The 72,089-nt window shown below is 36.3% G+C and overlaps 1 long non-coding RNA gene across 1 annotated transcript; it reads right to left on the bottom strand.

Annotated features, from left to right (window-relative positions):
* Positions 1-26,201: 26,201 nt before the first annotated feature.
* Positions 26,202-48,845, bottom strand: LOC117313036 (uncharacterized). Its single transcript, XR_004527511.2, has 2 exons — positions 48,738-48,845; positions 26,202-27,240 (listed from the first exon to the last, which is right to left on the bottom strand). It is a non-coding gene; the product is annotated as an uncharacterized lncRNA (long non-coding RNA).
* Between the last annotated feature and the right edge of the window lie 23,244 nt (positions 48,846-72,089).

Raw genomic sequence — 72,089 nt, 5'->3', positions numbered from 1 at the left:
AGAAGCTCTAGAAGAAACCAGCACTGCCAACATCTTGACTTTAGCCCAATAACACTGATTTTGGACTTCTGACTTCCAAAACTATAAGATAATCAATTTGTCTTATTATAAGCTACTAAATTTCTGATAATTTGTCATAGTACTAATAGGAAACAAATACAATAGCCTTTTGAACAAATGGTACTGGAACAACTGGATAACCATATGCAAAAATGAAACTCCTACCTTACCTACACCACTATGAATTTTGAATGAGTAATAATCCTAAATGTGAGAGCTAACGATATACTTCTAGAAAAAGCACCATAGGAGAAAATTGGATTAAGAAACTATTTCTTAGATAGGATACAAAACCATGAATGAACAAACTAAATAAATGGGACTTCATCAAAATTAAAATATTTTGCTCTTTAAAATATACTATTTAGGGCTTCCCTGGTGGCGCAGTGGTTGAGAGTCCGCCTGCCGATGCAGGGGACACGGGTTCGTGCCCCGGTCCGGGAAGATCCCACATGCCACGGAGCGGCTAGGCCCGTGAGCCATGGCCGCTGAGCCTGCGCGTCCGGAGCCTGTGCTCCGGAACGGGAGAGGCCGCAACAGTGAGAGGCCCGCGTACCGAAAACAAACAAACAAACAAAAAAAACATCAGATAGCTACCTCACAGTTCCTAGAATTCCTAAAACAAACCAAAAAATCACACACACACACACACACACACAAACTGACAGTACAAGTATTATTAGTGACAAGGTAGATAAACTGGAACTCTTATATATGGCTGGTGAGAACTGTTGGCCTGCAAACTGGCCACCACAGTACACGGAGGGCAAGGATCTGAGGCCAAAGAAAGCCAGGCCACTCCAGATTGGTAGGTGGCACGTTTAATAAGCAAGAGAACTTACACACGAGGCTTGTCTTCAGCAGCCGAAAGACGAGATCTCCGCACCGACCGCCAGTCTAAAAGTTTATGTAGAGGCCTTAACTGGGTTCAGTCAGCATATTCGGTCCAGATGGTCTCAACAACACCTTACTCTCTCAAGGCTGCGCTCTTCAAACAGCTTCCAGTGGCGGAAATGGTGGGCGGAATGTACATTCCAAGGACGGGGGAGGGGTGGAGGAGCCTCGAATGGCCCGAGTCCAGCATGCAGGTCAATCAGCTGTCGTGTCCTCTCGGTGACCTCCTCCAGTAGCAATACAAAGAGGTACAGCTAAATTGGAAAATCGCTTGTTAATTTCTTATAAAGTTAAATATAAATTTACCATACAAATTATCCAACTAGCCAGTTGTGTAAGCAGAAAAATGAAACTAATTATCCTTAAAACATTTGCACTTGAATGTTCATAGCAACTTTATTCTTAATAGTTTCAAACTAGAAGAAACTTAAAATATCCATCAACTGGCCCTTAGACAAACAAATCATGGTATATTCATATAAGAAGATACAATGAATAATATTCAGCAGTGGAAAGGAACAAAGTACCACATTTCAAAATGAGCTGTTGTATGAAAATTTTATGCCAAAAAAGAAAGAACGATTTTCCCTATTTGAACCTAAACTAAAAGTGCACAATTTGGCACCTTCTTATGGTTTCTTACCATTTATTTTAGGAGTTATCAAAACACTCAGTTGTTTCATGGTTTGCACTTTCCAAATGTCACAAACAGAAAGTCACTTAGATGAACACGCTAGACCAAAAATCTACAAATTTCAAATTCCCCATTTAACATGTTTAAGGTAAAATTAAATGCCCGAGGCATTTAATTAATAAAATTTCCTGACCCTGGAGTAGCCTCCTCTGACAAATAGGCACATTTTATTTAAAAACAACATAAATATGCACAGATGTGGTTTCTGCTTTAGTCTTTCTATCAAGGGGATGAAACTCAGACCCCTTGTGATAAAGGAGGGGTATGGTTTCTACTGGGAAACTTTGCAATTAAATTGGGTCTACCCTTTAGAAAATTTCAGTCGCTTATACAAACTGTTTCTATTTAGTTTAACACAATGTCCACTATAACTAGCTATATTCTCTTTATATTACACATATTTTTTCAATTCTCTCTTCGTTTAAAAATAAGGGTTTACATTTATAAACCTGTTAGCATTGGCAATTATGTTAATCTATAATTTAATTGTGTAAGAAACACAAATCAAACTGGTTTAAACAAGAAAGAGAGTGTATAGGCTTTCCTAACTGAAAAGTATATGGTATCATTTCAGACACTTACAGTTATAGCCACTCAGATGTTATCATCAGGACTAGATCTTCATCTGCATCTCTCAACTCTTCTCTCTTCCATGTTGTGTTTATTTCCCAGGCAGTTCCCTTCCCAGTCGTGGCCCCCAGAAGCTTGATGCCTGTATCTCAGTGGTTCATGTAAAGAGTAATAACAGTTTCTCTTTCTTAATAGCTTCAGCAAAATGTCCTGAAATAACTGCTGTTGATCTGGTGAGGATAAATCTCTGAACCAGTTACTGTGGAGAGGAAAACAAAAATTCTACTCTTGGCCAGGCGGGTGGTCACGGCTCATTGCTAGAACTGAGGTATGGTTAGTATGTTGCAACCACTTGAACTGAGAGTTACAAAGTTGTGATTTTCAAAAAACAAATCACTATCCTCCTAAGGAAAGTTTGGGATTAGAGGCTACTCAATCCATAAATTAAACAAACATAAAAGAAAACCAACAAACACAGTGGATCCTCTGCAGTAATTGAACAGGATGCTTAAATAAATCCTTTGCACAGAGTTATTGCTTAAGAAATATTTGTTCACTGAATGAAACACTTTAATGCTTACTTTTTCTGTGTAAACTCCTGTTGCTCTTAAAATTGGAATGGTTTCTCTCAAGATAAACTGATCTTCCTAAACTTTAGAGAGTTTTTCTTTTGGCATAGGAGAATTCTAAGAAAGATCCATGAAAATTACTCTCCTAATTTGTCTTTTGCTTCCATATTTTTCTTCCACTGATACATTCTTTTTGTATATCTAGTAATTAGTGCCAATGCTGTTTCAAAGAAGCTAACTTTCTTCATCCTAGTAAGGCTCTGGAGAGCAGGGCAGGAATAAAGCCACAGAAATGGCCCACCATGTATTCAAAAGATCAGTGATTTAAGACTTACTGTTATAAAACATACCCTATGTATTTCATTACTGTATATTAATTATTATATATTTTATATATTAATATTATTTTATATATTAATAAAAAAAAGAGATTATTGTGAATCAGGTACACTCTCCATCCTGGTTCCTTTTGTTATCAAAAGGAAAACTTTGTCAGAGTTGCTGGCCAGAATTAGGAAAATAATGGGATTTTTCCTCTATAAAACTAGTCTAATTCGTTTTTTCCTCAGTATTTTGACTTCACTATCACAAACCTCCAGCTGACCAGGCAGATATTTTTAAAATCAATAGTAAAGGATATTGGGACTTTGAAATCAGAATTCTGATAAACAAAATTATTTTGACCTCCGAATTCTGATAAACAACATTATTTTGACCTCCGTGAACATCCTTTTCCCTTAACAATGGGTTTTTGAGAACCATAACTTCAAGTGTGAACTCTGCTTGACTTAAACCATCGTACCATCTATTCTGCCCTTAGAACTGGACAGAAGATCCAAATCAGGCTAATGAGATTTTAATCCTGCTATGGGCCGGAGGAAGAGCAAAAAGCTTTCTCTTTCCTGCTGGATAAGAAGAAAAACTTTGATTTGGGTGCTGCTGGCCATTGTTTTATGGCCGCAAAGAAAGATGGTGCTGCAGAACAGAGTCAACAATGGTAAGCCGAGTGAAGAAACAGAGGATAATAGCAAGTCCTTATTTGAGTTCCAGGATCAAGCCTCTCTGAAGGAATATTAGTTATACTAGCATTTGCTTTGAAGAGTCGATAAATCACCTTTATTGTTTAGGCCAGATTGAGACTTTCTGTGACTTGCGACTTAAAATATTCTAATAGATTCCAATTCATATTAGTAAGTATCAACAATTATTTCTTAATTTTTTTAAAAGAAAAAAGAAATCAAAGCACAATCAAAGATATAACACTGGGGACTTCCTTGGTGGCACAGTGGTTAAGAATCTTCCTGCCAATGCAGGGGACACAGGTACGAGCCCTGGTCCAGGAAGATCCCACATACCTTGAAGCAACTAAGCCCAGGTGCCACAACTACTGAGCCTGTGCTCTAGAGCCCATGAGCCACAACGACGCAGCCCGCGAGCCGCAACTACTGAAGCCCATGCGCCTAGAGCCCGTCTCCACAACAAGAGAAGCCACTGCAATGAGAAGCCTGCGCAAGGCAACGAAGAGTAGCCCCCGCTCACAACAACTAGAGAAAGCCCGCTTGCAGCAACAAAGAAACAATGCAGCCAAAAATAAATAAATAAATTTATTTATTTAAAAAAAAAAAAAGATATAACACTGAATATGTCAGGGAACCTGAGTTTTAGTCCCTGATTTCCAAATAGCCAAGCTGTTAGATTTTCCCGGATTTTTAGTCTTTTAAGCATTAACATGGAACCAAAATCCTGTACTAAGCATTTTTAAGGCTCAAATGACACAACCTACATGAAAAGTCTTCATAATATCTAAGGGGTTATCAAAATTCAACTTAATACGGCGTTGATGCTAATGAAAGACTAAGACAAATGTTTCAAGAGCACCCTGGACCACTGGATTTGTCTGACTACTTATCATACTTGGTATGTGTGTGCAGTGAGGGCAAATTTAGGCCAAGTCTCCATCGACAAGAAAAAAAAAAAAATCAGGCCGGTTCCCCAGATGATTCAAATAGCAAATTTACCTGCTCAGGGAATGACCTAATTCCCTTCACTTCCCTGGTCACTTGCCTCTAATGGGCACTTTGCTTTATAAGTAGGAAAAGCTTTATCACCATGTGCTGTCCAAAGAGGAGGGGGAGTCACCTCTTTCTCTTCTCTTGACCTTCACTCTCTCTCGGTTGCCAGACTCATGATGGTCTATTGATAATCCCACAATACCTTCTTATATGAATAGAGACTGAAAGAAAATATAAGAACTAAGATAAAAAATCTGGTATTGAATCCAAGAAAGTTTTAAAGTTTTGCCTGGATACAGTGTGTGTCTAGGCCACTGACATAAAATTCACCAAGGGTGGTTATTAGATTATCGGGTCCAGCCTCCATACCCATAGATTCCTGTCTAGTAGGCATGAGACAGAGCCCATGAAACTACAAATTTAATAAGCCTCCCAAGTGACTCTTAGGCACATGAAAGTTTGAGAAACATTAACACAAGTCAAGTCTCAATGCTTTTCCTCCCTTTTATAGCTAATTATTTGGTCCTTATAGTTGATTCTAAAACTGATTATATTATAGACTTTTGAGGTGGTCAAAAATAGTCTTAGGAGATAGTCTAAGTAGTTTCCCATCACAAAGGAACAATGGGGGCTCTACTGTCATGACTATAGAGAAAAATAAATAAGTCCCTATATGTTAAATTGACATTTTCTAAGGGAGACCTAGCATAACACATATTTCCAGAGAGGATGTTAAGAAGTTGAGCATATTTAGTGATAAGATACTTTTTGCTATTTGAAAACAACAAACACCATTGCGTTAGTTCTGTTTTTAAAGTAGCAGATCCCAGTTACTTTGCCTGCGAGATTACTCATCCAAATTTTTGTGGGAATTTTTAGCATAGACATATTGTATATGCATGGCACCAGGTTATTTTGGCACAATCACATCAGATTAAAGGTCTGCTGAGACATCCTGTAAATCTAGATAAAACAGCTCCCAATATCTGCAACTGTCAATGACAAAGCTCCAAATGCTCAGTCTTCAGAGCAGCAGCAGTAACTTATGTAACAGTCTACCTATAATTAGTATTTTGGCAAATCACTACAGATACCAAAGAATGTATCCAAACACTGTAAACTAGCTGTGTAAATGCAAGAGAGAAACATGAAGCAAAATAGGAATATAATCACCTAGATGGAAACATCCACCTTATACATATATGCCTTCTAGGAGAAAGATGGAAGGAAGGAAGGAAGGAAGGAAAGAAGAAGGAAGGAAGGAAGGAAGGAAGGGAGGGAGGGAGGGAGGGAGGGAGGGAGGGAGGGAGAGAGGGAGGGAGGGAAGAAGGAAGGAAAGGGAACAAAAACAAATTCCAGGTTTAAAATAATACTATTTTTCAATATACAGGTGAACACATGAAAGTAATTTAATTGTATCCACTAGAACAAACTTTTGAGCCAACAAATCTATAAGATATGTATTTTGCCAATATCAAATAGTTTTAGTATCTGATTCAAACCCTTTGAATCTTATAAAAATTTCAAGTGCTGTATAACACATCTTATCTCTTGATGAGTGAGAATTAATTTCATAATGGAGAGCAATGGTTTCATCCAATTTCCTCAGAGTTCCCTGCAGCATAATTAAGCCCCTTCTACAGATAGTGCTAACACCCTTTCTGACCATTTCCAATCATTTTTCCTTCAAGTGTGGGCCCAGCTCCTGAGATCTCTGTTTCAGCTGCCAAGCTGACAGAGGGGAGCGGGGGGATAGAGGGGATGGACTGGACTAATAAATACAAACTAAAACAGGCTTCATCTTGGAGTAGAGTTAGTTTAGGTGTAGTTGATTCAGCAAGAGCACCCAATCTGAGTACCTGCTTCGTGTCAGAACCTGTAGTAAGACCATAGAGTGAGATACTGTCTTTGTTATCAAGAAATTACAATCTGGTGGTGGGATTCTCCTTTCTGTGCTCCACTTCAGGATGACTTGATTCCAATCCTTTGTATTCTGACATTTCAGGACTTTCTTCTTTTGATAATCTTCTGTCCCGCAAGCTTTATTTTTATTACTTTAAGAGCTGTCTTCCTCTTACCTTTCCTTTGTATACAACAATTTTGAAAAGAAGTCATCCCTCAGTGTTTGTATTATTTAACCTTTCCTTAGAGTTTGCTGCTCCCACCATCTCATTGAAATCACTTTTGTCAACGTCCTCAATTACCTCATCAATGGTGATTTTTTAGTGTTTATTTGAATAAACCTCTCTAGTGCACATTATGCTGCTGTTTGATTCATTCGTTTAACACTTATTGAGTGTCCTTTAAGGGTCAGACATTGCTCCTTGTGCTGGGGATTTAGCAGTGAACAAGTCGGGCAAGTGCCTTGCTCCAAGGAAGCTGACATTTTAAGTGAACACTCAGTTTGGTTATTCATCAGATTCCTTTGCTTCATTGAAACCATGTTGTTGGTTCTTCTACCTTTCTTATCTTTCCACTCCATTCCTTTATAGTATCATTTATTCTATCTATGCCTTAAACATCAACACTCTTTACAAGGTTTTGCCATCAAACTGTTTTTATTCTTCCTCTCCATTCTCTCCAGAAGTGATTTCATCTACTCTACTACCATTTACTGATCCTGACTAAATGTCTATATCCATCCCTGAGATTTCCTTGAGCTTCAGACTTTCACATCCCAGCTGGAAAGCTCTACCTGCATGCCTTGAAGAACCTCCAAATTAATATACCCTAAAGCTTAACTCATCATATTCCTCTGCCTCCAAGCAATATCTTCTCCTGTGTTCTCTGTTGCATCTGGTGATATCATTAACCATCCCAACCTATGCTAAAAATCTTAGAAACACCCTCAACTCTTTTCATTCCCTCAGTTGTCTCTATTCTCTATATACAATTAATCATCAGAATGAGCCCGTTTACATCTTTAGGATTCCTTGAATTCTTCTCTAATTCTTTCTTCATCATCTTTCTCACGGCCTAAGTTTGGACATTTCTAGCCTGGACCATGGCATCACCTTCCTGATGAGGTGATTGCCTCAAATCCATCTCTCACACAACATCCAGACTAATGCCTGTGCTTAATACTCTTGAATACTACCTATCACCCAAAATTCAAGTAAACATTTCTTGACTCACAGTAGGTATGTAGCAAATTTTTGTTAAACTAGATTGCTCTAGGCCATGGTAAATTATTTCCCCCTGTATTCTATATATTTTTGATAAATAGGGCACATACCCATACAGAATAAAACAATAAAATGCCAAAAGGTGGTACATGATTACTAAATAACCATTTTAGTTCTGCCTACAAGCTCTGAGGATTGGGTTTTAGGAGGAATGAAAAGCCAAAACATGATTTTGTTTAGCCAGAGTCCCAAAGCAAGCTAATTTGCCTCAGGACATAATTTATTTATTGGGAAAACTAGCCAAATTCATGATGTTCTGCTATCAGACCAGAAGTAGACATTGCTTAAAAAAAAAAATAAAGGTGAGATTTTCCTAAGCTTATTTTAAAAGACACATGTTTCTACAGGCAGTGTATTTTATCAATTCAGATAAGAAAATTTGGAATCACTTCTGTACATAAAGTGTTCTCAGATAAAATATTCACTCGTTAATATTTTAGAATATAAATGGTGATTCTAAAAAATATTACTAAGACATGGGCTGCCAGCTACTTAATACCACAAGGCCTGTTCTCGATATAAAAACATTAGCAATAACAAAATCACAGAATTCATTAAATAATTTAAATTAAAGCTTTCTGACCTACCCAGCTGCCCCCCTCATTCTTTTATATTAAAGATTAAGTCGGATGTTTACAGAAATTACTCCTCTATTTGTCCCTAGATTCATGTTACTATTATTCTTCATACTCAAACTAATGCGTGCTTCTTCTAGTGATAATTTTTGAATAAGCAGGTTGGGTACCTTTTTTATGTAGCACCTCTAATGGTGAGGTTGTATTGGTATATCGTCATTCTGATGTTGTTGTCAATAATTGATGTATACATTTTGGAAGTATAAAAGATGTGTCATCACAAAAGCTAATAATGCTACCAAGTATATTAGTCAGCAAAAGTGTCAGAGCTAGAGGTTGCCATACTGAATTCTGGAGGTTATTCAACAAAACATGTCCCTTACATTTGACATGTTAATATTACCTTCAGGGACAATAACGTGGCCTATACTTTACATGAGGTCAGCTCATTCCTATCATAAAGTAGAAATCATCTAGGGTTGTCTATTCAATGAGGCATCATGGATAACTTCCTTTTCAGTATATGAACAGCATGCACAATTCTGGATTCTTAATGGAGTCACGTTTTCTAACCATATCACATTAACATATATGAACGAAAATCCTCTCAGGGGAATCCTACAAATTTTTTCTTATTGTTTTAAACACATATGCATATATGTGTATATATGTTTTGAACATATATGTTTTTAACGTATATACACACGTATACATACATATATTTCAAGCATATGAATTCTTAATGTAGAGATAAACATAGCCAATAGTTTCTGTGATAAATTTATAACATCTGAACTCAGCTCCATCATTTTTTTGTTACATAATTTTCCTGAAGGAAAAAAAATAACAAATACATTATATTATCAGAAAATCTTTATTGTGGGTATGACTATCTTCCAGTAACTTGATATTCAAAAGATGATTGAATGGCTAACACATGGATTTCATATATCATTGCTTCTTTGCAAAGTTCAACAAACTCATTTTCAATTGCTACAGTATTGATGGAATTAAGAGAGCATGTAACATATTTTTTACTTTAAGTCCAAAAAACATAGTACTCTTTTCATATTCCTTTGTAATAGCATCAACCTTGCTGGACTGATGCAAGGTCTTGAGATATTTTTACTATAATGATTTCCCTTTCAATTTAGTTAGGATTCACAGCCCTGGAAGGAGAGTGGCCTTAGTGCTTTAGAATCTACCCAAACCACAGGGGGTGTCAATGCTAGAGCCAAGACTGGACTCAGGCAGCCTTACTTACATTATGGCACTCATTACCAAAGGCTGTGATGTTAATTCTCTTTGGTTATAAATACTGTCATTTTTTAAATGTTCCCTTTAGAAAAAAGCTGGAGACCATGGTGTGAAAAGGCTGCATCTGTTCAATACTGTCTGCACCTCCCCTCTTGTTAGGTTCATGTGACAGGCTCAGTTGAATATTTATCTGTGACTAATAAGGACCTCTTTTCTAGACTCCAACTGACTCATTTTGAAAAGTCCGTGATATTGATATTCCAGTTACTACCTCTGGGACTCCTTCTCAAGCTGGAAATAAAAGTATCTGCTGCTCTGTTCATGTTAGACACACCTGTGTGGAAAAAGCCATCAAATAAGCAAAGGCTTTCATTTCTACTTTTTTCAGTCTCATGTAACATTTCTATCTTATTTCTCACTACTACCCTGATAAATAAAATAGATGCACTCTCTCGCCCATACATACCTTTTGTGCTTAAATATTTCCAAACCTTGTTCAAGGTTTCCTCTGCCAGGGATGCTCTTGTCCATATGTTCATAGGTTACTGATCCTTCACGGCCCAAATCAAAGTTCACTCCATCCTCAGTGCCTCCTCTGTTCCCCGTTCCATGGCAGGACACACTATTTCCGTCTTCTGGACCTCCACAGAACTGTATATTTACTTGTGTTGTGGAATTGACTGTTTTATACCTTGTGCAACCTATTGCTCTTGTCCTAATATAGATACTTAGAAATTTTTTACTTTTTCCCAGTCCCCTTTGTATTATAGTTAGTATTGTCCAAATGTTTTCTACTCTTCAAAACTGTACGTTATAACATCATCATAACTGATAACCTTTATTCAACTTTTCCTGGGAGAAGCACATAGTACTAAGCACTTCATATTAACTGATTTTATCCTTACAGCAGCTCTGAAGGTGCTTTTATTATTCCCATTCTTTAAGAAGGAAGAAATAAAGATGCAAAATACTTAAGCACCTTTCCCCAAAATGCCCAGTAATCCAAGGGCACAAGAAGAATCCAGAGAATAGTCTCTGAACTACTATATACCATATACCTCTATCTTGCAAAGAATAGGAATTAAAGTTCCTACATTATTTGATTAATTCCATAGAAGCTAAATTTTTTTTTTTTTTTTTTTGCGGTACGCGGGCCTCTCACTGCTGCGGCCTCTCCCGTTGCGGAGCACAGGCTCCGGACTCGCAGGCCCAGCGGCCATGGCTCACGGACCCAGCCACTCCGCGGCATGTGGGATTCTCCCAGACCAGGGCACGAACCCGCGTCCCCTGCATCTGCAGGCGGACCCTCAACCACTGCGCCACCAGGGAAGCCCGAAGCTAAATTTTTAAATCATTTTTATTTATTTGGGTAAATTTTTAGAATTTTGCCATATAATTAGCAGAAAAATTTCCCCTGGAGTCAATATAAAGTGGTGATTTTCAAAGAGCCAACTGCGTTAGAATCACCAGGCACTGGTGTTAAGCTGCAGATTCCTGGGCAGCTTCCTACACCTACAGAATCAATAACTTATGGGAATGTGGGCTTACAAGCTCCCTGCATGAACCTTACACACTTTAAATTTGGGGAAGCTCTAGTTAAAGCAAAGTGCTGTGTGTTTTCTTCCCTGTCTATTGTGATGCGAGTTGACCTTTACCTGGTTATAGGCCATCCCTTATGTTTTCAGGCTTTCTGGTTGCAGGCTATGAAGTTGCTGCTCTGATACACGAGGTTGCAACTTATAGCTCATGCCATTCAGTTACGCAGGGACTGCAACTTAAAGTATCACTGGAAACAGTCTGCCTCCAGATTCTGTGCTCAGACTTGGAAAGTGATAGATCTAACTGAAGCAGAAGCTTCTCAGAGGCCCCCACAGCTGCCATGCTCGTTGCCTCCCCTTTATACTTAGGAGTGAGAATAGGTTTGAAGAAATTATCACAGGCTTCACATATTTACCTTCTAACTAATTCTGGTGAGAGAAGGCAGTTTTATTTTTTTTCCCCAGTGACTAATTTTGGGAATTTTTTTTTTCCATTTAACTTTTCATTCATTCAGCAAACATCAAGTACCAGTATACGCAAGGCATTGCAATAAGAATGATGAATTAAAGATGAATTGAATATGATCTCTGCCAGGGAGGAGATGTAGCAGCCAATCACATGAACAATTAAATTACACCTTGTGAGAACCCAAGAGAAGGAAAACTGCATGGTAGGTGAAGTAAAGAAAGTCAAGAGAGAGAGAAGAGCATTCCACGTAGAAAAAATAGCATGTGCAAAGAGGCTGAGGCAGGACAGTGTGCTTAGTTTAGTGAACCTGCAAGTAGAAGTTAGGGCCAACCTTTTCTAAAGCAATTTAAAACACATTCTTCATTTTTTCCACAATTGAAATACAAAACACATTTCTCATCTCCTGCATGATAGTTCTTCTTGTTTTTTTTTTAACATCTTTATTGGAGTATAATTGCTTTACATTGTTGTGTTAGTTTCTGCTGTATAACAAATCATGTTCAGTAAAACCTTGTTATAATGTTCCCATAAGAAATTATGCTGAATATCAAATTCTATTTTTGTTTTTAACATCTTTATTGGAGTATAATTGCTTTACAGTGTTGTGTTACTTTCTGCTGTAAAACAAAGCGACTCAGCTATATGCATACGTATATCTCCATATCCCCTCCCTCTTGCGTCTCCCTCCTGTCCTCCTTATCCCACCCCTCTAGGTGGTCACAAATCACCTAGCTGATCTCCCTGTGCTATTCAGCCGCCTCCCACATTGTTAGTGTATACAGGTCAGTGCTACTCTCTCACTTCGTCCCAGCTTCCCCTTCCCCATCCCTGTGTCTTCAAGTTCACTCTCCACATCTGCGTCTTTATTCCTTTCCTGCCCCTAGGTTCATCAGAACCATTTTTTTTTTGATTCCATATATATGTGTTATATATGATACTTGTTTTTCTCTTTCTGACTTACTTCACTCAGTATGACAGACTCTAGGTCGATCCAACTCACTACAAATAGTTCAATTTTATTTCTTTTAATGGCTGAGTAATATTCCATTGTATATATGTGCCACATCTTCTGTATCCATTCATCTGTTGATGGACCCTTAGGTTGTTTCCATATCCTGGCTATTGTAAATAATGCTTCAATGAACATTGTGATTCACGTCCCTTTTTGAATTATGGTTTTCTCAGCGTACATGCCCAGTAGAGGGATTGCTGGGTCATGTGGTAGGTCTACTTTTAGTTTTTTAATGAACTACCATATTGTTCTCCATAGTGGCTGTATCAATTTACATGCCGACCAACAGTGCAAGAGGGTTCCCTTTTCTCCACATGCTCTCCAGCACTGATTGTTTGTAGATTTCTTGATATGGCCATTCTGACCAGGGTGAGGTGATACCTCATTGTAGTTTTGATTTGCATTTCTCTAATGATTAGTGATATTGAGTATCTTTTCATGTGTTTCTTGGCAATCTGTATATCTTCTTTGGAGAAATGTCTATATAGGTCTTCTGCCCATTTTTGGATTAGGTTGTTTGTTTGTTCTTTTGTTATTGAGCTGCATGAACTGCTTGTATATTTTGGAGATTAATCCTTTGTCAGTTGCTTTGTCTGCAAATATTTTCTTCCATTCTGAGGGTTGTCTCTTCATCTTGTTTATAGTTTCCTTTGCTATGCAAAAGCTTTTAAGTTTCATTAGGTCCCATTTGTTTATTTTTGTTTTTATTTCCATTTTTCTAGGAGGTGGGTCAAAAAGGATCTTGCTGTGATTTATGTCATAGAGTGTTCTGCCTACGTTTTCCTCTGAGAGTTTTATAGTGTCTGGCCTTAGCTTTATGTCTTTATACCTTTACGTCTTTAATCCATTTTGAGTTTACTTCTGTGTATGGTTAGGGAATGTCCTAATTTCATTCTTTTACATGTAGCTGTCCAGTTTCCTCAGCACCACTTATTGAAGAGGCTGTCTTTTCTCCATCATATATTCTTGTCTCCTTTATCAAAGATAAGGTGACCATATGTGCATGGGATTATCTCTGGGCTTTCTATCCTGTTCCATTCATCTATATTTCTGTTTTTGTGCCAGTACCATACTGTCTTGATTACTGTAGTTTTGTAGTATAGTCTTAAGTCCAGGAGCCTGATTCCTCCAGCTCCATTTTTCTTTCTCAAGATTGTTTTAGCTATTCGGGGTCTTTTGTGTTTCCATACAAATTGTGAAATTTTTTGTTCTAGTTCTGTGAAAATTGCCATTGGTAGCTTGAAAGGGATTGCATTGAATCTGTAGTATGCTTTGAGTAGTATAGTCATTTTCAAAATGTTGATTCTTCCAATCTTAGAACATGGTATATCTCTCCATCTGTTTGCATTGTCTTTAATACCTTTCATCAGTGTCTTATAGTTTTCTGCATATAGGTCTTTTGTCTACTTAGGTAGGTTTATTCCTAGTTTGTTTTTTTAAATTAATTAATTTATTTTGGGCTGTGTTGGGTCTTCATTTCTGTACGAGGGCTTTCTCTAGTTGTGGCAAGCAGGGGCCACTCTTCATCACAGTGCACAGGCCTCTCACTATCGCAGCCTCTCTTGTAGCAGAGTACAGGCTCCAGACGCACAGGCTCAGTAGTTGTGGCTCATGGGCTTAGTCACTCCGCAGTATGTGGGATCCTCCCAGACCAGGGCTCAAACCCGTATCCCCTGCATTAGCAGGCAGATTCTCAACCACTGTGCCACCAGGGAAGCCCTATTCCTAGGTATTTTATTCTTTTTGTTGCAATGGTAAATGGGAGTGTTTCCTTAATTTCTCTTTCAGATTTTTCATCATTAGTGTATAGGAATGCAAGAGATTTCTGTGCATTAATTTTGTATCCTGCTACTTTACCAAATTCATTGATTAGCTCTAGCAGTGTTCTGGTAGCATTTTTAGGATTCTCTATGTATAGTATCATGTCATCTGCAAACAGTGACAGTTTTACTTCTTCTTCTCCAATTTGGATTCCTTTTATTTATTTTTCTTCTCTGATTGCTAAACAGAAGTGTCTAAAACTTCCAAAACTATGTTGAAAAATAGCAGCGAGAGTGGGCAACCTTCTCCTCTTCCCAATCTTAGAGGAAATGGTTTCAGTTTTTCACCATTGAGAATGATGTTCACTGTGGGTTTGTCATATATGGCCTTCATTATGTTGAGGTAGTTTCCCCATTGCCTACTTTCTGGAGAGTTTTTATCATAAATCGATGCTGAATTTTGTCAAAAGCTTTTTCTGCATCTATTGAGATTATCATATGGTTTTTATCCTTCAATTTGTTAATATGGTGTATCACATTGATTGATTTACATATATTGAAGAATCTTTGCATTCCTGGGATAAACCCTACTTGATCATGGTGTATGATCCTTTCAGTGTGCTGTTGGATTCTGTTTGCTAGTATCATGTTGAGGATTTTTGCATCTATGTTCATCAGTGATAATGGCCTGTAGTTTTCTTTCTTTGTGACATCTTTCTCTGGTTTTGGTATCCGGTTGATGGTGGCCTCATAGAATGAGTTTGGGAGTGTTCCTCCCTCTGCTATATATCAGAAGAGTTTGAGAAGGATTGGTGTTAGCTCGTCTCTAAATGTTTGATAGAATTCATCTATGAAGCCATCTAGCCCTGGCTTTTGTTTGTTGGAAGATTTTTAATCACAGTTTCACTTTCTGTGCTTGTGATTGGTCTGTTTATATTTTCTATTTCTTCCTCATTGTCTTAGAAGGTTGTGCTTTTCTATGAATTTGTCCATTTCCTCCAGGTTGTCCATTTTATTGGCATACAGTTGCTTGTAGTAATCTCTCATGATCCTTTGTATTTCTGCAGTTTCAGGTATTACTTCCCCTTTTTCATTTCTAATTCTGTTGATTTCAGTCTTCTCCCTTTTTTTCTTGATTAGTCTGGCTAATGGTTTATCAATTTTGTTTATCTTTTCAAAGAACCAGCTTTTAGTATTATTGGTCTTTGCTGTTGTTTCCTTCCTTTCTTTTTCATTTATTTCTGGTCTGATATTTATGATTACTTTCCTTCTGCTAACTTTGGGGTTTTTTTGTTCTTTTTTCCCTAATTGCTTTAGGTGTAAGGTTAGTTTGTTTATTTGAGATGTTTCTTATTTCTTGAGGTAGGATTGTATTGCTATAAACTTCCCTCTTACAACTGCTTTTGCTGCATCCCGTAGGTTTTGGGTCGTTTTCATTGTCATTTTTTTCTAGGTAATTTTTGATTTCCTCTTTGATTTCTTCAGCAGTCTCTTGGTTATTTAGCCTCCACGTATTTGTATTTTTTACAGTTTTTTTTTCCTGTATTTGATATCTAGTCTCATAGCATTGTGGGTGGAACACATACTTGATATGATTTCAATTTTCTTAAATTTACCAGGGCTTCATTTGTGATGAAGATATGATCTATCCTGGAGAATGTTCCATGAGCAATTGAGAAGAAAGTGTATTCTGTTGTTTTTGGAGGGACTGTCCTATAAATATCAATTAAGTCCATCTTGATTAATGTGTCATTTAAAGCTTGTGTTTCATTATTTCCTTTCATTTTGGTTGATGCATCCATTGGTGAAATTGGGGCATTAAAGTCCCCTACCATTATTGTGTTACTGTCCAAATTCCCTTTTATGGCTGTTAGCATTTGCCTTATGTATTGAGGATCTCTTATATTGGGTGCACAAATATTTACAATTGTTTTATCTTCTTGGATCAATCCCTTGATCATTATGTAGTGTCCTTCTTTGTCTCATGTAATAGTCTCTATTTTAAACTCTATTTTGTCTGTATGAGAATTGCTACTCCAGATTTCTTCTGATTTCCATTTGCATGGAATATCTTTTTCTATCCCCTCACTTTCAGTCTGTATGTGTCCCTAGGTCTGAAGTGGGTGTCTTGTAGACAGCATATATATGGACTTGTTTTTGTATCCATTCAGCCAGTCTATGTCTTTTCGTTGGAGCATTTAATCCATTTACATTTAAGGTAATTATCGATATGTGTGTTCCTATTACCATTTTCTTTATTGTTTTGGGTGTGTTTTTGTAGGTCTTTTCCTTCTCTTGTGTTTCCTGCTTAGAGAAGTTCCTTTAGCATTTGTTGTAAAGCTGGTTTGGTGGTGCTGAATTCTCTTAACTTTTGCTTGTCTGTAAGGGTTTTAATTTCTCTGTCGAATCTGAATGAGACCCCTGCTGGGTAGAGTAATCTTGGTTGTAGGTTTTTCCCTTTCATCACTTTAAATATGTCCTGTCACTCTCTTCTGGCTTGCAGAGTTTTGCTGAATGATCAGCTGTTAACCTTATGGGGATACCCTTGGATATTATTTGTTGCTTTTCCCTTGCTGCTTTTAATATTATTTTCTTTGTATTTAATTTTTGATAGTTTGATTAATATGTGTCTTTGATTAATATGTCTCCTTGGATTTATCCTGTATGGGACTCTCTGTGCTTCCTGGGCTTGATTGACTATTTCCTTTCCCATGTTAGGGAAGTTTTCAACTATAATCTCTTCAAATATTTTCTCAGACCCTTTCTTTTCCTGTTCTTCTTCTGGGAACCCTATAATTCAAATGTTGGTGCATTTAATGTTGTCCCAGTGGTCTCTGAGACTGTCCTCAGTTCTTTTCATTCTTTTGTCTTTATTCTGCTCTGTGGTCATTATTTCCACTATTTTATCTTCCCCGTCACTTATCCGTTCTTCTGCCTCAGTTATTCTGCTATTGATTCCTTCTAGAGAATTTTTCATTTCATTTAGTGTGTTGTTCATCATTGTTTGTTTGCTCTTTAGTTCTTCTAGGTCCTAGTTAAGCGCTCTTGTATTTTCTCTATTTCCAAGATTTTGGATCATCTTTACTATCATTACCCTGAATTCCTTTTCAGGTAGACTGCCCACTTCCTCTTTATTTGTTTGGTCTGTTGGTTTTTTACCTTGCTCCTTCATCTGCTTCCATATTTCTCTGTCTTCTCATTTTGTTTAACTTACTGTGTTTGGGGTCTCCTTTTCTCAGGCTGCAGGTTTGTAGTTCCCATTGTTTTTGGTGTTTTCCCCAGTAGGTAAGGTTGGTTCAGTGGCTTGTGTAGGTTTCCTGGTGGAGATGACTGGTTCCTGTGTTCTGGTGGATAAGGCTGGATCTTGTCTTTCTGGTGGGCAGGGCTGCATCCAGTGGTGTGTTTTGGGGGTGTCTGTGAACTTAGTATGATTTTAGGCACCTTCTCTGCAACTGGGTGGGGTTGTGTTCCTGTTCTGCTAGTTGTTTGTCCTGGGGCATCCAGCACTGGAGCTTGCTGGCCATTGGGTGGAGCTGGGTCTTAGCGATAAGATGGAGTTCTCTGGGAGAGCTCTTGCCAATTGATATTACATAGGACTGGGAGGTCTCTAGTGGTCCAGCATCCTGTACTCGGCTCTGCCACCTCAGAAGCTCAGGCCTGACACCAGGCCAGAGCACCAAGACCCTGTCAACCACACGGCTCAAGAAAAGGGAGAAAAAAGAAAGAAAAAATAATTAAATAAAAAAATAAATTATTAAAATAAAAAAATTTTTTAAATAATAAAAAAAAGAAGAGAGCAACCAAACCAATAACAAATCCACCAATGATTACAAGTGCTAAAAACTAAACTAAGATAAACATAAAAATCAGAAACAAATCAGTCACAGACAGCAAACCCTAAGTCTACAGTTGCTCCCAAAGTCCACTGCCTCATTTTTGGGACGATTCGTTGTATGTTAAGGTATTCTACAGATGCAAGGTTCGTCAAGTTGATTGTGGGGATTTAATCCACTCTTCCTGAGGCTGCATGGAAAAATTTCCCTTTCTCTTCTTTGTTCGCACAGCTCCTGGGTTTCAGCTTTGGTTGTGTCCCCACCTCTGTGTGTAGGTTGCCGTCAGGCATCTGTTCCCCGCCCAGACAGGAGGGGGTGAAAGCAGCGGCTGAAGGGGGCTCTTGCTCATTCAGACCAGGGGGAGGGTGGGATATGGTAGTTATAATTGGAATGTGAGGCAAGCCTGTGGTGGCAAAGGCCACCATGACTTTGCAACAGCCTGAGAGGCGCCATTTGTTCTCATGGGGAAGTTGTCTCTGGATGACAGGATCCTGGTAGTGGTGGGCTGCACAGGCTCCCAGGGTGGCTGTGTGGATAGTGACCTGTGCTTGCACATAGGATTTGTGGTGGCTGCAGCAGTAGCGTTAGCATTTCATGCTTGTCTCTGGGGTCCGAGCTGATAGCCGCAGCTCGCGCCCATCTTTGGAGCTCGTTTAGGCAGTGCTCTGCCTTCTGTGGGCAGATGGGGAAGGAATCCCCTCTCCTTGCGCACCCCGAAACAATGGTCTCTGCCTCTTAGGCAAGTCCAGATCTTTTTCTGGACTCTCTCCCAGCTAGCTGTGGCGCACTAGCCCCCTTCAGGCTGTGTTTACGCAGCCAACCCCAGTCCTCTCCCTGGGGTCTGGCCTCCTAAGCCAGAGCATCAGCTTCCAACCATCACGCGCCCCAGCAGGTGAGCAGACAAGCCTCTCAGGCTGGTGAGTGCTGGTCGGCACCGATTCTCTGTGGGAATGTCTCCGCTTTGCCTTCTGCAACCCTATTGCTGTGCTCTCCTCCATGGCTCCAAAGGTTCCTCCCCACCCACCCCCATCTCCACCAGTGAAGGGGCTTCCTAGTGTGTGGAAACTTTTCTTCCTTCACAGCTCCCTCCCAGAGGTGCAGGTCCCATCCCTATTCTTTTGTCTCTGTTTTTTCTTTTGCCCTACCCAGGTACATGGGTATTTGCTTGCCTTTTGGGAAGTCTGAGGTCTTCTGCCAGCATTCAGTAGGTGTTCTGTAGGAGTTGTTTCACATGTAGCTGTATTTTTGATGTATTTTGGGGGAGGCAGGTGATCTCCATGTCTTACTCCTCCGCCATCTTGAAGGTCCCCCCTTATAAGTTCTTTAGGTTCTTCACACATCCTTCTTTGTAAATTGTTCTTCACATTTTTCCTTTCTTTCAAACTGGTTGGCTCAAGAACAGCTACATCTTATAATCTGTTTTATAAGCGTGAGTAGATGTACATATGACTTCATGATCACATTACGCTCATTTGTTAAAAGTTAACAACCCTACATGCTATTGCTGACTTGTATTCATTTGAAGCAGCCATCATGCAAAGTGAAACCCTGTATAAATATTTTTTAAAAATCATTCAGGTTCCATATCAAAAAGCTGAGGTAATTTAGACAATTTCTGAGACTGTTGCTACTTCTCCAGTGCTATGACTCTTGAACCTGTTTTAGGGCCTATTTAGGATCAAAGGTAATAAAATCACCTCTATTAATCTGTGGTAACCAAAAACATGGAGAGTATAGATAACAAAATCCCCAGACAATTCTTAAAATTGATTTTAATCTATTTCTTACTCAATCTTTTACCAAAACCTTTGAGAAGAAAATTTGACAAATTTTTGTTTCATCTCTCTTTCCCTTCTCTTACTACTACAGGATAGATATATTAATGTGAAGTGAAATTCCCAAAAAAATGATGGCAAAGAAGTGTAGCTGCACCAAAAGAAATAGGTCCTCTACATACTGGATACAGATAATGAGTAATCAATAACAAATTACTTTCCTGCACCATGTTAGAGGGCTGACCATGTGCTAAGACAGTGATTCATGATATTGGTGTGCATCAAAATTACCTAAGGAGCTAGGTAAAACCAGAAAAGATCAATCTGCAGGAGATTTCATATAGTAAATTTGTGGGGGCAGGGGCTTAGCTATCTATTAGTTTCACAAGTTCTCCAGGTGGTTATGATACAAATCAAAACTTAGCTGCTCTAAGTATAATGATCAGTAATAGCAGATTTCATAAATTTTAGCTATTCAACTCATGTGCAGGATTAAGTAAGGACAGAATTTCGATCTGATTTTACAGACTCTATTACCAGACTGAACTACTGAGTTTTTTGAGTTTTGTTTTTGTTTAATAAATTTTCACCTAATTTTTTAGTTCCATAATGCTATTTAACTTTAACTCTGTTCCATAGAGATCTATAATGAGTTTGGAAAATTTTTAAATAGAGGAAACCTACTTCTTTCTTTTCTTTCTTTCTCTCTGGGTTTGTAGTTCTTATTTTCTAAATAGGCCACCCTCAGTCAAGAAGCCAAAGGGAGTAGTTGCAGGCTTTTCAGAAGTTTCCTGTGCTATAAAAAGAACACAGCGCTATGCCTTCCTTGGGGATCATAATGGGTTTTCACACAGCACCCAGTCATTGGTCAGCTGTCTCAAAGATTGCACCAGGAACAGAAGCCTGAGTGAAAAGAATCATCAGTATTGATAAGTCCCTTAGGTTCAGTAAAAAGCAAATTGTGATTTTCAGTTTGTATATTCCGATGATGTGTATTGAACATCTAAGCAATGAAGTGAATCAAATTGTACACACTCAGCATACTTGCCACCAGGCATGTATAATGCTTTAGAGTATACAATGATGAAAAGTTTAAAATGGAATTCCAGAGCAACAAAATCAACAACTAACTGCCAATTTCCTTAAGAATGGCAAAAGTGCATCCCATGATGATACACTTGAGTTTGGTTTCCAAGGTAATTTTCCAATAACCAGTTTACCTTTTCAGATATTTTAATGATATGTTTTTACTAAAATGAAAGTCTAGAATTAAGAATAAAAATAATCTATTTTTAAAAGGAAATATGGTAACTGATGCAGAAAAAATATTACATTAAATAGGATTGCAAGTCTTTTGCCTTTCCATGTAAACTTTTGAATCAGTTTATCAATAGTGACAAAATAGCTCCCTGGAATTTAGATTCGGATTGCATTAAACCTATAGATCAAGATGGAAAGAACTGACAGTCTGACTATATTGAGTCTTCCAATCCATGAACACAAATATCTATCCATTCATTTACTTCAGCTTTAATTTCTTTCAGCAGTATTTTGCAGTTTTCTACACATAGGTTCTGTATATATGTTGTTAAATTTATGCCTAAGTGTTTGACTTTCTGATAGTATTGTAAATGGTATTTTTTTAAATTCTGGTTTTTCATTACTGATACATAGGAAAGCAATTGATGTTTATATATTGACCTTATATCCTGCTACTCACCAAAACTGCTTATTAGCTCTAGTAGGTTATTTTAAAGATTCTTTGCATTTTCTACATAGACAATTATTGCATCTGCAAATAAAAACAGTTTTATTTTCTCCTACTCATTCTGTATATCTTTTATTTCTTTTTCTTGTCTTGTTGCACTAGTTAGGATTTCCAGTATGTCAAATAAAAGTGTTGAGTGAAGACATTCTTGCCCTTGTACTTTTTTTTTTTTTGATGTGGACAATTTTTTTAAAGTCTTTATTGAATTTGTTACAATATTGCTTCTGCTTTATGTTTTGGTTTTTTGGCCATGGGGCATGTGGGATCTTAGCTCCCCAACCAGGGATCGAACTCACACCCCCTACATTGGAAATCGAAGCCTTAACCACTGGACCACCAGGGAAGTCCCTGCCCTTGTACTCTTAATGTTATAAGTACATTTTGTTTCAATTCTGACATATTATTTTATGCTATAATTGATATGTTTTATTTACAATAAATATAACAAAATTTTCTTTTAGTATTTAATTTGGTTTTTTGGAAAGATTCTGTTTTGTTCTAGTAATCTTTATATGTGTACCTGTTACAGTGCCCTTAATTTTCTTTTTTCTTAAAAAACCTTTTCACTATCTCATCTGTCAGTTTTAAATGGTACTCACTGACACTCATATATACAACAGTCAGTTACCTTTTCCAAATTTCACCCTTCTCCCTTTCCTCTCCTCATATTTTTAATGGAATTCTTTCCACATAGTCAGAACATATAACATTTACACACTATTCTCTCACCCATTACCCTACTCTTGTGTTAGTGTTTGATTTATAATTAAATGTATTAAATAACCACCAGCAATCCATTTACAAGGTTTACTCAGTATGTGCTGTTTACATGTACACATTCTATAGCAGATTCCTCATGTATGACTCACAATAAAATAGTCTCTGGGTTATTGCACAGCTGAAACTGTTTACCTATAGACTTGATACATTAAAGACAGTTTGGCTGAATATGAAAACCTTGGTTAACTTTTATCCTATGGAATATTTTGAAAATGCAGCTCCACTGGGTTTTTTTGGTTTTTTAAATAAATTTTTAAATTATTTATTTATTTATTTTTGGCTGCATTGGGTCTTTATTGCTGTGTGCAGGCTTTCTCTGGTTGTGACAAGTTGGGGCTACACTTGGTTGCAGTGCGCAGGCTTCTCACTGTGGTGGCTTCTCTTGTTGCGGAGCACAGGCTCATGGGCTTCTAGTTGTGGCACGTGGGCTCAGTAGTTGTGGATCGCGGGTTCCAGAGCACAGGCTCAGTAGTTGTTGTGCACGGGCTTAGTTGCTCCGTAGCATGTAGGATCTTCCCGAACCAAGGCTCAAACCCGTGTCCTCTGCATTGGCAGGCAGATTCTTAACCATTGTGCCACCAGGGATGTCCCAGCAACTCTACTGTTGCTTTGCATTGTATGTTACTCTAGGGAGGCTGGTGCTAGACTAATATTCTTCTCATTATAGATAATTTGATTATTCTGTTTAGAGGTCCTGATGATTTTTTTCCTTTAAATAGAATCGTTTTACTAGCATATTTCCCAAAGTCATTTGGTTTTTACTTATTTTCCAAGGTACGAGATAGGTCCTCTCAACATGTAAATTTACTTTTTATTTCCATAGTTCTCTTGCCTTACAGATTTAAATATTTATTTCTGTCGTGTTTATTTTTCTTTTCCAATAACTCTAATTATATAAGGAGCAGATTTTTTTTCCCTTGCCTGCCTGGCATTTCATCCACTTTCTCCTTAAACATTTTTACTCTTTTTTAAAAATCTCAAATGTACTCTCTTGGTTGTTTTCCTGCCTTTCTTCAAAGTCCCTTATTAAAATTTTATTCCACCTTATACTCTCTTGGGCACCCTCTAATTTGTTCTTCATTTCCTGGTTGACTTTGTCTTTTTCTTCAATTCCTCTTCTGAGCTTGAGTGGCTTTCATTGCATTTTTTTTCTTGTGTTCTGTCCTTTTTTGTCATTAGTTTTTAAAATTTCTGATTCAATGCATTTTTTAAATGGTTTTAAAACTATGGCTTGTTTAAGAATATTTAATTCAATTTAGAAATTTGTTACAGTGTTCTTCTGCTCCCTTATTGATTTTTGGAAAGAATATCTATCACAGGAAATATTTTAATTTTAATTTTCTGTTTACTTTTTTATAGTACTTTATGTTGAATTGGGTTAATGTTTTTTAATCCTAGGCCTTTGGTTGATAATTTTTCTGGCTCAAGAGTGCCCTCTTCTACCAGTATTTTAAAATGCATTTTAAAAATCTGATTATGTTTGTCATGATAGGGGTGGAGGCACGAAGAGCAGAGAGGTGGTTTGTCATGTTTGTCTTTAGTTTCTGTGGGATTCTTAACATTTTCTTCTTCCTTTTTTGTTTTCTTTCTTACTTTTCACTGCCACCCCTTCTCTATTTGGCAGATTCTTCCCCCAGAAGTAATGCTTCCCAAAGGCTAATACCTACAGTTTTGCTTACTTTCCAGCCCAATTCTTGTAACTGATGCTGGGAACTGCCAATTCTTCAACTTGTGTTTAGCATTTTGGTACTTACTGTTGTAATTTCACTTCCTGGAAGTGATTTTGTCTGTCTTTATCTGCATCTTCTGTTCTACTTTTCTTTTTCACAGACTCTCTTAAGTTTGCCTTCCCTCACTCTTCATACCTATAGACTTTTACCAGCCATGAGAGCTTGTTGGGATTTGTTTTTCATGTCTCCACTTGTAAGTAATTAAAAATTCATGGTATTCTCTGTCCCTTAGCATATCTAAAGTATGGCCAATAGTAATTTCGTGTTCTTTGTGTTGTTTTACTTGTCATTGTTGATCTTGTGGTTTTTGGAAGGTTGTATCAAGAGATTCAGATTCAGGTGGTCACCATTAAACTCTAGCTGGACACTTTCCCAGGCAAGGTTTTAAACAAGAAAATGGCCATTTTAGAAGCTGAGTGGAGGCACTACTGCAGGATTGAAAGAATGGAATTGGGAATCAACAGTAATTGTTCTGGCTGGTGAAGTGACTCACAGTAAGAAGTGGCAGTTGAGTTTAGAAGTGAGGATGGATTCAAATTGCACTCAAAACCCTAAGGACTAATTATCAATTTCTTAAATAAATTGTCTCTTTTAAAACAATTGTTATGTATGGACTAAATTTTCTCTTCATCAATTGCAAAGTAATTTGTTCATGGATTAAGATAGCCTCCTACCAATGTACAGTAAAGATATCTACTGGTCATTGACCTTCAGGAAAATTCCAAAGGAAGCACTATTAAAAATGATTGTAATACCATAATATCATCATCTCTTGAATCATCATGCCAAATTTTCACTTGATATTCTCATTTTTAACAGATATTTTTTGGTTTTGATTCAACTAATTTAGTTTAATATAGTTGATTGAATTGTTTTATTTTTTGTTTATAATTTAATTATTATAGCACTTAAAGACATAAGGCATGGTGGAGTTTTTCTACTGAAAAAGTAAGATGATTTGGCTTGAACCATAATTAATGTAAACTGCCACCAATATGAATATTTGGAGAATTAAAATAACCTCCCTGAGTTATTGTGAGGATTACAAAATTAATAAGCGTAAAATGCTTGGAATAGTGTCTGGCACATTTTAACTACTTGATAAATATTACCTACTGTTGGGACATAAGCTGTCCTAACTTTGATTTTGTTTAACAAAGTATTTTTGCAGGTCATTTCCATTTGATTGTGATCAATAACATCAAAAATATCTCCAGAAATCTCTCCATTTTTAGAATCTAACATCCAAAGCTGAGACAAGTTTCCCAAAGCATTCATGGGGGTTTTTTTAGAAAACGGGAGCCATTTTTGAACAATGGACTGTGACCAAAAAAGAATATAACGATTTCATACAAAAGATAAACATGCAAATGCTTCTAAATTTTGTCATTTCAAAATAATTATTTACTCAAATGTATGTTTCTTAGCCCACTGAATTAATTATTGATATCTTCTTTGTTCTACTGTGATATAACTATGAAGACAGAAAGGTTTTCTCAGGTAGACATTGGGCTTAATATTTACACTTTCATGTTTACTTAAATGGTCCTATCCTGGACCTTTGCTGTCATACCCTGTCAGGTTTTAGTGCTTTGTTAAAATCTTCTGTGTAGTACACATGCACGTACACACACACACACACACACACACACACACACACAATATACACACACTCTCTTTCACTCTTTCAGGGTGCTGGGTGCAATAAATAATCTGAGTATTGGGCTACAATGTATTTAATAGGACTGACTTAATGACTGTGATACCATCACCAGAAGATGTAAAAAAGAGTAGGACAGAAGCTTGAACATTAGATTCTCTTTCTCCTCCCTCTCACTTCCTGCTAGTTAGCCAAAAGGAATAAATGAGCTTAAATGCATGTTAACAGCTATTGAGTAGAATAAAAACTGATACAATCAAAGAAGATAAAATCAGTGGACAAATTTAGAAACTCTGAGTTCTGAGAGACCCCAAAATCTATGTCCAACATGAAGCCTGTTGGTCCAAGTTCAATTTCAATATGCTCCAATTAGAGAAATACCTATCATATTAGCTCTTACTTGAAAGATCTGTTACCTTTTAAAAGTTTTGGGAGAAGAAAATGGAAAGAGAGGTAGAAGAAAGGAATAAGTAAGAGAAAGAAAGATATAAAAGGAAGATGCATCTATGAGCCATAATCTGGATTTGAACCTGCCTATATTTCTGGGTAGGAGAAACAAGATGCTGGCCACTGGGAAAAAATACCCTATTCTTTAGTTTACACAGTGTATTTGTAAATCCTCCAGGGAGCACCAAGGACTAGGAATGTTATCTTTGGTATTGAATCATAGACCTTGTTGTCTTGGTAAGTTTGTGCTTACTAATTGAGAAATAAGAAGGATATCACCTTCCACTTTCTGCCTCCACAGAATCCCAAGAAACTCATCCATAAATATCCAAACCTGCTTCCCTTTCTTGCAGGAGAAAGGAGAGAGTTATACTGGGGAGACATAAGCACAGCAGGCTGTACATGGAGGCACATTTTCATTAGTTGCTGCCCTGCCAATGGTGCACATATTTCTAGGTGCTTCCTAACATCTATGGGAGTTCTACAGACCTTAATGACTGGTAATAAACGGTAATACATATTAAGAAGAAGTTGGGAATCATGTGTGGTATTAAAGCTAAAGGCTTTGGTAATTCTGCTCTGTAGGTGATGGAGTGCTAAATATGGATGTCTTCAGATCATCATCCTGGGAAAAGGCAAATAAAAGAAAACCCTGGAATGGAAAACAAAAATGAGCAGATCATATATTTGGCAAACAAACCATATTTGTGACTAAAATAAAAATATACAAATCATGTTCAGTAAAACCTTGTTATAATGTTCCCATAAAAATTTATTAGCTGAATATCAAATTCTATTTTTTAACATCTTTATTGAAGTATAATTGCTTTACAGTGTTGTGTTACTTTCGGCTGTATAAAAAGTGAATCAACTATGTGCATACATATATCACCATATCCTCTCCCTCTTGCGTCTCCCTCCTGCCCTCCTTATCTCACTCCTCTAGGTGGTCACAAAGCACCGAGCTGATCTCCCTGTGCTATGCAGCTGCTTCCCACTAGCTATCTATTTTACATTTGGTAGTGTATGTATGTCGATGCTACTCTCTCACTTCGTCCCAGCTTACCCTTCCCCCTCCCCGTGACCTCAAGTCCATTCTGTACGACTGTGTCTTTATTCCTGTCCTGCCGTTAGGTTCATCAGAATGCTTTTTTTTTTTTGATTCCATATATATGTGTTAGCATAGGGTATTTGTTTTCTCTTTCTGACTTACTTCACTATGTATGACAGACTCTAGGTCCATCCAACTCATTACAAATAGTTGAATTTTATTTCTTTTAATGGCTGAGTAATATTCCATTGTATATATGTGCCACATCTTCTTTATCCATTCATCTGTCAATGGACACTTAGGTTGTTTCCATGTCCTGGCTATTGTAAATAGTGCTTCAATGAACGTTGCGGTACATGACTCTTTTTGAATTATGGTTTTCTCTGGGTATATGTCCAGTAGTGAGATTGCTGGGTCATATGGTAGTTCTATTTTTAGTTTTTTAAGGAACCCCCCATACTGTTCTCCATAGTAGCTGTATCAAATTACATTCCCACCAACATTGCAAGAGGGTTCCCTTTTCTCCACACCCTCTCCAGCATTTATTGTTTGTAGATGTTTTGAAGATGGCCATTTTGACCTGTGTGAGGTGATACCTCAGTGTAGTTTTGATTTGCATTTCTCTAATATTGAGCATCCTTTCATATGTTTCTTGGCAATCTGTATATCTTCTTTGGAGAAAAGGCTATATAGGTCTTCTGCCCATTTTTGGACTAGGTTGTTTGTTTTTTTGTTATTGAGCTGCATGAGCTGCTTGTATATTTTGGAGATTAGTCCTTTGTCAGTTGCTTTGTCTGCAAATATTTTCTCCCATTCTGAGGGTTGTCTCTTCGTCTTGTTTATGGTTTCCTTTGCTATGCAAAAGCTTTGAAGTTTCATTAGGTCCCATTTGTTTATTTTTGTTTTTATTTCCATTTCTCTAGGAGGTGGGTCAAAAAGGATCTTGCTGTGATTTATGTCATGGAGTGTTCTGCCTATGTTTTCCTCTAAGAGTTTCATAAGGTCTGGCCTTACACTTAGGTCTTTAATCCATTTTGAGCTTATTTTTGTATATGGTGTTAGGGAATGTTCTAATCTCATACTTTTACATGTACCAGTCCAGTTTTCCCAGCACTTATTGAAGAGGCTGTCCTTTCTCCACTGTACATTCCTGCCTCCTTTATCAAAGATAAGGTGACCATATGTGCGTGGATTTATCTCTGGGCTTTCTATCCTGTTCCATTGATCTATATTTCTGTTTTTGTGCCAATACCATACTGTCTTGATTACTGTAGCTTTGCAGTATAGCCTGAAGTCAGGGAGCCTGATTCCTCCAGCTCTATTGCTCTTTCTCAAGATTGCTTTGGCTCTTCAGGGTCTTTTGTGTTTCCATATAATTTGTGCAATTTTTTGTTCTAGTTCAGTAAAAAATTCCATTGATAGCTTGACAGGGATTGCATTGAATCTGTGGATTGCTTTGGGTAGTATAGTCATTTTCACAAGGTTGATTCTTCCAATCCAAGAACATAGTATATCTCTCCATCTGTTTGTATCATCTTTAACTTATTCAACAGTGTCTTACAGTTTTCTGCATACAGGTCTTTTGTCTCCTTAGATAGGTTTATTCCTAGGTACTTTATTCTTTTTGTTTCAATGGTAAATGGGAGTGTATAATTAATTTTACTTTCAGATTTTTCATCATTAGTGTATAAGAATGCAAGAGATTTCTGTGCATTAATTTTGTATCTTGCTACTCTACCAAATTCATTGATTAGCTCTACTAGTTTTCTGGTAGCATCTATAGGATTCTCTATGTATAGTATCGTGTCATCTGCAAACAGTGACAGTTTTACTTCTTTTCCAATTTGGATTCCATTTATTTATTTTTCTTCTCTGATTGCTGTGGCTAAAACTTCCAAAACTATGTTGAATAATAGTGGTGAGGTGGGCAAACTTGTCTTCAGTTTTTCACCATTGAGAACAATGATGGCTGAGGGTTTGTCATCTACGGCCTTTACTATTTTGAGGTATGCCTACTTTCTGGAGAGTTTTTTTGTTTTTTTGCGGTATGCGGGCCTCTCACTGCTGTGGCCTCTCCCGTTGCGGAGCACAGGCTCTGCACGCGCAGGCTTAGCGGCCACGGCCCACGGGCCCAGCCACTATGTGGCATGTGAGAACTTCCCGGACCGGGGCACGCACGCATGTCCCCTGCATTGGCAGGCGGACTCTCAACCACTGTGCCACCAGGGAAGCTCTGGAGAGTTTTTATCATAAATGGGTGTTGAATTTTGTCAAAAGCGTCTATTGTGATTATCATGTGGTTTTATCCTTCAATTTGTTAATATGGTGTATCACATTTATTGATTTGCATATATTGAATAATCCTTGCAATCCTTGGATAAAGCACCCTTGATCATGGTGTATGATCCTTTCAATGTGCTGTTGGATTCTGTTCGCTAGTATGTTCTTGAGGATTTTTGCATCTATGTTCATCAGAGATATTGGCCTATAGTTTTGTTTTTTGGTGACATCTTTGTTTGGTTTTGCTATCAGGGTGACGGTGGCCTCATAGAAAGAGTTTGGAAGTGTTCCTCCCTCTGCTATATTTTGGAAGAGTTTGAGAAGTATAGGTGTTAGCTCTTCTCTAAATATTTGATAGAACTTGCCCTTGAAGCTATCTAGTCCTGGGTTTTTATTTGTTGGTAGATTTTTAATCACAGTTTCAAGTTCTGTGTTTGTGATTGGTCTGTTCATATTTTCTATTTCTTCCTGGTTTAGTCTCAGAAGTTTGTGCTTTTCTAAGAATTTGTCCATTTCTTCCAGGTTGTCCATTTTATTGGCATATAGTTGCTTGTAGTAATCTCTCATGATCCTTTGTATTTCTGCAGTGTCAGTTGTTACTTCTCGTTTTTCATTTCTAATTCTGTTGATTTGAGTCTTCTCCCTTTTCTTCTTGATGAGTCTGGCTAATGGTTTATCAATTCTGTTTATCCTGTTAAACCAGCTTTTAGTTTTATTGATCTTTGCTATTGTTTCCTTCATTTGTTTTTCATTTATTTCTGATCTGATCTTTATGATTTCTTTCCTGCTGCTATCTTTGGGGTTTTTTTGTTCTTCTTCTAATTGCTTTGGGTGTAAGGTTCAGTTGTTTATTTGAGATTTTTCTTGTTTCTTGAGCTAGGATTGTATTGCTGTAAACTTTCCTTTTCGAACTGCTTTTGATGCATCCCATAGGTTTTGGGTTGTCGTGTTTTCATTGTCATTTGTTTCTAGGTATTTTTTGATTTCCTCTTTGATTTCTTCAGTGATCTCTTCTTTATTTAGTAGCATATTGTTTAGCCTCCATGTGTTTGTATTTCTTTTATTTTTTTTCCCCTGTAATTGTTATCTAGTCTCATAGTGTTGTTGTCAGAAAAGATACTTGATAGAGTTTTAATATTCTTAAATTTACCAAGGGTTGATTTGTGACCCAAGATATGATCTATCCTGGAGAATATTCCATGAGCACTTGAGAAGAAATTGTATTTTGTTGTTTTTAGATGGAATGTCCTATAAATATCAATTAAGTCCATCTTGCTTAATGTGTCATTTAAAGCTTGTGTTTCCTTATTTATTTTCATTTTGGATGATCTGTCTATTGGTGAAAGTGGGGTGTTAAAGTCCTCTACTATTATTGAGTTACTGTCGATTTCCCCTTTTATGGATGTCAGCATTTGCTTTATCTATTGATGTACTCCTATGCTGTGTGCACAAATATTTACAATTGTTACATCTTCTTCTGGATTGATCCCTTTATCATTATGTAGTGTCTTTCTTTGTCTCTTGTAATAGTCTTTATTTTAAAGTCTATATTGTCTGATATGAGAATTGCTACCCCAGCTTTCTTTTGATTTCCATTTGCATGTAATATCTTTTTCCATCCCCTCACTTTCAGTATGTGTGTCGCTAGGTCTGAAGGTGGTCTCTTTTAGGCAGCATATGTATGGGTTTTGTTTTTGTATCCATTCAACCAATCTATGTGTTTTGGTTGGATCATTTAGTTCATTTACATTTAAGGTAATTATCGATATGTACGTTCCTATTACTATTGTCTTAATTGTTTTGGGTTTGTTTTTGTACGTTTTTTTCTTCTCTTGTGTTTCCTGCTTAGAGAAGTTCCTTTAGCATTTGTTGTAAAGCTGGTTTGGTGGTGCTGAATTCTCTTAACTTTTGCTTATCTGTAAAGATTTTAATTTCTTCGTCGAATCTGAATGAGACCCCTGCTGGGTAGAGTAATCTTGGTTGTAGGTTTTTCCCTTTCATCACTTTAAATATGTCCTACCACTCCCTTCTGGCTTGCAGAGTTTTTGCTGAAAAATCAGCTGTTAACCTTATGGGGATTCCCTTGTATGTTATTTGTTGCTTTTTCCTTGCTGCTTTTAATATTTTTCCTTTGTATTTAATTTTTGATAGTTTGATTAATATGTGTCTTTGATTAATATGTCTCCTTGGATTTATCCTGTATGGGGCTCTCTGTGCTTCGTGGGCTTGATTGACTATTTCCTTTCCCATGTAAGGGTAGTTTTCGACTACAATCTCTTTTTTCTTTTTCTCTTCTTCTTCTGGGACCCCTATAATTTGAATGTTGGTGCATTCATTGTCCCAGAGGTCTCTTAGACTGTCCTCAATTCTTTTCATTCTTTTTTCTTTATTCTGCTCCCTGGCTGTTATTTCCACCATGTTATCTTCCAGCTCACTTATCCGTTCTTCTGCCTCAGTTATTCTGTTATTGATTCCTTCTAGGGTAATTTTTTTTTTTTTTTTTTGCAGTACGCGGGCCTCTCACTGTTGTGGCCTCTCCTGTTGCGGAGGACAGGCTCTGGATGCACAGGCTTAGTGGCCATGGTTCACAGGCCCAGCCGCTCTGCAGCATGTGGGATCTTCCTGGACCAAGGCATGAACCCATGTCCCCTGCATCAGCAGGCAGACTCTCAACCACTGCGCCACCAGGGAAGCCCTAGGGTATTTTAAATTTCATATATTGTGTTGTTCATCATTGTTTGTTTGCTCTTTAGTTCTTCTAGATCTTTGCTAAATGTTTCTTGTATTTTCTCCATTCCGTTTCCAAGATTTTGGATCATCTTTACCATGATTACTCTGAATGCTTTTTCTGGTAGGTTGCCTATTTCATCTTCATTTATTTTGTCTTGTAGGTTTTTACCTTGCTCCTTCGTCTGTAACATATATTTCTGTCGTTTCATTTTTTTTTTTTTTTTTTTTTTGATGGGTGGTGCTGTACTCCTGTCTTACTGCTTGTTTGGCCTTGGACGCACAGTACTGGAGTTTGTAGGCAGTTGGATAGAGCTGGGTCTTGGTGCTGAGATGAGGACCTCCAGGAGACCTCAGTCCAGTTGATTTTCCCCCGGGCCTAAGGCTCTCTGTTATGCCAGTGGTTTGGACTTGGAGTCCCACCAAAGGAGCTTGGGCCTGACCTCACTGGGAGACCCTCAACCAGGGTCTCCCTCATCGCCACTGGACCCCTAACTGTAGGTGGATCCCCGTAAGTGTAGAAACTCCTCCCCTCTCCCAGCCACCCCTCAGGGGTGCCAGTCCCATAGGTCCAGCCTTTACTTTTGCTCCCCCTTCCCTCCCTCCCATTCTCTCAGGACCCGTGCAGCTTGAGGGGGCCTAGGTGGGCAGAGGATCAGGCCGGGGATATTAGAAGGTTCCCAGGGGCCCAAGTGGGCAGGGGAAACCTGGCCATGCTCCCTTTTGATCCTCTGCCCTCCCAATGGTTCCCCAATTTCCCCCTTTTCCCCTCCCCAGCCACCTCTCAGGGGCACAAGTCCAGTCCTGCCTCCACTTCTCCTCCCCCTTCTCTCCCCCCACACCCCACATCCTTCCCAGTCACTGGGGGTTCCTCCTGTCCCCTTAGGTGTCCGTGGTCCCCCTCCAGTGTCTGGTAGGTGCCTTAGTTGTGAGATGTGAATTCCACGTCCTCCTAATATGCCACCTTGACTCTGCCCTCAAATTCTATTTTTAAAAACTTAGCATGAAATCTATTTGGATTTAAAGAATTTTTAACTATCGAATATATAGTTGGTTCCTTATAGGACAATGTAGCTCACATTACAAGTTCAATTTAAACCTTGAATTTGGAGGTAAAGCACATAAGAACATTGCAGAATGTCATCAATCACCACTTCCTTGCACTTTGGGGAAAGAAAATCAGAAGAGGTGGTGTGTGGGAACAGATGCTATGTAAGTAGAATTCTACATGATCTATTTTAAGATGTAAATCCTCTTTGATCTGAATTTTTGATTAATTTTCTATTCGTATGCTGTGATATTGCTGTAGTTGAGAAACAGAAGTTTGGCCAACAAATGTTCAGAGTAAACTGTATATTCTTTTTGAATATGCCATTAGCTAAACAGCTTTTGATAAATTGCCCAACTTTGCTAAGTTTCATTTTCCTTCATTTGAGATGGAGATAATTCTTGCCTTACTTCCTTAACATATTGTCATAGAATTCAAAATGTATCTACTATACATTTGAACTTTCATTGAAACATTTTGTTTAAAGGCCTAGTAATATCATATGATATCCCTCATATGTGGAATCTAATTTTTTAAAAATGATCTAAATGAACTTATTTACAACACAGCAACAGATTTCGAGAACAAACTTATGTTTACCAAAGGGGAAGGGGGGGGGGAATCAGGAGTTTGGGATTAACATATACACAGTACAACATATAAAATAGGTCATCAAAAAGGACCTACTATATAGCACAGGGAATTCTACTCAATATTCTGTAATAACCTATATGGCAAAAGAATCTGAAAAAGAATGAATATATGTATATGTATAGCTGAATCACTTTGCTGTATACCCGAAACTAACACAATGTCGTAAATTAACTACACTCCAATAAAATTTTTTTTAAAGTTCTCTTTTACACATTTATCCTTGAGTTTGTGGATTTCCCAGCACACATCTTTTCTGCTGCCTATTACATTTGAATAACTATATCTTTTGAACACAGCCTTCCAAACTACAGTGACAGATGTAATCACTTTTAATAGCAAATTTTTGTTGTTTATATTTTTAAATAAAAATCTCAAGATATAGGATACAAAAAAATAAAGTCCTAGTAATAAAAACTGAAATGTAAAGGTCAATGTTATCCCAATTACCACGAAGACAATTACTGAGTTAATTTATTAGGACACATAATCATAATCATGGCTATTGAGAAAAGCCATTTGCTTTTATTAGGAGTGTTATGAGGTCATAGAACTAACTAGGTTTGAGTAACAAATACAAAAATAATAATTTACAGAAAGGTCAGTGAAGCTCAAATATAGAAGCACAAATCCCAACATGTTTTCAAAAAGGCAAAGAAGTAGTGTTCAATTCTATATAAGTATGTAGAAAATATGGGAAAGGACCAATTTAAGGGCTACGTGATAGAAAATTTTGAAAAACTAAAATTATACAGTACAGAGTACAAGATATTGAAGACTCTATAATATTAAATTTATTAAATCTTGAAGAGATTTAAGTTACTGACGAGATTCTTGAGAAATATAGGCCCAGGATCTTAGAAAGTTCCTGGGGGCCCAAGTGGGCAGGGGAAACCTGGCCACACTCCCTTTTGAGCAGAAATACTGTAGATGCACCAGACAGGAAAGAGCCCAAGAACGTGAAAATCAGCTGAGTGGAATCATACGTATCTGAATATGAGCTAATGAAGGGTCTGCCCTTGGTAGATGGCTATGGAAATAGAGACACACTTGGATTAAGAGGTTGCAGACATATCTCAACCTGGGTAGTCGTATGGTATCCTATAATTGAAGAAATGCAGAGAGAAGGAGTGAAAAATTAAAATCAATTTGGTTTAGGTGATGTAAATGAAAACCATTTCATTTGGACTTTAGATTTTAAGTTAGGGGTAGGAAACAAAAGTGAGAATGTATGAAAAGCATTTGGAAAGTCAAGAAGTAGGTCTCTTAAGTGTTTTTGAATACCCTGGACTTAGTGATATAGGCTCTTTATAGAGAAAGCAAAATGTTTCATCAGCTATTTGTGTCAGTGGTAAATTTGGCACATTCAATAAATATTTATTTTGCAGCTATTTTGTATTGGGGCCATGCAGTCTCTGGGCACAATATGAAGTATTCAGTTTTACATTTTCGCCTTTCCATAGGCTATTATTCTTGCCTGGAATGTCCTTTCTTTGGCATTTCCCTTCTCAAAACAACAACAAATTGTATGATTACATGGGGTATAAATTTCAGTCTACAAGTTCATATCTGTAAAAACTATATTTTATTTCTATAATTTTTATTTCAAGCTAGTATTCCAACAAACTGTGTGGAAATTTAACTTTAGTAGTTTTTTTGTGCCCCATGTTCATAACATGAAGTTCTGTGTCAATTTGTAGCATTAATACACAGTGCAAAGGTGTAAGAAAGGGGGTGAGGTTGGGAATCTAGTTATTGCCTAAAATAAATCAATTTATACTTGAATCATATGGTAAAACTGAACTTTAAAATATGAATATTAAATAGGTTACAGTGAAAAGCATATTTTTATTCCAAGAGTGCTGTTTTACAGCTGATAACAGAGAAGAGAGAAGTACTGAACTTAGCTACATTGGTATATAAATAAAAATGCAGTCTATAGACCAAAATAGATCCAACCAGGGAGGCTTGTGTATATTTTTCTGATGCTGGAACTAAGTGCTGTTTCATATCAAGTTACATATTCCAATATATATTTCAGAAATTCCAGTTGCCCCTGTTTCCACTACTCTTTGTATTTTCATGGGTTCTGTTCCCTCACTTTAGCTGAATGCATTTAATTGTTTGTCACATTAGTTAATGTGTGTGTTGTGCATATATACATATATATATATATATACATATATATAGGCATCTTTTCCCAAGATGAATGAAAGCTGTACATTCTGCAAAGACAGATGAGACTCAGTAAACTCAAAGAAACTTGAACTCTATATTTAGTCAAGATTCATTTAATTTTCTCAAGATGACATATACACTAAAATACTCCAAATTTTTTGATGAATGACAAATATACACATTTTCTTTATAAATTACAACTGACAATATTTGCTTCTTTAAACTCTTAAATGCAAATACTGCATATGTTCATATAGAGTGAAAAATATATTATTGTTGCTTTATACATATTTGTCAATTTTTTCCCTTGAATTTGGAGAGAAAAACTTATTTTATCTAGGACCTCAAAACATAAGATACCTCCCCCAATTTTATAGCACCATACAAAGATAAACGATTTAATGAAGGTTCTTAATATTGTTCTAATAATTCTAAAGTACTTTCAGAAGTAAAAATTAATAATTTATTTATATTATTTATTTAATATGTGCTTATTTTTTATTGTAATCATCAACATAAGGAAATAAATTTATCCAGCTTCTTCCTGATTAAGGTACAGTATTTACAAGTGAATGAGTATTGGAGAAGCATTTTGAAAAGGGAAGAAAATGTGGCAATGAAAAGATTTCGGAAGATTAATGTTGGTAGAAAAAATGTTTTAGAAAGCAGTGATACTGGTGGCATACTTATTAGTAAAATGATATAGAATAAAATTAGTATAGTAACTAATACAGAGTTCAAGTGCAAGGTGACAATGTATTAGGCTCAGTTAGTTTTAATAGAATGCAAAACAAAGGAGAGCCATGGGAATTTGGTGGCTGAAACCCCCGCCACCAAAAAAAAGATTAATACTCTATAAATATATATATGATTTATATGTTTTATATATATATATATATATATATATATATATATATATATATAATTTGGTTAATCTAAGTACCTTGTAAGACACTGTTCATTAGTCATTCAGCAGTGACACATAATATTCTTATATAGAGGATATTGATAGTGCTGGACAACACTAAAATAAAAATATAAAATTAATAAAAGAGAGAGAAACGTAGAACAATCTTATTTATGGGAACAGATGTAAAGATCCTAGATAAAATATTGTAAATTGAGTCAACAGTGTACTAACAGATTTGGTATTGACCAAGTAGGATTTATCCTAAGAATGCAAGAATAACTCAACATTAGGGAACCTATAAGGAAATTAATAGTTCCAAGGAGAAAAATCAGCATGAGGAATTTGGCAGATTTTTTTAAAATGGTAAATCAGAAATAGAAGGAAACTTTCTTAACTTGATAAAGTTGCATCTTCTTGAAAAAGAGGTCCATGTACTGAACAGTAAAAGCAATACTGCACACTAGCACCACTGTATTTAACAATTATGAGAGGTCCTAGCTATTCCCATTTTTTAAAGAAAGACAGAAAGAGATAATTATTAGAACTGAGAAGAGACAACTGTAGGTAGCCTTTCCCACTCTGCAAATGATAAAATTTACTCCAATAGAGAAAGTTGCAAGAATGTTAGACACTGGCAAGATATGCTGAGAAATGACCCTATGCCTGCCCTTGTGCTGATCAGAGGTAATCAACAGAACTGCTAGATAAGTTCAGAGACCAGATAACAGGAAAGGCCTTTATTCTATCTCCTGCCCAGGGACCTGAGGGATGGCATGTGTCCTTAAAGTTCTCCATGCTACCATGGCAAAAGAGGGTAAAGTAGAAATGGCTACCTGGGGATGTTTAGGCAAATGGACCTTTTTCAATATGAGTCCCCAAGGACCACAGTGGAAGAAGTAGATGAAAACAAGCAGGTTTCCATGCGAGTGAGAGTAGATTGATTGCAAACAGCAAAGAAGCCATCAGTTCTGAGTATGACCTAATACCTGAGAAGATACCAGAAGATACCAGAAGGACCAGAGTCTTCTTACTGACATCATGACTTTATGTAAGCCCTTGAAACTTAAAGATATTTCTGAATCAATTGAGAAATGTCTAAATTGAGTTTACCATGAATTGGAAAAATGTTTTCCTTTATGGGAAAATATGCAGATACATATAGAGTTCAGGTATAAAAAAGTAAAGCAAGTATTTTTTCTCCACAACAAAGTTTTGGAGACATTTTAAAAACTCATATATTAGTTACTATCTCTATATCAAAATTTGTGTATAAAACATTCATCTATCTACATCTATAACTAATTAAAAAGCACATATGAATAGAAAAATATCTGTAAGGGCATGTAACTAATTATTAACTCTAAGAAGAGATAAGGAATTTTTAAGGTAGGAAGTATGCAAATGACCTATAGCATTCTGCTGTATTTATTTTTATCATTGTGATATTTTATAAGAAAGAATATTTGACTTGTTTGAAAGGAAATTAAAAACAGCTACTATCTCAAATTTATAATTCTCCAATACATTGTTCTCTGAGTTTAAGAATAGGTAGATTTTTATAGTGTCTGGCCTTACATTTAGATCTTTAATCCATTTTGAGTTTATTTTTGTGCACGGTGTTAGGGAGTGTTCTAATTTCATTCTTTTACATGTAGCTCTCCAGTTTTCCCAGCACTATTTATTGAAGAGGCTGTCTTTTCTCCACTGTATATTCTTGCCTCCTTTATCAAAAATAAGGTGACCATATGTGCATTGGTTTATCTCTGGGCTTTCTATCCTGTTCCATTGATCTATATTTCTGTTTTTGTGCCAGCACCATACTGCCTTGATTACTGTAGCTTTGTAGTATAGTCTGAAGTCAGGGTGCCTGACTCCTCCAGCTCCATTTTTCTTTCTCAAGATTGCTTTGGCTATACGGGGTCTTGTGTTTCCATACAAATTGTGAAACTTTTTGTTCTAGTTCTGTGGAAAATGCCTTTGGTAGTTTGATAGGGATTGCATTGAATCTGTAGATTGCTTTAGGTGGTATAGTCATTTTCATAATGTATATTCTTCCAATCCAAGAACATGATATATCTCTCCATCTATTTGTATCATCTTTAATTTCTTTCATCAGTGTCTTATAGTTTTCTGCATAGAGGTCTTTTGTCTCCTTAGGTACGTTTATTCCTAGGTATTTTATTCTTTTTGTTGCAATGGTAAATAGGAGTGTTTCCTTAATTTCTCTTTCAGATTTTTCATCATTAGTGTATAGGAATGCAAGAGATTTCTGTGCATTAATTTTGTATCCTGCAACTTTACCAAATTCATTGATTAGCTCTAGCAGTGTTCTGGTAGCATCTTTAGGATTCTCTATGTATAGTATCATGTCATCTGCAAACACAGCTTTACTTCTTCTTTTCCGATTTGAATTCCTTTTATTTATTTTTCTTCTCTGATTGCTGTGGCTAAAACTTCCAAAACTATGCTGAATAATAGTGGTGAGAGTGGACAACCTTGTCTTGTTCCTCATCTTAGTGGAAATGGTTTCAGTTTTTCACCACTGAGAATGATGTCGGCTGTGGGTTTTTCATATATGGCCTTTATTTTGTTGAGGTAAGTTCCCTCTATGCCTACTTTCTGGAGGGTTTTTATCATAAATGGGTGTTGAATTTTGTTGAAAGCTTATTCTGCATCTATTGAGATGATCATATGGTTTTTATCCTTCAACTTTTTAATATGGTGTATCACATTGATTGATTTACGTATATTGAAGAATCCTTGCATTCCTGGGATAAACCTCACTTGATCATGGTGTATGATCCTTTTAATGTGCTGTTGGATTCTGTTTGCTAGTATTTTGCTGAAGTTTTTTCCATCTATGTTCATCAGTGATATTGGCCTGTAGTTTTCTTTCTTTGTGACATCCTTGTCTGGTTTTGGTATCAGGGTGATGGTGGCCTTGTAGAATGAGTTTGGGAGTGTTCCTCCCTCTGCTATATTTTGGAAGAGTTTGAGAAGGCTAGGTGTTAGCTCTTCTCTAAATGTTTGATAGAATTTGCCTGTGAAGCAATCTAATCCTAGGTATTTTTTTGTTGGAAGATTTTTAATCACAGTTTCAATTTCTGTGTTTGTGATTGTTCTTTTTATATTTTGTATTTCTTCCTGGTTCAGTCTCAGAAGGTGGTGTTTTTCTAAGAATTTGTCCATTTCTTCCAGTTTGTCCAATTTATTGGTATATAGTTACTTGTAGTAATCTTTCATGATCCTGTGTATTTCTGCAGTGTCAGTTGTTACTTCTCCTTTTTCATTTCTAATTCTATTGATTGGAGTCTTCTCCCTTTTTTGCTTGATGAGTCTGGCTAATGGTTTATCAATTCTGTTTATCTTCTCAAATAACCCGCTTTTAATTTTATTGATCTTTGCTATTGTTTCCTTCATTTCTTTTTCATTTATTTCTGTTCTGACCTTTAAGATTTCTTTCCTTAACTAAATTCGGGTTTTTTTTTGTTCTTCTTTCTCTAATTGCTTTAGGTGTAAGGTTAGGTTGTTTATTTGAGATTTTTCTTGTTTCTTGAGGTAGGATTGTGTTGCTATAAACTTTGCTCTTAGAACTGCTTTTGCTGCATCCCATAGGTTTTGGGTTGTCGTGTTTTCATTGTCATTTGTTTCTAGGTAATTTTTGATTTCCTCTTTGATTTCTTCAGTAATTGCTTTGTTATTTAGTGGCATATTGTTTAGCCTCCATGTGTTTGTAGTTTTTACCGGTTTTTTTTTTCCTGTAATTGATATCTAGTCGCATAGCACTGTGGTCGGAAAGGATACTTGATACGATTTCAGGTTTCTTAAATTTACCAAAGTTTGATTTGTGACCCAGGATATGATCTATCCTGGAGAATTTTCCATGAGCACTTGAGAAGAAAGTATATTCTGTTGTTTTTGGATGGAATGTCCTTTAAATATCAATTAAGTCCATCTTGTTTAATGTGTCATTTAAAGCTTGTGTTTCCTTTTTTTTTTTTCATTTTGGTCGATGCATCCATTGGTGAAATTGGGGTGTTAAAGTCCTCTACTATTATTCTTTTACTGTCGATTTCTCTTTTTATGGCTGTTAGCATTTGCCTTATGTATTGAGGTGCTCTTACATTGAGTGCACAAATATTTACAATTGTTTTATCTTCTTGGATCAATCCCTTGATCATTATGTAGTGTCCTTCTTTGTCTCATGTAATAGTCTCTATTTTAAACTCTATTTTGTCTGTATGAGAATTGCTACTCCAGATTTCTTCTGATTTCCATTTGCATGGAATATCTTTTTCTATCCCCTCACTTTCAGTCTGTATGTGTCCCTAGGTCTGAAGTGGGTGTCTTGTAGACAGCATATATATGGACTTGTTTTTGTATCCATTCAGCCAGTCTATGTCTTTTCGTTGGAGCATTTAATCCATTTACATTTAAGGTAATTATCGATATGTGTGTTCCTATTACCATTTTCTTTATTGTTTTGGGTGTGTTTTTGTAGGTCTTTTCCTTCTCTTGTGTCTCCTGCTTAGAGAAGTTCCTTTAGCATTTGTTGTAAAGCTGGTTTGGTGGTGCTGAATTCTCTTAACTTTTGCTTGTCTGTAAGGGTTTTAATTTCTCTGTCGAATCTGAATGAGACCCCTGCTGGGTAGAGTAATCTTGGTTGTAGGTTTTTCCCTTTCATCACTTTAAATATGTCCTGTCACTCTCTTCTGGCTTGCAGAGTTTTGCTGAATGATCAGCTGTTAACCTTATGGGGATACCCTTGGATATTATTTGTTGCTTTTCCCTTGCTGCTTTTAATATTATTTTCTTTGTATTTAATTTTTGATAGTTTGATTAATATGTGTCTTTGATTAATATGTCTCCTTGGATTTATCCTGTATGGGACTCTCTGCGCTTCCTGGGCTTGATTGACTATTTCCTTTCCCATGTTAGGGAAGTTTTCAACTATAATCTCTTCCAATATTTTCTCAGACCCTTTCTTTTCCTGTTCTTCTTCTGGGAACCCTATAATTCAAATGTTGGTGCATTTAATGTTGTCCCAGTGGTCTCTGAGACTGTCCTCAATTCTTTTCATTCTTTTGTCTTTATTCTGCTCTGTGGTCATTATTTCCACTATTTTATCTTCCCCGTCACTTATCCGTTCTTCTGCCTCAGTTATTCTGCTATTGATTCCTTCTAGAGAATTTTTCATTTCATTTAGTGTGTTGTTCATCATTGTTTGTTTGCTCTTTAGTTCTTCTAGGTCCTAGTTAAGTGCTCTTGTATTTTCTCTATTCTATTTCCAAGATTTTGGATCATCTTTACTATCATTACCCTGAATTCTTTTTCAGGTAGACTGCCCACTTCCTCTTTATTTGTTTGGTCTGGTGGTTTTTTACCTTGCTCCTTCATCTGCTTCCATATTTCTCTGTCTTCTCATTTTGTTTAACTTACTGTGTTTGGGGTCTCCTTTTCTCAGGCTGCAGGTTCGTAGTTCCCATTGTTTTTGGTGTCTGCCACCAATGGGTAAGGTTATTTCAGTGGGTTGTGTAGGCTTCCTGGTGGAAGGGACTGGTGCCTCTGTTCTGGTGGATGAGGCTGGATCTTGTCTTTCTGATGGGCAGGGCTGCATCCAATGGTGTGTTTGGGGTGTCTGTGAACTTAGTATGATTTTAGGCAGCCTCTGTGCTAATGGGAGGGGTTGTGTTCCTGTCTTGCTAGTTGTTTGTCATCGGCATCCAGCACTGGAGCTTGCTGGCCATTGGGTTGAGCTGGGTCTTAGCATTGACATGGAGCTCTTTGGGAGAGCCCTCACTGATTGATATTATGTGGGGCCTGGAGTTCTCTGGTGGTCCAAAGTCCTGAACTCAGCTCTGCCACATCAGAGGCTCCGGCCTGACACTGGGCCAGAACACCAAGACCCTGTCAACCACACGGCTCAGATGAAAAGGGAGAAATAAAGAAAGAAAAAAAATAATAATAAATTATTAAAATAAAAAATAAAAAAAAAGGAGAGAGCCACCAAACCAATAAACAAATCCACTAATGATAACAAGTGCTAAAAAGACACCTAAGATAAATATGAAAATCAGAAACAAATCAGTGACAGACAGCAAACCCCATGTCTACAGTTGCTCCCAACATCCACTGTCTCAATTTTGGGACGATTCATTGTCTGCTAAGGTATTCCACGGATTCAGTGTTCATCAAGTTGACTGTGTGGATTTCATGTGCTGCTCTTGAGGCTGCACAGAGAGCTTCCCCTTTCTCTCCTTTGTTTGCACAGCTCCTGGGGTTCAGCTTTGGATTTGGCCCCACCTCTGCACGTAGGTCGCCTGAGGGCAACTGTTCCCACCCAGACAGGAGGGGGTTAAAGCAGCGGCTGATTACAGGGCTCTGGCTCACTCGGGCCGGGGGGAGGGAGGGGTACAGTAGTTATGATTGGAATGTGGGGTGAGCCTGCAGCGGCAGAGGCCGGTGTGACGTTGCAACAGCCTAAGGAGTGCAGTGTGTTCTCCTTGGGAAGTTGTCCCTGGATCACGGGACCCTGGCAGTGGCGGGCTGCACAGGCTTCCGGGGAGGGGGTGTAGATAGTGACCTGTGCTTGCACACAGGATTCCTGGTGGCTGCTGCAGTGGTGTTAGCGTTTCATGCCTGTTTCTGTGGTCTGAGCTGATAGCCACCATCTCTGGAGCTCATTTAGGTGGTGCTCTGCTTTCTGTGGGCAGATGGGGAAGGAATCCCCTCTCCTTTCACACTCCGAAATAATGGTCTCTTCCCTCTTAGGCAAGTCCAGACTTTTTCCCAGACTCCCTCCCGGCTAGCTGTGGTGCACTATCCGCCTTCAGGCTGTGTTCCCACAGCCAACCCCAGTCCTCTCCCTGGGATCTGACCTCCGAAGCCCAAGCCTCAGCTCCTAGCCCCCGCCCGCCCTGGCAGGTGAGCTGGCAAGCCTCTCAGGCTAGTGAGTGCTGGTCACAGCGATCCGCTGTGCAGGAATCTCTCCACTTTGCCATCTGCAGTCCTGTTGCTGCGCTCTCCTCCATGGCTCCGAAGCTTGCTCCCCGCCCACCCTCCATCTCCACCAGTGCCGGGGCTTCCTAGTGTGTGGAAACTTTTCCTCCTTCACAGCTCCCTCCCACTGGTGCAGGTCCCATCCCTATTCTTTTGTCTTTGCTTTTTCTTTTTTCTGTTGCCCTACCCAGGTACATGAGGATGTTCTTGCCTTTTGGGAAGTCTGAGGTCTTCTGCTTGCATTCAGTAAGTGTTCTGTAGCAGTTGTTCCACAGGTAGATGTATTTTTTATGTATTTGTGGGGAGGAAGGTGATCTCCACGTCTTACTTCTCCGCCATCTTGATGGTCCCCCCGCACTGTATTTTTATCTGTCCTTTTCCATTAGATAGAAAGCTCAGATGAGTGGTTTATTACTGAGGATATTAAAGCACAGGAACCAACAGCCAGATGAAGAGATTCATCGGCAGGCGGACTCTCAACCACTGCACCACCAGGGAAGCCCATTCTTAAACTTTTTAAAAGACCACTTTTAAAGGGAAAGAACACATTGGTTTCACGTTTAGAAATAATTCTTAAAACTACCAAGTTTTGAGAGGCATTACATTTTGTTTTTGCAAAAATGTACACAAATAAACTATAAGCAAACTAACAAATGGAAACCTCAAAAACCAATGGGTTTATTTAAACTTTCAGTGTTTTAGTTAAGCTGAGACCCAAAAGAATTATCAATTTGATATAGATGTTCTGAATAATTGAATATAAAACAGTGAATCCTGTGTGAAAATCTAGAATATTAAAGGTAGTAAACAAGACATGATATTCGATGAGCACTATGAAAGCGATTTAGAGGTGCCTGCATTGTTCCCTCGGAACTTAGGAAGTATGTGAGCAGTGCAATATAAAGAATATGCAGTTTAGTTGTGTTTGGTAAGGATGTAGTTCACAGATTAAGTCAATAGTACTGCAATTTTGTTATCCGGATCCACTTCTAATCAACAAAAATCATGCAACAAATTAAGCATTGATACTTATTTGATTGTGAGAGCCCTGCATCTGTCACACGGTACACAGAGAAATATGAGCCTCAGTTAGTTTTCATCTTAATGAATTTTGACTCATGTACACCTGTTTCTCATAACCCAGTAAGAGAATTATAGCAACTCTGACAGACAGAAAGAAAAACAAAAAACAGTCAACTTTGCTTCAAGCTAAGAAGTAGGTTGCAACTCTCCAAGAGCTTTACAAAAAGTTCACATTTGTAATAGAGAAAGCATTGGTTTAGAGTATTTCCATTTGCCAATGCAAATGTGAAATGAACGGTTGAAAGCATTGTCCTTGAGAGCATTTCAAGTATTAAAAATATCCTGTCAATAAATAAACAAAATGATTTTCAAAAACTTTTGTAGCACAAAAAAGAATAACAGAATCCAGCAGTAATTTTTTTCCCAAGTACCATTCAGACATGTTTATAGGCGTCTTTGTACATATATATTCAATAATCTAAGTTAAATTCCACATTGACCTTTTCTTTCCTTATATGCTATTAAATTCGTTAAAGAAAGTTACATTAAAATAACCTAAATCACTTTTTCAGCCAGGTAGGTAAATTCAAATTCTCTACTTTCTTATGAATCTTAATATAATTCTTTTAAGCATTATTTATTGAATTCCTATTGTGTGCCAGCCACTGTTACAAATACTTAACAGGCATTATCTCGTTCATTTTCACAATAATTCTGTAAGGTAACTACAATTATGTACATTTTACGGATGAGAAAAATGAAACTTAAATTATTAACTTGTCCAACATCTTAGAGGTGTTAAGCATCATACCCAGAGTAGTAACCCAGATCTATTAATTCCAGAACTTTCCTTCTTAACAACTGTACCTCTCTATAACATTTACTCAATTGCTGATAATTTAGGTATTTAAAGAATACACTCCAAAATTTTATTATTGGTAGATAATAGACCAGAGCTCTGCTCATGGCTTTTCAAATTTTTTTGTGTGCTTGGACAAAAGTCATTTTTACTGTCAGACACTATGAGAAGCAGCAAATATCTGCTTTGCCTACTTTCCAGAGTTGTTTTAAGAAAAGGAGTTAATACGTGTAAGAGCACATTAAATGTTGTAAAATGTTATGAAAATTTATTGTATGTAATTGTCACATATTAAGTGTTTCTATGTCATTGAAAGTAGTTATTGGCTTAAATTTCTTATGACTTAAGACCTCAGCAAAGAGAATTTCCTGTTTGTTTCAGGAGACAAACCATAATACAGACAGGGCATTATATTGTACACTAAACCCAAGAGTCTTCCCAAAGTCCTGGGGCTTTTCCTAAAGTCAGAGCAGATGAATGTATGTGGCAATCTTAAGTGTTCACGGTGAGGAGTGTGGCTTCACAGGGCCTCAGTCGTTCCTGAGTATGGGCTTGGTAACGCTTATATACTCACATTAGATTAGTTGTTTTATGGTACCTATTTCTGAGCTCATTATATGCAGAAGCAGCGATAAACTACAATGATCTACAAACTGACATCTCTTGATGCCATCTCCTAGAAATCTCTCTATATACATTTTGGAGCCTCCAGGTGACATCCAGGGGTGTTTTTTATATCTCAAACTTTCAGAGCGGGATTTGCAAACTCAGATGCCAAGTGACATGCAAAACGAACCAAGTATAGGGAGTAGGGTGATGTAAGCTTCAGTTCATTGTTGACATTAAGGAATAGGGGTTCACTATTGCCAGGTCCTCCAATTTAAAAAAATACATATATTTTTCCAGCTTTATTGAGATATAATTGACATATAGCTTTGTATAAATTTAAGGTGTACAACATGATATTTGATACATGTATATATTGCAAAATGTTTACCACAATAAAGTTAGTTACATTCTTTACCTCACTTAATTACCATTTTATTGTTATACTGTTATGATGAGAATATGAAAGCTCTACTTGTATCAAAAGAACTTTCAAGTATACAAAACAGTACAGTGTGGTTAACTAGTTAACTATCATCACCATGCTGTACTTATTCATCTTATAACTAGAAGTTTGTATCCTTTGACCAACATTTTCCCATTTCTCCACCCCTCAGCCCCTGGCAACCACCATTCTACTCTCTGTTTCTATAAGTTCTATGCTTTTAGATTTCACATATAAGTGAGATCACACAGTATTTGTCTTTCTCTGTTTGGTTTATTTCACTTAGCACAGTGCCCTTACGATCCATCCATTTTGTCACAAATGGCAAGAATTTCTTCTTTTTTATGAATGAATAATATTCCTGTGTGCGTGTGTATATGTGTGTGTGTGTGTGTGTGTGTGTGTGTGTGTATCACAAATTCTTTATCCATTCATCCACTGATGAACACTTAGGTTGTTCAGATCTTCCCACTTTTTGGAGATGGCAGAGATTGAGTGAAACCCTCCTAATTCTTAAATGCTAGAAACTAACTTAAATTAAAACAAGGCAAGCAGGAAGGACAAAACAATTTTGTTTGTGGGATTCATTTTGCAGTCTCCTGATTCATAATGTCTATATCCATTTTTTATGGTACAGTTCTTATGTTATTCTCCATAAAATATTTTCTCATTATCATTTGAAGCTTATTAACATCATGTATTTCTTCCCATTGAAGGCAACCTTGAAACATTTTCAAGAGGACACAGTTCAGCAGCTATTCCCAATTATTACTGTCAAAGGAATACTTTATTTCTGGTTCTGGCAGAAGTACCAGCTTCTAGGTTCTGTACAGAACTCATGCTGCCTTAGGGACTCTCTCCACTCTTTCCCTCCTCTGCAACCTGATCATTATGTGTAGATGTGGCTGGAATTTTGCATGCTTAAGGAGTAGGTGCTTTGTTGGGAAAAGCTTCAGTTAAACAGGGTCTAGAGATGCTCAAGGATACTTGGCCTTTGCTGTGGTAGAGAGTTACACTTGTTTTCATAAGCTTCTGTAACAAAGCCTGAGACTCTCTGGCAATTACGTAGACCAAATGCTTGTGCAGAGTGGGATCTTCTTACTAAATTTAGAATGACACAGGACCGGCTTCTCTATAAACTGCCTGGTGCAATGTGACCTCTCTTACAATAGAAATGATACTTTATGTCCCTGTTGAAATGATTCTGTGAAGAAGGGGGAAAGGGAGATAAAGCTTTTGAAATATATTGGGTTCCATAAGATATAAAACTGTGATGTGAATCCAGAGTATTAGTATCAAATGATAGAATAATGTTAAGGAAATTTTCTACCCCTTTCCCAGCTCTGAGATAGCCATTCTTAATTTAACTTACTTTTCAAACTCGATTCCACACACTAGGCTTTTCACTGACGGGTCATCATGAAAAGACTGAGGCAATTTCCATTGGAATTTTGATTAACATCTCTGTGTGGGGATTTCCCAGTAGGAGCTAGGAGAGAAGCAAATAAAGAAAACAGAAATATAGTCTCTTGAACCCATGGTCACTGCTATTAATTTTCCAATTTCCACCTTGGAAGGTCTTTGCAGATTTTACCAACATGCCCCTTTGAAGCTCTTTGAAGGAAACTTGATGTTATATTAACTGCAAATATGTCACTGGTGGTGTTGAAGTTTCAAAAATTAGGTCAGCATTCCAACATATACTAAGCTTAATGTTTCTTTCTGAAGGTTAAAATACCTTAATCAGTTTTGGCAAAGGTCAGTTTTAATGTAGATTGACAATTCAAAGTGGAAAACTATAAGCAGACCTCCACTTTCAAGGGGAAGCTTAAATTGATTTGAAAGATGACAAATTTTGAATACAGCACATTTATTAAAAATCTGTTTAACCCTCAGCAAACACACAACCCAAGTCTACAATTGGATAAACATAATTTCCTTACAAGAATGAGAAAATCTAAATAACCACTCACAACAGAGTGCCTAAAAGAACTATCTTATCATTAGTTACTCATGGATTAGAAAGATATTATTTTCAACATAATTTTTGTGGCTTTCCAGTTTAAATTACCACCTTCAAAAAATTTAATTTTCAAAAATATTTAATTTTTACTTTATGCAGACATAGCAGAAGGCAGTAAAGCAATCTCTTTATAATTCTTGTGTATTCCTGTGTATATCTATGTTTATACTGAGAACACATGGTCGTCAGATTTTAATTCCATTTTGGGAAAAAGACATCATGTGCCATAAAGATAACTACCGAACGTTGGAGTCAGATGTACCAATTATTAATAGATCAATGTTACTCTTTTTACCTCTAAATTAAATCTCAAAATCTTTACCAAGTGATATTTCCTTTCAAGGTATCTTGGAAAAATAAGTATGGACCATTTTAAGTTCTATTTTTGTTAGTGTGTCAGCCCTGTCTATAACTGAAATCTATGTTTTAACTCTTAACATAAGAACCAAGGGAGCATGAAACCTAGAATATATTCTCTAAGATACTTCTAGGTAACACTAGAATATCAATACTGCTCTTCTTATTTTAGATTCAATATTTTTTTTCTGATAGAGCTTTAATGGAATCTTTTTTCTTTATTATGCAGTCAAAGAAAACAAATACTGTTTATAGAGATATTTGTTTTGATTATATAAATATACACAAATATGGAAATACAATGATATTTGCCACAGTATGTTTGTGGTGCACTAGTGCTATCATGAAAAAGAAAATAAAGAAGTAAAGAGTTTTGCACAGTGAAGGAAACTATCAACAAAATGAAAAACCCTACTGAATGGGAGAAAATATTTGCAAACGGTATATCTGATAAGGAATTAATATCCAAAATATACCAAGAACTCACACAAATCAACATCAGAAAAACAAACCCGGTTTTTAAAATGTCTATTTGAATAGATGTTTTTCCAAAGAAGACATAAAGATGGCCAACAGGCATATGAAATGATGCCCAACATCACTAATCACCAGGGAAATGCAAATCAAAACCACAATAAGATATCACCTCCCACCTGTCAGAATGGCTGTTATCAAAAAGACAACAAATACCAAGTATTAGTAGAATGTGGAGAAAAGGGAATCCTCTGCACTGTTGGTAGGAATGTAAATTGGTGCAGCCACTATGGAAAAGAGTATGGAGTCTTCAAATAATTGAAAAAGGAACTACCATATGATCCAGCAATTCTACTCCTGGGTATGTATCCAAAGGAAAAAAAATGCTAATTAGAAAAGCTATATGCACCCCTATGTTCATTGCAGCATTATTTACAACAGCCAAGATATGGAATCAACCTAAATGCCCATTAATAGATAAATGGATAAAGAAGACGTGGTGTGTACAATCGAATATTAATCAGCTATAAAAAGAATGAAATCTTGCTCTTTTCAACAACATGGATGGAGCTAGAGGATACTATGCTAAGTGAAAAAAGTCAGACAGAGAAAGACAAATACTGTATGATTTCACTCATATATTTCCATATATGAGTGAAAACAAAACAAATGAATAAACGTAATAAAACAGTAGCAGAGTTATAGATACAGAGAACAAACAGGTGGTTGCCAGAGGGGACGAGAGTAAGGAGAGGAAAGAAATAGGTGAAGGAGATTAAGGAACACGAACTTCCAGGTGCAAAATAAGTGTCACAGGTATGAAATGTACAGTGTGAAGAGTATAGTCAATAATTACATAATATCATTGTATGGTGGCATATCGTAACCAGACTTATCCTGGTGATCATTTTGAAATGTATAGAAATATCAAATTATTATACTGTGTAACAGAAACTAACATAGTGTTGTAGGTCAATTATAATTCAAAAAAGAACAAACAAATAAACTCAAAGGAAAAGAAATCAGATTGGAGGTTACCAGAGGTGTGGGCTAGGGAGAGAGTGAATTGGATGAAGGCAGTCAAAATGTACAAACTTCCAAGTTATAAGATAAATAAATACTAGGGATGAAATGTACAACAGGATAAATATAAGTAGCACTGCTCTATGTTACATATGAAAGCCGTTAAGAAAGTAAATCCTAAGAGTGCTCATCACAAGAAAAACCTTTTTTTTCTATTTTTAAAATTTTGTATCTATACGAGATGATGGATGTTCACTAAACTTACTGTGGTAATCATTTCATGAAGTATGTCACTCAATTCATTACGCTGTACAGCTTAAGCTTACACAGTGCTGTATGTCAATTATGTCTCAATAAAGCTGGAAGAAAAAATTTAACTTAATTTTTAAAAAAGAATTAAAGAGAATTCACAATGCACATTACTACATTAAAGGCTCTGAGAAGTCTTGCAGCGAATCAATCTGTTGCTTTCATCACTGATTATTTCACAACTGTAGGATTGCTTTCTGAGTATGCGTGTAGTGAAACATGGAATGAATGACTTGTGTTAGGGAAAAACAACTGAAGGCCAAATAATTATTTAGATGATAGAACAAATATAGATAAAATAGTGTTTTCTAAACTTTTGAACAGGAGTAGAACTTAAGAATACATTTTTAAGGGATTTTACAGGTGAAAGAGGGACTACTCCTTTGCACCCAGGCAATTAATCTAAAAAGTTCCAAATACTTCTCGTAAAGAAGGGAGAGAGGAAAGTAAGATTTTTTTTTCTTTGTAGCGAATTAAAATACTGAAAAAAGGGTGTTGAAGATTATTAAAAAACAAGACAACAAACCCCAAATGGAGTCATTTATGCTAAGCCCCAATGTCACCAAGCTGAGATTTAATTATACTTTTGGCTCTCCCAGAAATGGCATCTGAAACCAGTCAATCAGGAATGCCTGGCAGCACTAGTTAGGTAATCTGCCTGACAGACTTCTGCCATCCCCTAAAGGAAAGTAACCTTTAATAACCAACCTGCTTTTTGGTCTAATATAAATTCCTTGTTCCTGCTCCCTTCTGCCTATAAGTCTTTCATTTGGTACAGCCCCTAGGAGCTCCTTTCTATCTGCTACATTGGATGCTGCCTGATTCGAATTGATTTTTGTTCAAATAAACTCAAAATTTTTAATATGCCTCAGTGTATCTATCTCCTAACAGGATGGAGTTTTTGGTATTTCTCAGGCAGTGGACAGAGAATTCTGAAATCGAGTTAAAGATAAGAATCTTATTTTGAGAAAATTCGAGAATGAAAAATAAATTGGAAAGGAGATAATATTGAAAAGTGGATGTAAAGGAAACCAGAATGAAGTCTGAGAAATAGGAGTGAGTTGGCGGAATGGGTTTTTAGAAGAGGCCCAACACTTTCTATTCATATTAATGCCTCTCACTGCTCCTCTGGCCAAACCTTGGGATCCTCATTGGCAAAGCCCTGTTGACAGTTTGAAATTCATGTAGTGCCATTTATTAGATGTGTGATCTTGACAAATTTACTAAATTTTTATGCTTTCATTTTCTCAACTTTTAGAGAGGAATACCAATATTTACCAGTAAGGCTGATCTTATTCTGTTTGTAAATTTTGTTTAGTCATCTCCATTCCCCTGACTATAAGTCCTTTTCCTACCTACTCTTGAATTAACATTTTATCTACGCCATCACAATAGAGCTCACATTTCACCTTTTCCAAACCACAAAAATCATTTTCTTTTTCTTACACCTAGTGTGTGTGTGTGTACAGCATGAGCTAGCACTGATGCATATATCTTTTAATGTTCTTGACTTAGCTCGCTGTTGTAAATCTCCCTTCTTTAAACAGTCTGAAAATGCCTTAAAGTTAGCTTGAGTACTTTCTCTTTCTGAAAAAGTGCAGTCGGTACAGTAAGGAGTGAAAATAACTGGAGAGGTTTCTTAAACCCTAGTTTAATATCAAGGGTGATTAAAGGTAGAATATAAGGACTTTCTGCCTCGTTTCACTCACTGGTAGTCAATTAACTTCAAAAAGTGTTAAAATTGAAAAAACTTAGTAGAGTTGAACTAAAAGCCAATGGTTGAATTTATTTTATTTCTTTTTAACAAATATAAAGTATGAATACAAGAGCTTGCATCCTCCTGCAACTAACTGAAAAGAAATAAAGATATTTTCTGAAAACACTACTAAGGGATCTATTTTCAGAGTGTGTGCCTGCAGGTAGGGCTTTAAAGATACAGTTATTGCTGCACTCAAACAATATTAGAGAATTTTTAGTTTCTATCACTTCTGCAGTCTCACGGCAGAACAAGTGACCACTACCTTTTGGGATTTGCATTCCAGCATCTAAGAACAAAAAATAAATGAACAAACAATAAACAAAAAATCTATAGTAGCAAGGTTCACTTTCATGTTATTTATCTAAGATCTATTTCTTCATTGCTTCTTCTTATAAAGGAGGAGGTAAAAAACATCTAGAAATGTTGTATGGCTGACTTGTGGTAGGATGACTCTATTACACTCTATTTTATAATCATACGATTCCTGAAAGTATATGCAATTCTGGAACATATGCATAGTCGTGACTTCATGAGGTCTAAATGTGTAAAAGGTTAATTATAAAGTTTAATTTCTCCTTTCCATATATTTTTTTCTCTTAAGAGAAATGAGTTAGAGGAAGTCATTAAATCCAGTGCAAGGCTTCTACTCATGAGATTAAACATTATGTAATACCAAGTTCTCCCTCTTTTAGTATAGATGTAGACAGGACTAGTAATGAAGTCACAATTTCCCTTCTATACTCAACCAATCTAATAACTGAGCAAATCCTCTATTCCATTCTCTTTTAAAATTATTTTGATTCTAACAACCTCCTCTTTTTTTGCGTGTGTTTAAGCTGTATTTAAAATATTTTATATATGTTCATATACGTGTACGTATTTTAAGATTAGAGAGCAAGAGTTTTGCATGGCATTTTGGACCAAATTTTGGCCAGGTGGACAGGGATTCCATGACTTACATTCTTATATATCTGACAATGAATTAAACTTTTTATACACATCATTAGCAAAAAGATGGCCTACTCTTCCTAATGGCAACCTGTTTTCATTCCAGTCATTCAATCATTCAGGAAAGTATTTTCAGTAAATCATTTAAATAGTGATAATGACTAGAAATATTCAATATGACTGAACTTTTGTAAAGGAAACAATAGAAATTACTGTCTTGTTCAGAATTTATAAATGTTGCTCTTTAGTCAATATATAGAGTAACATAACAATGATGGCAAAACCAAATAGTTCTACTTCCTATCCATATGTTTTAATAATACTAACCAAGAAAAGAAACATAAATATCTTATGACTTAGATATTTATATGTGTTATATCTAAAATTCATTTCTTGATCATCTAATTCTTATGTTCTTTTCCTTTCTTTTAATCTAAAACATTCCTTTTTCCTCTGAAATAAATTATAGACTGCATCAATCCCAATATATTTCAGGAATATATTGTCAAGATCATTTGTCTGTAGTAATTTGCTTCAAACTCATTTTTAGAGGATCTACCACTAAAAATTCTATTCATCATTCAGACTGGGCAATAGGCATGAAAAGTCAAAGAAGTTTCCCAGGTGATTCTAATGTGATGATTTAGCAATAGCTTCTCTAGATAATTTAATTTCCCTAATTTGTTCCTTGGCTGATTTTCAGTTGATTTTTACAGTTTTGGAGGTGGTTTGGTTTCTTTAAATTATGTGGGTTACAAGCTAATCATACTCAGATTACTTACCTTGTCCAGCTAGATCATTACACTACTAAGGCATAGGTTATAATTAGAGCCCTATTCTGTAACCATATTTTGTCCACCAATTTTTCACCAAGAGCCTTGTAAGTAAGCTGTTTATAACCAAAGAAAGCACACTAAAAAGTATGGTTAATATTGGGGTAAATTCATGGTTACTGATGGACTAGTAGCTCGGAGCACATGTTTAACCTAGGTTTATAATCCTGTTTCCCGAATATTACCTTTAAAGTCTCACCATGTCCACAACTCACATACATTATTATCTACTCACTATATTCTTTAAAATGACTCACTTTCTAAACTCAAATAATACATAAAGAAAACTTATATCACTACTATAAAAAGAAAATAGTAACATTGCCAAAAGTAGAAGATAATTTTTAAATAAATGCAATAACACAAAAATTATGCTTTTAAAACCTAACTAGGTACCATACTGCTGTTTGATCCATTTGGCTTTAAGCTTGGCACTCTCTTTCTCTTTATTAAAAACAAAGAATTGCAAGTAATGAAAAGTGTTAACTGTACACCAATATAAAATAAACTATCTAATATAAAATGAGCTATCGAAAGTGCCCCTCACATAATTCATAGTGGTGATCAAACTTGAATTTTTGAGGCATATTAAAGTGCCTCAGAATCTGGAGCTGAGAAGCCAGTAAGATTACACTATAGAAAAAAAAAACTTTTTTCAGGGAAAGAGATATATTGCTCATTGTTCATAAACATGAACATTCACAGAGTATCTGTGATGGATTTAGGATGATAATCCATATTTCTAATGTTTATTTCCATTAATTCTTTGGATCACATTGAAAAAAAATAATGTGATCTTCAACTGTTGGCTATGTGGGTAAGTTAGAAAGCCTGAAAAACTTTCTTTTAAAAAAACAGAAATTCTTGATAAACTAGTACAAACATTTTTTAAAATGCCTAGGTGAACTTTTGAGGAATAAAAACAAAATCCTAAGTGGTAAAAAATAAAAAGGAAAATAATCTGAAAGAGTAATAGAAAGCTAAAGCTGATACAGCAAGTTGTCTCATGATAGAAATGAAATAAGACCTTGGGCCAAGCAATATGGTGAGTTAAAACTGAGACACGTGCATGAAACCAAGAATCTCTAGGAGACACTCCCTCGTTGGAAGACACACTAGAAAAAAATATTCCCTCCGGCAATTAAAAATAAGATAATTTGCCTGTCTTCACCTCAATTATATCTGGAAGAAAAATGTCCCTCCTGGGAATCCGTGGCCAGAGGTGTTTTCACACAGTTGTAGGCCTGAATTCACACTACCTGTAAGTCCTAGGAAACCCCAGGGTGAGAACTCAGTGTGGTCCCAAGTATCTGGGAGTATCAGCACAATTCATTTTTAGAAGGGTACACCTCAACCCAGTCTTATAGAAGTTCAATAAAGACTAACTGAATATGAGCTCACAATCCAAAATTATCAAACACACTAAGAAATAAAACACCATGGGTAAAGTCAGCAGAAACAACCATCAGCAGAATTAACCCACAAATATTTCTGATTTTAGAAAGATCAGAAGGAGCATATGAGGAAAGCATGTTTAAAATTGAATGGGAACTGAAGGCATGAGCCAGGAACAAGAGACTTCTAAAAGCAGTCAGATTTTAAAACCAAAACCAAAACAAAACATACAAATAGAATGTGTGCAATAAACAGACACTCATTGAAATTAGTGGATAACATAAACCCAACTGAAGATAATTAGTAAACTGAGATATTAATCTGAAGTCTAGGGAAGCAAAGGAACAGAAAACATGAGATATTGAAATTTAAAAAAGAATATCGAATGCTTTTCTTTTCAGAATTCTAGAGGGAGAAATTAGATGTGAGAGAAACATTCGAAGAGATAATGGTTAAACCTTTTCAACACCTGAAGACATGAATTCTCAGATTCCGTAATCTCAACAAAATCCAAACAGGGAAAAAAAGCAGACAAACAAACAAACATTGGACACATCATGGTGAAGCTGTAGAACTCCAGAGACAAAGATAGTATCTTAAAAGTCATGAAAAAGAAAAGACAGATTATCTGCAAACAATCAGCATTTAGACTGCCAGGCAACTTCTTGACAACAATAGAAACTGATGTTAACAGAACAATATCCTCAATTTGCTAAAAGAAAATAACTGTAACTTAAAACTTTAAACCTACCTTAAATTATATTTAAGAGCAGGATAAAATACATATTTAGATGAAAATTTACCTTCAGTAGAGCCTCATTAAGTACACTTCTAGTAGAGGTACTTCAAGAAAAAAAAAGTATTTAAGAAAAGTTTAGGATGCAAAACAGAAGAATGTGCAAAAATATTGGTAAATATGTGGATAAATCTATATTAACATTGATTCTATAAAAATAATATTTATTTGTGGTGTTAAAAATAGAGAAAAATAAACTTAAATACCAGACAAAAATACCATATAAGACAGAAGAAATGTTTGTGTTAAATAATTCTAGCTCCCTTGTGTTGTTGGATTAGTAGGGTAGAAATAATGATTAACTTTAAACTTTTTTGGAGGAAAAGCACAAGTAAAAGGAGCTCACCAAACACACACCAGTAGGAGATTTACTATTGCTAAAAGTTCTAATGAAGTTTCCTTCTCATCCCTTTTTTGCTGGGTTGGTGACATTTAGCATTTTGACTCTGTGTGCTGATAGAAATCATCCGTTCCTGCTTTCATTGGCTGCAGCCAATAAGCCCTAGAACTTTTCCTGTTGGCCACTTCAACAGCCACTGAAGAACAAAGCCTTAGTACTTACAGGCTTTCAGATTTCACAGCATAAAATTTTAGAGGAATATGTTGCTACTTTTAGACAACAAGGGTAGAAAGTGTTTAGCTACTTTTGATTTTCTTGGTGTAAAAACCAGTTCAATCCATGAAGAAAAGATTATTTTTAGACTTAAACATTTGGTTCCCTGTTGTGATTTGTGGTAGGCTGAAGTTGTGAAACCAATGAGCATATCCATTCATTTCCTCTTAATTATTTTCACCAAAGAACACTGCCAGTGAATATCTCAAATCTTCTCATCTCAGAGTTACTAATCAGAGACTTTGGGGTTTGTTCTTCAGCCTAAGGACGGCACACAGAGTGGAGTGTGAGAACCTGGTTTATTCCTTAAACTAAAAAACTAGGCTCAATTATAATCAATTTCCAAAAGTAGTAACAACACTATTTTTTGCACTGACCCTGGTAAATTATTTTCCTCATCACCCCCTCCCCCCAAGAAACCCTACAAGTAATTTATATTTCCTGGGTGTGTAGATCAGTTTGACAAACTATTTTCAAAAAGTAAGAGTGACAGAGTGTGACTCAAGAGAGCCTGCCAATTTCATGGACTGCTTTATGATTAGGTCTAGCAGACCTTTTATTCAGAATATCAGAACTACATTGTTTCTGGATCATTTTGGATGATGAAGGGATGGAAACCAAAATCTGGGCTTCATGACTGTAAACATATATACAGACAGAATCTATAAAAGTCAGTGTTGACCTTTGGTGCCAATGGAAAGAACCCCAACTGAACGATGCTCATTTATAGGCTGCTATATAAATATTTGGCACAGCAAGAGAAATAGTGATCCCAAGGATTCACAAGGCTCTTCTTTCTGAATAGATCTTTCTTTTTAGCCTTTCCTCATCACCTAGCTACAGAGGGAGGAAAGCCATAAGTGCTGACAGGGCACAAAAAGGGACAAGCTAAGAATAAAGTTTCTTGAAATACATAGGAGCATGTGATGGCCAGAATTTCAGGCTAGATATAATATTGAATGAATTAGGTTCTCATGAAAAAGGCTTCTTATAAAAATATATGTGACAATTTCACAGGCAGCTAATGAGAGAAGAAGAGAAAGGCTGAGGAGAAGGAAGATTGCCCTTTGGCCAGCAGCCAGCCATCACTGCAGTGAGCCTCTTGTAGCAGCTGAAAGTGATGCAGCAATAATTAATGCCACCAGCGTTATTGGGCAGAACTGGTTTTCCTTATGCTGGAGGGGTGTGGGGAATACGTGGGGAAAATAAAAGGAAAATAGCGTTACTTTTTGCTTCTCTCACAGTTAATTAAATTAAAATGAAAATAAAAATTTAAACCATATTAATGCTTGAATTCTGTCTTGCTGGCTGTTTGAACACAAAAAGCCCTGCTCTGATTTTCCTATAATATGCAAAGCGTGTATTGTTTTCACATACATACAGAGAGAAATGGGTTTTAATGTCCAAATATTTTCAAAGTAAATACGTTGTGTAGAGGTGAGTTCTTACTTTAATGTGTCTATGGAATATTTTAAAGAGAGTGAGGGTTTTTTGTGTATTACAGATCTGGAGTTAGATTGATCAGTGTATAAGTTCGCACATATGATTTCAAAAAAACTGTGCTTACCTAGTCACTGGGGAAACAAACACTCCAAAAAAAGAGGCGGCTCAGCTCAGCATGAAGTGTGGGAGTGCATGAGCACCGTGTGGATGAGGTGTGAGGAGATGGAACCTCATTTCAGAAGCTAGGAGACAAGCTGTGATGGAAAGACACCAGAGGTGTGAGAGAGGGACTGTCAGAGCACCTGCCTGAGGCAGGGAGCGGGGAGATCTTTTGTGCCTAAACCCAGTGCAACACAGCCGGAGAGACTGTCTCTGCCAGTTACCCTGATCTAGTGCAGTCCCTAAGCTATGCCTCCAACAATTTAGATTAAGAACTTTCCCTATTTATTGTAAGCACAAATACTATCAAAGAAAATTCCAAAACTAACATTCTTGTCATTTCAAGCAGCATTTCCATTTGATGCTGTATGTCTTTAGCTAACAAGCACCAGACTCAATATTTTACAAAGAAGCAAATAAAACGTGAGGTTGTTAGTGCGATATGGCTGGGGACATTCTTTACTTCATAAGAAGACCATTTCTGGGTTTTAAATTATTTTGTCCAACTAGAGCTCCCTTTTATTTACAAACATACACACCAGAACCTAGGAAGAATCATATCTCCTGAAAAAGTGAACTTAAGCATAGAATAGTCTTGCTAAACCAATCTAGAAAATAAAACCAGAAAGATGTAGATCCACATCATAGGATACTATGATAGTATCAGAGGATACTTCAGACTATACCACAAAACTATAGTCATCAAAACAGTATGGTACTGGCACAAAAATAGAAATATAGATCAATGGACCAGGATAGAAAGCCCAGAAGTAAACCCACACACCTATGGTCAACTAATCTACAACAAAGGAGGCAAAACTACACAATGGAAGACAGACAGTCTCTTCAGTAAATGGTGCTGGGAAAACTGGACAGCTATATGTAAAAAAAAATGAAATTAGAACATTCTTTAACACCATACACAAAAATAAACTCAAAATGGATTAAAGACCTAAATGTAAGGCCAGACACTATAAAACTCTTAGAGGAAAACATAGGCAGAACACTCTCTGACATAAATCACAGCAAGATCTTTTTCGATCTGTCTCCCAGAGTAATGGAAATAAAAACAAAAATAAACAAATGGGACCTATTTAAACTCAAAAGCTTTTGTACAGCAAAGGAAACCATAAACAAAATGAAAAGGCAACCCATAGAATGGGAGAAAATATTTGCAAACTGTGTGACTGACAAGGGATTAATCTCCAAAATTTACAAAGAGCTCATGTGGCTTAATATCATCAAAACAAAGAACCCAATCAAAAAATGGGCAGAAGACCTAAATAAACATTTCTCCAAAGAAGACATACAGATGGCCAAGAGGCATATGAAAAGATGTTCAACATCACCAGTTATTAGAGAAATGCAAATCAGAACTACAATGAGCTATTACCTCACATCAGTCAGAACGGCTATCATCAAAATATCCACAAACAATAAATGCTGGAGAGGTGTGGAGAGAAAGGAACACTCCTACACTGCTGGTGGGAATGTAAATTGGTACAGCCACTGTGGAGAACAGTATGGAGCTTCCTTAAAAAACTAAAAATAGAGCTACCATATGATCCTGCAATCTCGCTCCTGGGCATATATCCAGAGAAAACCATGGTCTGAAAGGATACATGCACCCCAATGTTCATTGCAGCACTGTTTACAATAGCCAAGACATGGAAGCAACCTAAGTGTCCATCAACAGAGGAATGGATAAAGAAGGTGTGGTACATATATACAATGGAATGTTACTCAGCCATTAAAAATAATCAAATAATGCCATTTGCAGCAACATGGATGGACCTAGAGATTGTCATACTGAATGAAGTAAATCAGACAAAGACAAATATGTGATGTTGCTTATATGCAAAATCAAAAAAATGATGCAAATGAACTTATTTACAAAACAGAAACAGACTCACAGACTTAGAGAACAAACTTATGGTTACTGGGGGTGAAGGGAGTTTGGGGTTGACATGTACACATTGCTATATTTAAAATGGATGACCAACAAGGACCTACTGTATAGCACAGGGAGCTCTGCTCAATATTGTTTAACAACCTAAATGGGAAAAGAATTTGAAAAAGAATAGATACATGTATATGTATAACTGAATCACTTTGCTGTACACCTGAAACTAACACAACATTGTTAATCACCTATATTCCATTATAAAATAAAAAGTTTAAAAAAAGGTGTTCTGTTGTCAGTAATGCCAAATTAGGCCATCCTTCCTGAGTGATTTTAATTCTTACATAACTCATTTAAATTAATTTCAGTATATACAAGCTTCATTCTCCTGAAGTTGAAAACAAGTCCATATTCAAATTTTCCCTATTGTCCCAATTATGCCTATTTTCCTTTTCTTTTTTTTTTTTCTTTTCAATCTATGATCCAATCAAGGACCACACATTTCATTTAGTTATTAATATCATCATGTTTCATTCCTTTGTTGCTATTTGTTTTTTATGTAGGTGTTTGCTTCTTTTGTACCCTTTTTGACTTAATTTATTTTAAAATATGTAAATAATTTACACAGTTTAAAATAAATTATTTATATAGTTCCAATGTGAAAACATATCATTAGAAGAGTCTCATTCCCAACCCATTTCCTTCTACCCAATTCCTACCACTCCCTCTGTATAATCATTTTCTTTACTGTCTTATTGTTCCTTTCTGTATTTCTTTATTATTAAAATAGGAATTTAAAAAATATGTATAAATACTTTACCCCCCCTTCATTCTTTTTTTTTTTTTGCGGTACGCGGGCCTCTCACTGTTGTGGCCTCTCCCGTTGTGGAGCCCAGGCTCCGGACGCGCAGGCTCAGCAGCCATGGCTCACGGGCCCAGCCGCTCCATGGCACGTGGGATCTTCCTGGACCGGGGTACGAACCCGTGTCCCCTCCATCGGCAGGCGGACTCTCAACCACTGCGCCACCAGGGAAGCCCCCCCCCCCACTTCATTCTTAAACAAAGATCTTACAGCAAATATATTTTTCCAAACTTGTTTTTTTCCACTTCACAATATACCCTGAATATAACACAATATTGATTCATAGAGATCATCCTCACTTTTATTACATCTGCAAAACTGTCCATTTGTGTGGATTTAATATATTTTATTCAACCAATTTTTTATAAATGAGAATTTTGTTTCAAACATATTGCTATTAGAAATATTGCTGCAATAAATATCTCTGTGAATATTTGCTTTGTTTTGTTTTCTTCAAGATGTATTTTAAAGGTGAATGCCTAGAAGTGAGATTACTGAGTGAAAGCGTAATTTCATTGGTAATTATTTTTCAGCTATTGGTAAATTCTTCTTCACAATGGTTTTAGGTTTTTGTATTCCACCAGTCTTAACACGCTTCCTTCAAATATATTTGAGCTAGTTACCATTGTGCTCTCTGAGATAGCTCCTATTAGCAGAGCTATCCTCCTGTCCCAAGAAACTCAGTGGTCATTCTGGCCACAGGGTCAAAATGATTCTTTTTTTTTTGGGGGGGGGAGGTACGCAGGCCTCTCACTGTTGTGGCCTCTCCCGTTGCAGAGCACAGGCTCCGGACGCGCAGGCTCAACGGCCATGGCTCACGGGCCCAGCCGCTACGCGGCACGTAGGATCTTCGCAGACCGGGGCCCGAACCGGTGTCCCCTGCATCAGCAGGCGGACTCTCAACCGCTGCGCCACCAGGGAAGCCCTGATTCTCTTTTTAATATTACTCTATGTCAGGCTTAATTTTAGGAAAAGTCCTTGACAACAGGAAGTTTTCTGAACAATAGTACTTGGGTGGATGCACCTAACCATTATTATCAATTTGCAAAAGGAAGCTTTCTGTAATTTTACAAAAAATGTATTAATAGAAGAAAATTTTGTCTGAATTGTCTAGAACACTTTTTAAATTTCTGGGAACTGATTACATTGATATACATATGTCTTTCTTACTCTCTTAAGAGAAAGTAAATTTGTAAATCCTGTAATATATTTAAATTCAGCTCTGACAATTTAACTGAATGCCTCTCTTACTACCCTCCACACATATTTTCAATACAGAAGAAACAGAAACTGGAAAGATTTCAAATTTAGGTTGCTTTATTCTTTTAATTTCCATTCTGTATATTTCTAAGGTCAAGAATATAAGATGTAAAATTAATCATGTGATTGTTTGACATCTGAAAAAGTGACCTGCTTTTCAGTCCAACTAGATTTGTAGAAATCATATCTCTGTAAAGCTATATTTTATTTTAACTTGATTTTTATATATGTCCAAAGTTTTGGATATGCATATGTATGTATAACATATCTATAGATGTCTATATTGAGCAATGGCTGTATGAGAGAGAGATTTAATCTAGGAATATGGTTTCCTGGTAACAAGAATCACATGTTAGTTTTTAAAGGAACTCCCTCTCTACAATCACAAGCTTTCAGTGTATTAGCAAGGTAAGAGGTTTTCAGAAGCAGCTCCATTTTCTACACAGGACATCTAACAATCAAAGTAAGGGTGCAATTATAGCATAAATGAGGGAAAAGCCAAATAGATACTCAGGCAGCAAAATTCAAAAAAGTCACCTAGAAGGAGATGCCCACAATAGTCAATAATATAATCAAAATGCTGCACATTGTATAGGGCTTGAGAGGCTGAAGTTTTATTTTCAGAGCTAGAAGTTAAAAAATAGTTTAATTTCAAAGCGTGGTTAAATTAATGAGACTTGTAAATAAGAAACTGAATCTTGTTCATCTTCCTTTTCTTTTCCCCAGAGGACAAATGCGACTAGTTCTAGATTTCAGAGATAAAAGGCTATTAGCAAGTAATTTTTAAAACTTGTTTTCAGCAGGCTTGATATAAGACACTGGATGCTAAGAGAGACAGATTTTTGTCTAACATTTACTTCCAAAATTGCAGTTATTGATTTCTTTCCTACAAAACTTTTCCTGCTCAAATGCAAATAAATTGTATTCAGCTGATCAATATTTTAAAATATAAACATGGGTAATAGAAAACAATGAGCCAGAATGCATCTCTTTAACTTTGCCAAGCATGAAGCAATGGAACATTTAGTAGTTAGGATTCCTAAATTCTAATCTGAGCTATGTCAATCAGCGTATCTTTACATGCTATTTAATCCTTGCTGAATTTTATTTTCTCATCAAGGTAACTAGTCTCAAATTTGAAGTTACCATCAAATATCCTATGTTACTCTGTATTATAAAAGGATTACACAAAGTATTTGACTTATACAAAGAAGGGCATCGAGATCTAAAGCAGAATTAGAGGGGATCCAATTAAGGAGATTGCTACGGATTAGTGGAAACAAAGTTCTATTGGGAGGCAGAATATCTAAGTCCAAGTCCGGGACTTGGCTCCGTCACCTGCTATCTGTGGGTTTCTTTTCTTTCTTTTTCTTTTGAAAGTCACCATAATCCCTTTAAGATTCTAATTTTATAATCTATTCAATATAATATAGAGATACTGACACGCTACCTCAGAGGATAGTCAAGAAAATTAAACCAGGTAAACATATGTGAATTTTGTTTGCAAACTATATTGTATGAATGTGAGATATCCTTAGGGATAATCATTTTTGTGCAATAAATCTATAGATCCTTCCCCAAGACATTTACTGCTGCCTTAAATAGGCAAAGTAATCTGAACAATCACAGAGCCAAAATGCAAGAGTGGTAGCAATAGATATTAGAAAACATGTTGGCAACTTCATTAAATACTTGAATAAAGATGACTTGAGATTCTTGATTACTATCTTCCAAGGATCTGTCTGTGTAAATTTTAGTGTGCTCATTGCATAATGACTAATATTCTTTAAAATAATGACATATTTAATTCTGAGGCTCTTACTCATTTGTTGTACCAACAGTCACATAATTAAGAGGTAATTTGCATGCATATGAATTTAATTTTAGTAAAATACTTTAAAGATCTCCTAGTTCACTAATAATTTGCAAATTAAGAAAATAAAAGTGATGAAAGTGTCTAGCTTCTGGCAATGATAGAAAAACTTATAATGGACTAACTCATCTGCTGCTAGTAATCATAAGCTATGGACAAAATATAAAACATAAATACTTAAAGTAACTAGAGAGTAACAGAAACAAGTACAAACTGGAGGAGGTTTAACCCTGAAAGAGTAGAAACGTTCTGGGTAAGATCCCCATTTATGTGGATTTCCCCTGAGGAAACTCTCAAGTCCACACGACATGCCTTTGACAAAACTCAAGAAAAAAAACCACTGTCTTATTGGTTTAAGGGGTCAGACAATAGGATTCATGGACCTAGGAGTGGATAGAATGTGAGGGGAGAATCCCAGAAAGGAAAGAACTACAGAAACTCTGCATATAAACCCCTCTCAAATCACTGACCCCTAAACTATACATCCACAGAATAAGATATCAATAGACCCATTTAGGGAAAAGAATATCCGGAAGGCTGAAAGAGATGTACTTACATATTAGTAGCTGCCTCTGCTGGGGAGACAGGATTAGCATGTGAATTTCGACATTTTGAGGGAATTGGTAAATATCTCAGGGTCTCCACTGAAACAACATAAGGGTCACACCTTCTGAATAAAGACTGCACCCAAAGACTAAGGAGTTTGCCAGAAGACTCAAAGAAAAAATGAAAATTGATCACTCTAAGAAAGCCTACAAATAATTGTCTCAAAGATCAAATAAACTGCATTGTAGTTTAACTGCATGCTTTTACACAATACAGCACTTTTCAGAAGACAATAACAGATTCCAGATGCTCTACAATGCATAATGTCAACTACCGAAAAAAAATCCCAGATATGTGAAGAAACAGGAAATATAATTCACTAAAAATAAAACCACATATGACCCAGATTTGGAATTAGCAGTCAGGACTTTAATATAATTATGATAAATATGTTAAAGGAATTATAGAAAAATGTTGGTAAAATTGGTAAGGTAATAGAAAATTTCAGAAAAGCTATAGGACTGTAAAGAAGAAACAAAGAAAAAATGTAAAACTGAAAAAAATTTTGAAATCAAAAATTCACTGCATGTGATTAACAACAGATTGCACAAAAGAGGAGAAATGATCAGTAAACATGAAAAGAAGTCAACAGAAATTATCCAAACTAAACTACAGCGAGAAAGCTGACTGAAAAATATAAACAGAGCCTCAATGGTCAATATGACAGCATCAACTAGTATAACATTCATGAAATTAGAGTCCCAGGAGAAGAAGAAAGAAAGGTGTAGGAAAAAAATATTTAAAGAAATACTGGCTGAAATTTTTTCAGATTTGATCAAAAAGAGCAACCAAAAATGCAGGACACTCAGTGAACTCAAAACAGCAGAAATAAAAAGAAAAATGCACCTAGGCACATCATAGTCAAACTGCTGATAATGAGAGAAAAATTATGTACAGTGGAATAAAAATAAAAATATTGCTTACATCTTTTTAGAAATAGTATAAATCAGAAGATAATGGAATAATGGTAAAAATTCTGAAAGAAAAAAAAAAACCTATATCCAGGAAAAATATGTTTAAAATTTCAAGGCAAAAAAAAGACATTTTCAGGTAAACAAAAATTGATAGAACTTATTACAGTAAATATACACTAAAATATGGCTAAATAAAGTTCTCAGGCTTAGGGTAAATGACTCCTGATGGAAAGCCTTATATATAGGAAGGAATGATGAATATTATCTCTTTTCTTAAAAATTTTTTAAAGTAAATTGATTATTTTTCACAAATAGTAATAATGTATGTGGTGCTTGGAACATATATAGAAGTAAAACTTATGACAAAATAGCTCAGAAAAATAGGAGAGACATAAATGGAGTTACATTGTAATAAGGCTCTTAAAATTATATATGCAGTGATTTAATATTAATTCATGGTATACTATGATTAGCAAAGAATGCATATTGTATCCTTAGAGCCATTTGGAGAAAGACTGTCGAGAGAGACATTTTCTTGCCCAAACTGTTTGAGTAATTTATCATTCTTCCCTAGCTTCTTCTTCTTAGGAAGAACAACAATTTACTTAAGGGGCAATAAATATTTATATATGATGGAAAAGGGCTTTTTACTCAGTTGCTCCTTGATAGAAGTCAAACAAACTTTCCTTCCTGTCAATAGACATTTCTAAAGAAGGCCCTGCATGTTGGTCCAAAGAATAAAAGGTGAAGTAAAAAAAAAAAAAAAATCTATCACTGTCTTCTAGAACACAATATTTTGTACAAATTTTACAAAACGATCAATTACCAATATTAAAAGAGTAAATTCCAAATCTTCAAAAAGAAGGAAGCCTATTTGTTGGAGTACTATAAATAAAGAATACGAGTATAGTGTCACCCCACCACCTCCCTTCATTTACAACCCTTAGCTGTAAGACAAGGTATTCTCTTACGCCATCTTTAGCCCTAAGACAAGGTGTACTGAGTATGGATAGAAGATGAGACACCACCGCACCTCTTGGTCCTCAGCATTGCTGCTAATTCAAAACACAGGATTAAAGAGTATAACCAGGTCTCAAAGCATCAAGAAAATAACCATGATGGATTTAAAATTTTTCACTTGCTATTGTCATCTGAAGCTGGGACATGTCCTTCACTAGATCATATTCCCTAAGGTTCCCCATCTGAAGTAGGAAATTACCTCCAAGTGATTTATTTGTAGAAGCGGCCTTTTCATAAGAAAGTGAGCACAATTAGTTACTGATAGTCTAAATAGCATGTTTTCTGGATTTTCTTTCTCAAGGAACACTTGTTTCAAATATTTGTTTGACAAGAACTGGAAGAGTCAATAAAGAAGGATGAAGCTCTCTGGTCAATATCTAAAGGGCAGAAATTATTTAAATGGTTGAACAGACTCCCCTTGCTTTAGATAACATTTCATTAAGTAATTGTGTCAACATACATTATTGAAGGTATGGTGCCATTGTACTCTTGAGAGGAGATACACTGTAGGAATAAGTTCCAAATATTTTCTCAAAATGATCTCTAAAGTTGCCCTAAAACCTGGAGAAGTAGGAATTGAAACCTATAAAATTTTAAGTATAAGCAATAAGAAAATCTCTAGATGGCTCTAATAGAATATCTGATCTTGAAGTTCACCGATTTTGTTGCGCCTACTAGAATATGTTAGCTGCAAGCTGTAGTCTCAAGTTTCAGCTTCATAAATTGTTGAGTAGACTTTGGATGAAGTGATTTTGTATTGTCTGTCTGAAAACTGGGAAATTCTTGTCTTGAAAACACTCAGTTTTTGGTATAGTTTATGTGAAGTTATTGTTTTTAAATAATTTCTTAAGTACATTCCAACTTTTAAGAATAAAGAAATGTGGGGCTTCCCTGGTGGCGCAGTGGTTGAGAGTCTGCCTGCTGATGCAGGGGACACGGGTTCGTGCCCCGGTCCGGGAGGATCCCACGTACCGCGGAGCGGCTGGGCCCGTGAGCCATGGCCGCTGAGCCTGCGCGTCCGGAGCCTGTGCTCCGCCACGGGAGAGGCCGCAACAGTGAGAGGCCTGCGTACCGCAAAAAAAAAAAAAAAAAAAAAAAGAATTAAAAAATGTGATTAGTGATTACATTCTTAAGCTCTGTTGGGACATCTTGATCCAATATATTTTAAAACTAAACTAATTTGTTTAGGTATATACTGAGAAGAAGAGATAGGAGTCAAGACACAATTACAACTTATTCCATTTAAAATGATTCATTTATCTTTCAATGAGCCATTCCCATCTCCTCTGATTCTGGTAAAATATTCAGACATAATAGCTACAGGAAAAAAAATCTGAATCCATAAAGCTTAAAATAGGAGGCTTCTGTATGGATATGGAAATAGAGGAACGATTATAAATATAATAAAAAGTCTAGTATATCTCTTCAAAGTGAAGATGTGTGTAGAGAAAAGAGGTAGTTACTGATAAGTGAAATAATGTGTGATCATCATAAAATGAATTTTGTAACCCTGCAAATATTTTTTTCAAAGTAAGACATAATCTTTGTCAACGTTTTGGTGACGAATCTGCCTAGGGTCTCTTATATGTACACATACACAGCATATCTATAATTTTAAATAATCATAATTGTAGTCAGTCTGCTTTTTAATAATATGTTAATTTCCCAATAATAAATTATAGACATATGTCTACCATTCATTTTCCTAACTGAGTTTTCGAGAAGATGAAACAAGACCAGTGCTCACTAACTGCATATTGCCTGATATTTAATAACCATGTGGTAAATGGTGGCTAATAGCATTATAACCTATTGCTACAGAAAATAAGCTGAAAACAGTTCAGATAGGAAAAAAATTATTTAATTATTTTAAAGTTTTATTTATCACTCAAATGTTTTTATATCTAATGGTTTTTCCAGGCTTCAACTGGGGAAATGCTGAAGGTTTAACAAATAATGAGAAGTCACTATACAGTTATAAATTTACAAGAAATAATTTAGTTATCATTAGATATTTGTGCTTTCTTGTGTTACCTGAGAGGTGCCATGAACTACATCCCAAATTTCCTACTGAAAAATTTTATTTTAATTAGAAACTGACAATGGTTTATAAAAGGATATTAACTATGTTGCTTCCTTTGAGTTTCCTTTGGGAGACTGACTTATAAACTTTATTTTCATTTTAAACTACCTAGCAGCTATTGTCACAGGATAACCTACATCCTATTTATACAGAAACAGACCATAATATATTTAATATACAGAAATTATTAGTAGAAATTGTCATGACCATTTTGCCCTACATCAGGCAGTGGTTTTTGTCAACAACTGACACAAATGTTGGCAAACTTAAGCATCCATGAGACTTCTATGTGTGAAACTTTTTACTACAGTTTTGTAGATGATATCCAACTATTCTTTAAATGGCTATTTTATAGTTTCTTTTTTAAAAAGCCCAAGAATATAATGTTCACCCATTCTTTATTTTACTCATTCAATTATTCAATGGCTTAATAACAATCATATATTTACTGAGACCCTACTATGGACAAGGGATTGTTGTAGATGTTGTGGATGGTAGTGTGAATGGCACAGATGTGATCCTTCAGATCACATGTTTAGAGTCTAGAAAGAAATATGGACAAATAAGTAATTAAGTACAGTATGAGAAGAATAGGATATTATGGTAGCACTTATGCCCTGAACAGAATACATAGTTGGGGACAGCTTCCTAGAATAAAAGGTTAATTCAGTTGAAACCAGATGATCTAGTAGGATTAGTCAAGTAAGAGGAAAATAAAATTGCTCCATATCAAATAAAAGCATGGGGGAAGAACTAGAATCAAGAAAAGGGGTTGAAATTAAATAAAAACATTTCTAATGTCTGGGACCAAACATTCTAGTGGGTAAATAGTGAAAGATGAGACTGAAGTGGTTTGTGGGGGCCCAGGTCAAATGGTCCCATGAAGATACAGAAAGGGATTTGAGAATTGTCAAGATTTATTGACAGCCATTGGAGGATTGTAAGTAATAATGTAATGTGATCTGATCTGTTTTGCGTTTAAAAAAATCCGTTCAGCTAAGTTGAGGACAATGATCTTAATTAGGAGATATTTCAGTAAACCGTATGAGAGAAAATAATATCCTGAATACATGAGGCAGCAGTGCAGATGAAGAGAACAGGATGATTTCCACAAGTTGTTGATTGGATGTGGCAATGACCAGCATTAAGACTGGAGACAGCATGATAGTCAAGTATTATGTGAGGATGAAGACTTTTTTAAAAACTGAGGTACAATTCTCACACAAAATTAAAGAAGCAATTTTAGGAGTAGAGTTTAAAGAATTATGTCAAATGTACACACCCATACAACTATCACTCCAATTGAGATATAGCCCAGTAATTTTTGTCATGCCATTTCTAGTATAACCCCATCCCCAAATGTAACTGCTCTTCTGATCTCACCAGTTTAGTTTTGCTTGCTCTTGAACTTCATAGAAATGGAATTACATACTATATTATGTAGTTGTTTGCCTCTGGCTCCTTTCACTTAGCAAAATGCTTTTGAGATTACCCATATTGTTGAGTTTATCACTAGCTTGTGCTTTTTCATGCTTGGTGGTATTTATCACATTATCACAGTTTTTTCATTCTGTTGTTGCTGGGCATTCAGATTGCTTTCAATATTTGTGCATTATGGGAGGGGGTAGAATTGATATAAGTAAATATCTAGGAGAATAATTAGCAGGTCAAAGGCTAGGTGTACATTTAAGTTTATAAGCTAGTACCAGACACTACTCTAACTACCTAACATGCACTATTTCATTTAATCTTCACAACAATTCAACGAAGAAAATTATTATCATTATCATGTTGTTGAAGATAAAACTCATTCATAAAGGTTAAGTTACCTTTCCAAGGTCATATACTAAATAATGGAGCTGAGATTTGAACATAAGAAAACGTCAGGAAGTACATCCGTAAAAATATTAACAGTGGTTATTTTTAAATGGTGATATGGGTAATTAAAATATTTTTCACTTATGAATATTTTCTAACTTCTCTGAAAAGAACATGTGGGAACAAAATGGGGGAAAATAGAAGCCCCAGATTAGTGCTCCTGTATAATTTTTTTTATACATTGTTGGATTAG

This window comes from Tursiops truncatus, chromosome 7 (genome assembly GCF_011762595.2).
Source record: "Tursiops truncatus isolate mTurTru1 chromosome 7, mTurTru1.mat.Y, whole genome shotgun sequence".
In the NCBI taxonomy this organism is placed as follows: domain Eukaryota; kingdom Metazoa; phylum Chordata; class Mammalia; order Artiodactyla; family Delphinidae; genus Tursiops; species Tursiops truncatus.
The sequence above is the reverse complement of the archived record's forward strand: the minus strand, read 5'-3'. Positions and strand labels throughout refer to the sequence as shown.